At 44.2% G+C, this 72089-nt stretch overlaps 3 protein-coding genes across 3 annotated transcripts in view; all 3 read left to right on the top strand.

Annotated features, from left to right (window-relative positions):
* LOC121531383 (transmembrane emp24 domain-containing protein 6-like) overlaps window positions 1–814 on the top strand; it is a 3314-nt gene extending 2500 nt beyond the window's left edge. Inside the window, exon 4 of the mRNA XM_041836621.2 lies at window positions 115–814. Coding sequence (XP_041692555.1) covers window positions 115–351 — 237 coding nt within the window. The 3' untranslated portion in view covers window positions 352–814. The remainder of the gene's footprint in view (window positions 1–114) is intronic.
* A 358-nt stretch (window positions 815–1172) lies between these two features.
* Window positions 1173–2831, top strand: LOC121531202 (transmembrane emp24 domain-containing protein 6-like). Its single transcript, XM_041836465.1, has 4 exons — window positions 1173–1343; window positions 1923–2049; window positions 2141–2295; window positions 2610–2831. The coding sequence occupies exons 1-4, from the start codon at window positions 1173–1175 to the stop codon at window positions 2829–2831; spliced, it is 675 nt and encodes a 224-aa protein (XP_041692399.1).
* An 8768-nt stretch (window positions 2832–11599) lies between these two features.
* Window positions 11600–58451, top strand: LOC121532063 (DENN domain-containing protein 5B-like). The gene is made up of 21 exons (XM_041837728.2): window positions 11600–11914; window positions 21963–22072; window positions 23253–23961; window positions 24104–24291; window positions 31094–31594; window positions 31799–32030; window positions 36558–36708; window positions 38370–38457; window positions 38776–38895; window positions 39569–39721; window positions 39841–39925; window positions 41611–41686; window positions 41780–41908; window positions 43748–43869; window positions 45216–45361; window positions 45554–45672; window positions 46026–46222; window positions 46507–46589; window positions 55079–55205; window positions 55626–55788; window positions 57575–58451. The coding sequence occupies exons 1-21, from the start codon at window positions 11803–11805 to the stop codon at window positions 57756–57758; spliced, it is 3795 nt and encodes a 1264-aa protein (XP_041693662.1). The 5' UTR covers window positions 11600–11802; the 3' UTR covers window positions 57759–58451.
* The last annotated feature ends 13638 nt before the right edge of the window (window positions 58452–72089 follow it).

Raw genomic sequence — 72089 nt, forward strand, 5'->3', positions numbered from 1 at the left:
TGTCTGAATATATGACGCAATTAATGTATTAGGCCTATCTGTGGCATTAATTATGTCAGTTGGTGTTAAATAATAATAACGTTTTAACAACACTACTCTCCAAACCACTTTTAGGAGACTTCCCATCGCGTGGAGGGCTACGTCTTCCACATGTTTCGACATTATAACTTTGGCCGCATGAGGAGAGGCACCGACTACTACCTCCTCCTCTCCAACTCCAAATACATCACCTGGTGGTCTGCGGTCCAGAGTGTGGTCATTGTCATGGCGGGCTACCTGCAGCTCTTTTTCCTCAAGAGGCTCTTCAACACCAAGCCCACTACAGAGGCACCAGAGAAACCTCGCTGCTGAGTCCCTGGATGGTTTTACTATTCAGTGCCCTCATGCGCCCTGGTTGGGATGAATTCCCTTTTAATTCAGTCAACCAGTAACAACTCTGTCAACAACAATTCAGTCAACAAGTGAATTAAGGATTCAATCCGATCGCCCCGTTTTGGCTATGTACCTTTTAAAGGCAATGTTCCTGTATTTGCGGAGACCGCATTCATGGTAAATGCTGCATATGTTGGCTCAATCTGTAATGACCTTTGAACTTCAAGTGCGCTATTATGCGGATCTACCGCTGATCGGATAAAATCCTGGCATTAAATTCCATTTCATCCTGAATTGACTGAATTAATATCGAATTGACCCCGACCCTGTTGCTAATGTTAGTGTTACTAATGGAAACTGCTCCCTATATATCTATGTTGGAATTGATTAAAGTCTCACACATTTGACAAATGTCATTACACTGCATATATTTGGTGTGGATTTGAGTTTTTTTCTGTGTTCTGACCCAGTGATGGTTAGCAGCACATTACTGTTACAGTTTTTTTTTACACAAGTGGGGTGTGTTCATTATGTTTAACATTATGCAATGTAAAATGAAAATAAGCATTTCTTATTTGGACAGGTCCAGCTAGTTCCTCCCTGTTTTACTCAGTTTTCTTCTGTTGCCTAATGAACACAACCGTGGTTAATCATTCTCCTGGGCGTGATACAGTATTGTATAATTGGCTCAACAAAAAAGTAGCTACCTCTAGTCTACCACTCCCAAACAGTATGAGTTTGTGAGTGTATGAATGCAGACCATGCAAGTTGTGCTGTGGTACTCTGTTCTCATACTCCTTATGGGGCACTGGGGTGATGGACAAAAGACAGAGCCTCGCTTAGGCCTGAAGGACCACAACCTGTTCCGAGGGTCCGATCGATATGACTTTGCTATTGTGGTGCCCGCCTCAGGGCTAGAGTGCTTTTGGCACTTTGCACACCAGAGTGGGAGCTTCTACCTAACATATATGGTAAGTACATTTACAGGTCCATACTATCTTAACCCAACATCTAGCGACCTCATCAAGAGGTTAGGATCTTTTAGGGGGAACAGCTGGTGTTGGGTTGACAATTACAAGGTCCCTAGTTCAAACCCCTTTTCGGGACTACTCCCAGCCTTTGCTAAATGATGTGCACTGTCTTGAGCAGTATTGTGCCAATAAAATGTGCTACAATGATACTGTTTGAAGATACCTTTTAGTTGATGAAGATTAGAGGAACAAGCTACCGTATAATAATACCCCAGTACCTTTGTGGAACCTGGCTTGTCTTGCCTGACCTTGGACTTATCATTTTACTCCTTATCTTCTTATCTTTGCTTAGCTTCAATGTAGAACTAAGATAACTGAATGGAAGACTAAAAATACATTTTGTGATAAAATGGCACCTGTGTGTGTGTGTGTGTGTGTGTGTGTGTGTGTGTGTGTGTGTGTGTGTGTGTGTGTTTAACAGTAGCATTACCAAGATCAAACATTGTGCATAAATAACACATTTTATCAAGGGACATCAGGTAACCATGGCTGTGCAATGTTCCATGTGTGTGTGTGCAGGTCCAGTGGGTGACAGGGCTAGCCAGCGACCACCATCTTTACGTGACCGTCATCTCCCCAGAAGGGGACCTCATGGCCTCAACAGACAACACCATTGGTCAAATCAACTTCCAAACTGAAGTGACAGGTAAAGTCACAGACATCTGTGATCTTTCATTTGTATTATGTTCTTAAGTTAATTGTCATGTTGATGAGAATCAACCATTTGCAATCTATAGGTTTTTATCAGATGTGCTTGGGGAACTATAAGAACCACTTTGGTGGCGTCCGAGTCTTTCTCAACTTCGGCGTGTACTATGAGGGCGCTGAGGAGATGCAGCGAGAGACACAGGAAGGAGAAAAAGTCCTCAACAACACTCTGTCCAACATTGAGGTACATGATGTCCCTGCACTAGAGGGTTCTGGACTTTCACAATTAATATCACAGATATTTCTGATGTGTTTGTCTGCACAGAAATATTTAAACTACTCGTGTGGTGTCTCCACACTCGTTGTGTAAAAATTTTTTTTTGCAGACAATTCATAAAAAATATAATGTATCACAACCATTGTGTCCAATGCATTTTACATCAGTTGTACAACCTGAGTGTACTGAGCCACTGTTATGGCTTATAGTTGATAATGTCAATTTGAACAGATTTTGATCTATTAGAAAACATCTCATCAATTATGACTAATCTTTTCTAGGAGAGTACCAACAAGATACAAGGTCACATATTCCACATGTGGCGGCACTACAACTACGCTCGCATGAGCAGAGGTGCGGACCATTACCTTCTCCTCTTCAACCACAACTACGTCACCTGGTGGTCTGCGGTCCAGAGTGTGGTCATCATCATGGTGGGCTACCTACAGCTCTTCTTCCTCAAGAGGCTTTTCCACACAGACACCCATAGACCCCGCTGTTGATGAATGATAGCTCATAAAATGTCACTCACTGCTTGTGTTGCTGTGTGGATCATGTTTGTTCAATGTTAAAGGTATAGTTCATCCAAATTACAAACTTAAATAGTTGTTTCCTTACCCTGTAAACAGGCCTTGGACAAGGAGATGGCAAGCTATGCATTGGTTTTGTTTACCTGGCTGCTGTCACCAAATGCTAACATTTCTGTCCCAAAAATCCCATGCAAGTCATTATCCCCCAAATTAGCATGTTTAAAATTTCCTGCACAAATCTCCCAAAAAATTCAACGAGCTACAATTTCAGACACTATGGGGTGATGAATAGCCATAATATACGTGTGCAAAAAAGTCCATGTTCACAACCTCTCTTTTCAAGATGGCAGCAGGAGCAATTTAGTATCCAAGACGCATATGTAAAAACAACTACTCAAGGTCAGTTGTCTTTCCAATTGTGTAGTTTTTACATAGGTCTTGGAGCCAGTCTTGTCAAGACAGGGACTTCTAAACTGATTAGAGGTGTTTTAGGAGCTCCAGCATGTACATTTTTACATTTTAGTCATTTAGCAGACACTCTTATCCAGAGCGACTTACAGTTAAGTGAGTGCATACATTTTTCATACTGGCCCCCATGGGAATCGAACCCACAACCCTGGCGTTGCAAGCGCCATGCTCTACCAACTGAGCTACATGGGGCCAGTGTACTATTCCCATTCCACATTCTCAATTTAAATGTAGCCAAGGCAAAGTCAAGTTACACTTGGATGGTACTGCTGAGATTAAAGTCTCTGAATTTCTGATACTTTAATCTCAGCAGTACCATCCAAGTGTAACTTGACTTTGCCTTGGCTACATATTCAGAACAGCAATGTGTGTTTGACTAGACTTGGAGGCCACCTACTGTTGGGTTATTGAACTTCCACAGAAGTGTCACCATTTCTAGCAGGACAACAATTGTGTTTTTTCCCACACAAGCAACAAAGGTAACATGTACACTGTATTTATGATCCCATCCCTGTAACATGGGCATTTAAACCATGTTCCTTACACTTCAGCCAGTCTACATCATTTCTGCAAAGCAAGCAAATGTCAAGAGTATAGAAAACAAAATAGTTCCTGAAGTAAATTAAGGACTTAACCTTTTAAAATAAAACGCTTTACTTTGACCTTTCTTTTAAAAGCAAAGTTGATGTCGATTTAACACTAGAAAGGCCTCGAGGGGGACCTAAAAACATACAGCTACGACCGGAAGTGACTTTTCATAGCAGGTTAGGAGAGCATTTTCACTAACTCTAAAACCTTTTCCTAACCTTAACCAAATTATTTTAACCTGCTACGTGTCGCACGTGGCTAGTCGAACGCCGAACTGTTCATATTGAGACAATGTGAAACATCAATCCATGGGAGAGTCAGTGCCACATTTTCATTTGTGCCGAAATCAAAATGAAATAAAAGTTATCTTGCAAATTAAGCAGCCTATGGTGTGAAATAGGCTTGTTGAAGTGCCATATTTATTACTTACCGTTAATGCCTTCTTTGGTGTGCTTATCAATGCACGAGGACCATAGTTTCCCACTCCTATCGATATCTCGTACACCGAAACATATTTACCTGATCGGTCTTCCAGGTCGGTTAAATCCAAAGCATGAAGTGCCTGCGACACTCCAGGACCAGAGCCCTATCCTATGTACTAGCCTCTTCGCTCCGTGAGACCTGTACACATTGGTCGCTGAAATCGACATCCGTACCCCGAAAACATACAGGATTTACCAGCCCTCTGGTTGACCTATTTCTGATAAACTTTTCCCGTCACCGAGGGCAAATCTATGCCTTACCAGTCGGCACGGGCTATCCACTGTGTGATCTATGGTAAAAATGTACATTTAATCAACATTTTCCAAAACTCATTCCATAGTCCCATACTCCGTAGTAGTTGCCACACGAGATTACTGCGTGATCCCAGATGACAGCGCACCTTTTTTTAAGATATGGTGTGAATTCGGTAAACTCAGGAAACGTTTATTTTCACACATTGTATAGCCCGTACCGACTGGTAAAGCATTCCGGACGGGAAAGGTTTATTTGAAATAGGTAAACCAGAGGGCTGGTAAATCCTGTATGTTTTTGGGGTACGGATGTCGATTTCAGCGACCAATGTGTACAGGTCTCCCGGAGCGAAGAGGCTAGTACATAGGATAGGGCTCTGGTCCTGGAGTGTCGCAGGCACTTCATGCTTTGGATTTAACCGACCTGGAAGACCGATCAGTTTGCTAATGCCAGACATACACGATTTTGACACGTATTTGCCGTCAAAAGAACACATTTTCCTGATCGGGTAGAAATCCTATGGGCTAGGATCAGTAGGGTACTACAGGGTAACTAGCCCCCCTAAGAGCAACGTCTAATTGCTGACTCAAAAAAGCAACTTTTGGGACAAAAATTGTATGTGGATGAAGGTCATGCTTAGGCGAATAAACTATCAAGGGTCATAAATGGCTACAGTTTACACTTTAGTTATTTCATTAAATGTTGTTTTTAGAAAATTGGCGGGGGTTTTTAAGTACTGGGGTAACTGCGGCAGGGACTGGGTGACTAGTCAGGATTGAGGCAAAGATGAACGGAGCAAAGTACAGAGAGATCCTTGATGAAAACCTGCTCCAGAGCGCTCAGGACCTCAGACCAGGGTGAAGGTTCATCTTCCAACAGGACAACAACCCTAAGCACACAGCCAAGACAACGCAGGAGTGGCTTCGGGACAAGTCTCTGAATGTCCTTGAGTGGCCCAGCCAGAGCCCGGACTTGAACCTGATCGAACATCTTTTAGAGACCTGCAAATAGCTGTGCAGCAACGCTCCCCATCCAACCTGACAGAGTTGCCCCCAACACACTCATCCAACATATTACTACTTTACTCAAAATTATCTAAATGTCTCTCTAAACAAGTGGATTATTTATCTTAAGGCCTTCCTACTTGTATATTTAAAAAACAATTATAGATATAACTTCATTGGAATATATCTACAACATTTTGAAAATGTAGAAAGAAAATAGATACATTTACCACAAAATCTGCAAAAGTTGTGATGACAGAGTACATTTTTTGTTGAGCAAGAGCAGTGGCAGCCAGGGAAAGTGTTGGGGAAATGTTTTGGTGACATCTTGTGGTCGAGTAGTTTGATCCTGTCAAGGAGGCACCGATGATGGCTGTTCTGTTCTCCAGAGCCCTGTCGGATGTCGCGATAATTTTCTGACATGTCAGAAATTTTTGTCGTGTATCTTGTAGTATTAGCAGTGCTTCGAGGCAATTGGGCGAGGACTACTGCCAATAGTCAATAACCACTCAGCATGTGAGACCAAAACAATGAAGGCAAAGAGGCAAGCAACAACACACCGGCTTTAGGCTATAACTTTAATTACAAGTTTTATAGGTTATAACTTTAATTAAATGTTTTATTTTACCTCAAATTCCCTCTGTAGAAGAGACAGTCCATATTGTCCACGTCTGCCCAACCATTTGCGGGTCCATATTCTGCGCCCCAGTCTCTTTAAAAAAAAATATTTCTACACATAATAATGTACACTAATAAAGCAGCTTGCTGTTTGCGTCTGCATTTTCTTCCTTCGACAACTGAGAAACGCAGGGCAGGATCAACTACGGAATCATCGTGTAATGTTAGCACCCACGTCCTGGGGTTGAGAATGGACGGAATTAAAGATTTGGGACAAGGAAATCAGTAAATGTGAGCAAGTCCAAGTTGTTACGATTTTGTGTAATGTATGACCAGCATAGGTAGCTCAGTGTGGTGCCTAGTTGGGACAAAATCCTGCAGTACCTGCAGCACTCCAGGAACAGGGTTGCCTACCCCTGCTGTGGGCTATATGTAAAAACGAAAGACCACCACAATTCAAGAGTTAAACCCATCACAAATAAATCCATTAAAATTTCATTCTGGCAAGTCTTAAGAAACATTATGTAAATAAGAAAATGTATTTCAATAGAACAGAATAGCATATTTTAAGTTGTATTATGTTTCTAAGCTTTGCTAGCCTGAACAATGCTGCTGCGAGTGCTCACGTGTTGGATGCATGGAACAGCGGTTATCCTTGAAAAAAAAGAGCTCACCTCTTGAATTTGTTTTAGAAACTGCAGAATCTGCTCTTTCTGATACTATATAGAAATCAAAACGTCTTACCTGCATGTGACTCTGTAGGAGGATTTGAAAAAGTTACTTTTTGGCGCTCTGTTTCCCTGCCTCTGTCAATTCGAAGCTGTGCCCATCTCATCATGTACACTTTCACAATTGATCATCGTGACCCATCAGACTATTGTCAATTTAATCTCGTCTTTAGGCAAACTATTTTAAGTGTAAAATTCATTTCTATATAGTTTAGGTGTCGTTTCGATGGGCCATCAGCTGCGCAGGCTGACTGTCAGTGAATGCGGGGCATGGGAGTATTAAGATATTCACATTCTAACAACTACAGTGTGTAATATAGGACGGGGATTCATTTTGCATACACGTGATGCTCTCTGCTTCTTAGTTGAGAGCCTCCAAGAAACTTTGTCTATGCAAATACTACCATTTCCGAAAATATTAGTAAATTATATACTGACATTGTATCGCATATTCAGTGTCATGAGTTAGGTAGATCATTTCAACTCTCAAGCTACTCCTGGATGGATATGGGGTTGAGGACAGCGTCGGCTTCACACTGCACATCTCAGGAGAACGAAAAGTAAACGAATGGGAATAGAATGATCATATAAAGCACATATTTACATTACCAATGCTTTTGAATGTGCAAAACTAGTTCTTACATCAAATTAAATGATGGATAACACGTGCAGCGCCCCTAGATGGAGTGCAAGTTGTGGGTTAAGCGCTTTGCTCAAGGGCACAATGGTAATGGTTGTTAGAATATGAGCCCAGCAGCCCTCCAGTTGCCAGATCAATTGTGTTGAAGAGCCTTTTAAAGGAAGCTAAAATGTTGAGCCAGTGAATTTGAAAACTCAAGTCATACCTGAATCAATGGAGATATCTCTGGCCTTTCTCATAGTGCTGGTGGAGTCACAGCAGCCACACACCTTGTCATCCCCATCTCTGTCTAGTTTACAATGGGCAAGGCAGTGAGACAAAGCTTGGTTTATCACAGTTGTATTCAGTAGACAGAAAAACATTGAGGTACCATCTTTCCGGTCCAGGAAGAAATGCCTGCTTCCATTGCAAAAACATTTAAAACCGTTTGCGCTAACGAACACAACCCATATCTCACAGCGTAGAAAAAAATGAAAAACACTTACCCATTAAAAAGGAACAGGCCTTGTGCTCAGGTTATGTAGATCTGGTCAATTTTTTCTTGGCCCATTTGCTGTTGCTTCAAGAGCCAGCATTCTGCTGTTGGAATCTGATGGCCTCCAGCTAGATTTTAAGCTTCTGGTCCTGGCAGTGAAGCAGGAACTGGGAGCTAGAGCCCGTCAACGCAGCCTCAACCAGACACCTTTGTACGTTACAGTTCACACAAGGAGAATAATATGCAGTGCACACCTTCCAATTGGTCCCTTAACCCCATAGAGTTTAAGCTTTTAGGGGGTGATATTTACTAACCTAACATATGGAATTATTTTAAGATACTGTAGTTTAACATGACCATCTAGCAAATATGTGTACCGGAAACCAGCCCATAGATTTAGAAGACTTTAACCAAACATTTAGATTTGAATATGCATAGGCTACCTCCAGCTTGCTGCCGCATCCCTGCAGCTCAGACTCAAAGATCAGCCTCTGGGCTTCGGCATCCTCCTCAGCTGCAGCACAGCACCCCAGGTAGTCTGATTAATCAGGGTGTAATACAATATACATTTTTATAGACAGCCTGCAAAATGTTGCTAATCTTCATTACAAGCCAGAATGTTGATACAATTACATTTAAACGTACAATAGCTATTGAAGGTTCTCTCGTCAATAGCTATTGAACCAAGCATGTCATGACAATGAAAATGGTATATTCTGAATCAGGGGAGGATGGAGAACAGTCAACACGTGTGTAAATGTTCTTAGTCGGATTTCATTCTTTTTGCCTGATTCAGAATATACCATTGTCATGGCATGCTTGGTTCAATAGCTATTGACGAGAGAAAACCGAATATCCAATATAAATCTAATTTTACCTTGGTGCCAAACCTACTGGCTCTCTAAAGGTTGGGGAAACAATACTTTCCTGAGGATATTTTGTGTCGAGCAGCTAAAGGACAAACCGCACAGACAACCGGTAGTGTACGTTTAAATGTAATTTTATTCAACATTCTGGCTTGTAAGGAACATTTACACGATTTTGCAGGCATTTGTTTCAGGCTGTAAATATAGTACATTACCAAAAGTATGTGGACACCTGCTCGTCGAACATCTCATTCCAAAATCATGGGCATTAATATGGAGTTGGTCCCCACTTTGCTGCTATAACAGCCTCCACTCTTCTGGGATGGCTTTCCACTAGATGTTGGAACATTGCTGCGGGGACTTGCTTCCATTCAGCCACAAGAGCATTAGTGAGGTCGGACACTGATGTTGGGCGATTAGGCCTGGCTCACAGTCGGCGTTCCAATTCATCCTAAAGGTGTTCGATGGGGTTGAGGTAAGGGCTCTGTGCAGGCCATTCAATTTTTTACACACCAATCTTGACAAACCGTTTCTGTATGGACCTCGCTTGGTGCACAGGGGCATTGTCATACTGAAACAGGAAAGGGCCTTCCCCAAACTGTCACAAAGTTGGAAGCACAGAATTGTCTACAATGTCATTTTATGCTGTAGCGTTAAGATTTCCCCTCACTGGAACTAAGGGGCCTAGCCCAAACCATTATTCCTCCTCCACCAAACTTTACAGTTGCCACTATGCATTGGGGCAGGTAGCGTTCTCCTGGCATCCGCCAAACCCAGATTTGTCCGTCAGACTGCCAGATGGTGAAGTGTGATTCATCACTCTAGAGAACGCATTTGCACTGCTCCTGTCCAATGGCGGCGAGCTTTACACCACTCCAGCCAACTCTTGGCATTGCGCATGGTGATCTTAGGCTTGTGTGCGTCTGCTCGGCCATGGAAACCCATTTCATTAAGCTCCCGACTAACAGTTATTGTGCTGACGTTGCTTCCAGAGGCAGTTTGGAACTCGGTAGTGAGTTTTGCAACCAAGGACAGACCATTTTTTTTGCCGCATTCACAATATCTCCTTGGTGTCTAGCAATCACTTTTTTAAAGCCATGTGCTTGAATGTGACCCCGCCCCTTCCGTAATGTTTGTAATCAACCACCAGATGGTGCTGGCCCCTTTTAGAATATTTATGACATACATACTTCCTTCATTGGTTCCATGAGGTAATGTCACGTTCATATCCTAGTCGGAACTAGGAAACTCTGAAATGTCCGACTTGCTGATTCTTTGAACGTGGCACGTGTATAACTACAACCAGTTAGCAAGTCGGAAATTTCAGAGTTTCCTAGTTCCGACTAGCAAGTGAACGCGACATGAGCACATTGGATAGGTGAAAGCAAGGTTACCATACTCTTTGAAAAAAAGGTTAAATGGCTGCATTTACACAGGCAGCCCTATTCTGATCATTTGACCAATCAGATCAGATCTTTTGTAAATAATTGGGCTAAAGAATAGAGTTGGTCTGAGTTCTAAGGCTGCGTTTAGACAGGCAGCCCAATTTGATATTTATTTCACTAATTGGTATTTTTACCAATCAGTTCAGCTCTGAAAAAGAGCTGATGTGAAAAAATCTGATGTGATTGGTCAAATGACCAATTAGTGGAACACTTGCTTTGTATAGCACCCCTAAAGGATCTATATAGAACCCTTTTGTAGAGTTCATTGGTTACGTTTACAAAGGCAGCCCAATTCTGATCTTTTGCCCTATTATTGGCAAAAGATCTGATCTGATTGGTCATAAGACCAACTGGTGGCAAACTATCAGAATTGGGCTGCCTGTGTAAACGCAGCCTTTGATTAGATGGATTAAATTGTATATGACCTACATCATTGTCTGTTTTGGTCTGTCAAAAGTACAACTCAAGTCAACTATTGTCGGACAAGTTGATGCTACAATGCGACTTGTGCTATTTGTAAGCAGTCGCTCGGTTACAGGCGCCACAACACATCAGGAAATCGCAAGACCAGAGAGGGCTCTATACAGGTCGAAATTGGAGCAAACTTGTGTAATATGAGCACACAGGTTGCAGACTTCAGGATTACCAGATTATGCAGACACTTTGCATAATGTGAGTGCTCCCAAAATGTCAAGATTTTTGTCATAGTCTAATGTATGCATAGCTTTAAGGTTCCATATAGAACACCAATTCAACCAACACCAATCCAACTTCAAGGAAGGAAGGATGTTTGTCTGTAGTATTCGAACAGGGCCCTTTAATGAGCACTAATTGCCACCCAGCACTGACAATCACTGTGCTCCTGTTTTTGCGTAACACAATTACCTATTTTAATTGTATGTTATTTTAATTAGCTTCATTGTCATAATTAGATCACATCAAACATTAGTCATCATTTGGCCATCTTAAATGTGAATCTGAAAATCTGAATATAACCGATGAGAACATTTTATGAGATTCTCTCTCTCTCTCTCTCTCTCTCTCTCTCTCTCTCTCTCTCTCTCTCTCTCTCTCTCTCTCTCTCTCTCTCTCTCTCTCTCTCTCTCTCTCTCTCTCTCTCTCTCTCTCTCTCTCTCTCTCTCTCTCAATGAGATAGGCTGCCTCCTACACAACACATTCATTTTGGGCTGACACTAGGCTGACTGCCGACCGTGGACGGAGAACATACAGAACGGACAATTCCATCCTGAAAATAATACGAGGTGGACATTGCCTACTGTCTAGACTACAGTGTGTACTCATTTGCCCTTCGTATAGGCAACAATATGGAGATCCAGTGTATGAATTAGAGACGAACCGAGTAGCATATCTAAACCGATGATGAACGGGGTTACCTCGGGCACAGGCTCGGCTTCGTGCCGCTTCGCCCACTACTTCGTGGTGTGTGGATTGGACACGGAGACTGGTCTAGAACCCGAAGAATTAGCAGGTAAATATTCTGTGTTCTTGATTGATATTAGCCTAATTAATAGAAGAAAAAACGTAGCCTAAACTTCTGAATTAGCATACGCAATTAAAGGCGAAAACCCCGAGAGGTCTTCAATTGATTGATTGATTGATCAATTTATTTATCAAAGTGATTGGGTGACTGTTCGAGTTTTTATTTATTTATTTGAAGTCCAGTGTCAGGTGATATGTGCCTGTCCATCGCAGGAGACAACATCAGGAAAACCGATGAGACTGGGAGCCGTGTTTATTGTTGTCATAGTCACAGCTGAGCGCATATAAAGCCCCTAGTAGGGTACTCTGGGGTAAACCCCCCCCCTAAGAACAATGTGTAATTGCTGACACAAAAAAGCAATGTTTGGAAAAAAAATTGGGATGTGGATGAAGGCCATGCTTAGGCGAATAAACTATAAAGGAAAATAAATGACTACAGTTTACACTTTTTTAGTTATTTGGCTGGCCCTCACTACATATTCGTCGTCAAACCCACTGGCAAATCCCTGCCTTATCTTAGATCATTGGTCACCATAGCAACAGCCACCCGTAGTATGCGTTCCAGCAGGTATATCTCACTGGTCATCCCCAAAGCCAACACCTCCTTTGGCCGCCATTCCTTCCAGTTCTCTGCTGCCAATGACTGGAACGAACTGCAAAAATCTCTGAAGCTGGAGACACTTATCTCCCTCACTAACTTTAAGCATCAGTTGTCAGAGAAACTTACCGATCACTGCACCTGTACACAGCCCATCTGTAATTAGCCCACCCAACTACCTCATCCCCATATTGTTATTTACATTGTTATTTATTTTGCTCTTTTGCACCCCAGTATCTCTATTTGCACATCATCTTCTGCACATCTATCACTCCAGTGTTAATACTAAATTGTAATTATTTTGCACTATGGCCTATTTATCGCCTTACCTCCATAACTTACTACATTTGCACACACTGTATATAGATTTTCTATTGTGTTATTGACTGTGCGTTTTGTTTTTGTTTATTCCATATGTAACTCTGTGTTGTTGTTTTTATCACACTGCTTTGCTTTATCTTGGCCAGGTCGCAGTTGTAAATGAGAACCTGTTCTCAACTGGCTTACCTGGTTAAATAAAGGTAAAAAATAAATAAATAAATAAGTAAGTTAAAAAAAAAGGTTGTTTTTAGAAAAGGGGCATTATTTTAAAGTACCGTGGTATTTTTTTGGGGAATATAATATTGAGGGAGTGGGAAGATGGTGCAAATTGTTTTATTCTAAATAGAACACACACGGGCACATGCATATGGAATTCCTCACTAGGAAGGAGGAGGCAAGGAAGTGTGTTTGTGTGTGCGCGTGCACATATGCATGTGCCCGTGTGTGTTCTATTTGGACTTTGTGTCTTTTATAGCGATGGTGGTAAACGGCACTACACAAGTTGAAAAGAAGTCAAGAATGATGGACATCATTGTTTTTGCAGCTGAACTCTTTCTGGGTATAAAACACTTCACATCAGAGGAAGTACATGGAATACTGTACCTCTCAGGCCCCAGAGCCTGAGTAGGGTATTTGATGCCTTTCTAAAAGTGCCTACTGTTTCGTGCCTATAGTGAACACGGAAATGGTTGCAAGTCTGTTTCTTCTGTAGCCAACTCCTTTGTGATTGTCATAGCCTACCTAGGTGCCAGAGCCTTTCCTGGTCAGGTCACTTGGATGCAGTGATGGCGTGAGTCACATTGCCATGGCGACCATGACAGTCAGCCACAGTGCATGAAACCTGAGGGGGAGTGGCCACTTCTAGAGCTATAGCTGGGCTCTTTCCCCCTGGCAAAGAGTCCCTGGCCTATGGTGTGTAAATGGTATATCGCAGGCTCTTGCATATTGGATTCTCCATACTACGTCCCCAGTGAGGAGGAGGTAAGGAAGTGTGTGTGTGTGTGTGCGCGTGCACATATGCATGTGCCCGTGTGTGTGTTCTATTTAGAATTAAACAATTTGCACCATCTTCCCACTTCCTCTCTGTCATTGTCAAATCACAGAACACACACACACAGTCACACCCTGTATTCTGTATTCTTTGTGGAGTTGGGGGAGAATGACAGGGGACGGAGTATCAAAGGCAGCATATTCTCTGTAGAATACATCCCCAGGGAACATGGCGGACACATTTAACCCTCTGACTGTCGTCATGCAGCCTAGCTAGCCTAGTGTCAGGCTATGAAAATGAACCCCCCCGCCCCGCCCCCCACTGAGGATCACGTTATCCCGACCATGCAGGGAAAGGAAGGACAGAACTCAGTATTACTGTTATTAGTTATAGTGTGTGTGTTTGTTTGTTTGTTTGGATAAATGCATGTGTTTTAGATTATATATGTGTGTGTGTGTGTGTCTTGGTGGAGCGTCTCCCAGTAAGGACAGTAGTGATGGCAGGCTCCCTGCTGGGTGGGACAGGGTTCTGCTCCCTGCTGGGTGGGACAGGGTTCTGCTCCCTGCTGGGTGGGACAGGGTTCTGCTCCCTGCTGGGTGGGACAGGGTTCTGCTCCCTGCTGGGTGGGACAGGGTTCTGCTCCCTGCTGGGTGGGACAGGGTACTGCTCCCTGCTGGGTGGGACAGGATTCTGCTCCCTGCTGGGTGGGACAGGGTTCTGCTCCCTGCTGGGTGGGACAGGGTACTGCTCCCTGCTGGGTGGGACAGGGTTCTGCTCCCTGCTGGGTGGGACAGGGTTCTGCTCCCTGCTGGGTGGGACAGGGTTCTGCTCCCTGCTGGGTGGGACAGGGTTCTGCTCCCTGCTGGATGTGGCCTTCACTAATCTGCTTATGTAACAGCAGGCCATCCTTGTGTGTGTGTGTGTGGGTGGATGATTGTGTATGTTTTCTGAGAGGTGTGTTTGTGTCGGTGAACAAATGTGTGTTCCTTTGAGGGGTGTGTGTGTCTGTCGATGGTGAATGTGTTTTTTGATAGATGTCGTGTGTGTAATTGGAGAGTGACTGCAGAGAGACAATTTGCTCTTGTTGGCCTCTCAATAGATGCCTCTGTGTTTCTGCAGCCCTAATCAAATGTCACATGACGTTCGCCGGGGTTTCAGCGGCCAGCTAACTGTCACAGGGAATGACTTTAGTGTCGGAGAGGGAACCCAACAGTGGGCTGTTCAGGGACTCCGAACTGTCGTCCCGGTTTGGAACGTGTGATATCGCTGGATTGGAAAAGTTTTTTTGCAGAATAGACATTGAGTAGGTGTCAAAGAAAGTTGAGATTTTTATAGCCTATTACAACCTTGCTTAAAGTGATCATGAACATAGCCTGTGATTAGCTTGTGTTTTTGTTTTGATTGGAGAAGAAAGACAAGGATGGACAGGTCCTGTTGGCTGGATTGTAAAAAGCCCTATTGACGTCCAATTAGGCTATATTCAGTCACATTGAAAAGCTGGTGGTTATGGTTATACAGTCGGTTTTTACCTCACATGAACTCTTGGTTGCTTCTGTAACCAATCAATGATCAAACCTGAGTCGTCCATTCTCGTGAATGCATTATCCCTCTGAGCTAAAGCCTTCACACGTTCTCCAGTCTGGGGGCAATGTTGCATATCATTTCAGCAAGCATAGTTCAGCAAACCACCTCTACATTTATTCAGGAGACAACGACATAGGAGATTCTTATAATTGAGACAGTGTCTGCTCCTTGAATGAAAGCCAGTTGTCATTCTGTCTTTTTATCGCTCTATCCACCTCCATCTCTCTCCTTCTCCTCTGCCCATCCGAGGGTGTGATGAATTGAATGTGGTGGGGCAATTGAGTTGGGCAAAGATGAAAGACATCTCTTTATATAGTCACTCATCCAGTCATCCCTGTCTCGATCCCTGTCTGTTTAAAGGATGGGAAGCTGCATATGACTGTTAATCATACAATCAAATATCTATCAACCGTGAAATGTCAGCTGCTTTATCATAGGCCTCTTTATCTTTAGGTTTCGGATCTCTCCTCTCTGTTTGTCTGCGTATCTGCTGTATGAGAAAATAGGCAGATTTGACACTTTACGGTATGCCTACTAGCATCCAATGAAATTGTATGCATTTGTAACATCACAAACACTATAGACCAATGAAAACCAGATGTCATCCTGTGATTAAATCAACATTCTTCATTAGGGCACACCATATTAAAATGTTTTGCAACAGTAAACCAAGTCAAGCATTTCTTATTGGACAAGGTCTGGTAGTGCCTCCCAATTTGTTTGTTTTCTTTCTGTAAGTGTGCCTACTGAACAAGACTCGGGTTTGAAATAGAAAGGGTTACATGTGGCATAAAATAGTGTCGTCCTATTCCTGTCCTGAGAGCTGTTGTGACTGACTAAACTCCCCTTGAGAAATATATCCATGCTGAAGTGGGATCCTGTGATGTTGAGATTTACAGCAGTGTCTGGGAGACAGAGAGACTTTCCAGTCCCTGAAGTGGAACTGTGAGACTAAGGACCTTGTTCCAATGCAAAGAAACTGCATTCTTAATTATTTATGTTCTTCCTTCCTTCCTTCCTTTCCTTCCTTAGCATACATGTACATGTACCTAGTAGAATCTTGCTTTCACCTATCCGATGGTGTTACTTCAAGGTAGGATAAATGCATTTTTATAGTGTTTTAACATGGCCAGCAGATCTATGGTCTCTCTGGAGTGAGCTGAGCTGATTTCACAGTGCTGTGGGGGAGATGTCTAACTGGACAATGATGATTATGATAGTCACACAGCCTAACTGAGGCACCATTTTAATCTTTCATCCGCAGAACCAAAACAAGCCACCCTCCCCTCCCCCTCCCTGCTTCACCATCATGTTAGAGCCCTCTTTCTTTCCTCTCCTTCCATATCTCCCTATCCCTCTTCTCTTTCTGTCTCTTGAACCCTTTCACCTCCTACCATTTATCTTTTGCTCTCTCTCTCTCTCTCTCTCTCTCTCTCTCGTTCTCTCTTTACCTTTTGTCTTTAATATTTGACTTCCATCTCTGACACTAAACAGCTAAAAAACAACAGTGAACTATTCATTTCAAGTGCTTATGTTTAAAATGCGTCACGGTAAGACCTTCGAAGAACAGGTTCAGTGAGGGCACATGAGCAGTCAAACCCATTCCCAGGCATGGAGTGAATAGAGATTTCACCACAGGTGGCTGGCAGCACCTTAATTGGGTAGGATGGGCTCATAGTAATGGCTGGAGCAGAAACATCAAACACATGGTTTCCATATGATTGATAGCATTCCATTCACTCCATTCCAGCCGTTATTATGAACCATTTCCCCTCACCAGCCTCCTATGGATTTCGCACAGATGTTTGGTGTTGCCTCATGGCTGTGTGTGTGTGTGTGTGTGTACTGTATATGGTGTGATCTCCATGGCTTGCTGAGTGTGTGAATGTGAACCTACCTAACTAACTAGGTCAGCTGATGAAACGTAGCGACTAACTTCTTCTCCAAGGCCCCGGCAAACTTAATGCCGGCGGAAATGGCTACCATGGCAACCAGACGTCCCTCTCGTCTTGACGACTAGGCTCAAGGCTCCTCTGGTTTCTCCCTCCTTTTGCTTTGTTTTGCCCTGAGGAAGATCGATGCTTAGTAGATAACGTGTCACGGTGTGGTCTTAGTGTTTATCACATCGCTGCATGTCATGTCCCTTGATTATTATAAAAATAGAGAACCAGTATGGTACAACACTCAGCAAGATAGTGTCACTGTTTAGTTTTTTTTATACCAGCTCTGATTCACTTCCTTATCACAACGATATCCAACATGGCTGCCCTGTTCTCATAACAACGCATTCGTACAATGGGTCCCACCCACCAGGGTCATTTTCAATAGTGCACACCTTAGCAAAACAAGGGTTTCCCCCTCAGAAGGCTGAAAAGATTTGGCATGTGACTGGCTGCATCACCGCTTGGTATGGCAATTGCACCGCCCTTGACCGCACAGCTCTACAAAGGGTGGTGCGGACAGCCCAGTACATCACTGAGGCCGAGCTACTAAGCTATATGGAATTGTTTTAAGGTTATACCAAGGATCATTTTGCTATTTGATTTGGAATTTTAAGACCCCTTGAATTGTAAAAAAATAATAATGATTTGGCCTTACTGCTATTAGCCCATACAAACACATTGAATAACATATTCACTACATGGAACAACACATGGTCCCCCCCAAAAAAAATATTGAAGGGAAGTTTGTTCTGAAGTGTCTGTCCTATGTCTGAGAGATATAAGAAAGATCAGGATTTTTATTTATTTATATTTTTACATGTATTTAACCCCTTATTTTTTACACTAAACAGTCTCCGTATAGACAGTCTCAGAAGAGTCTTGTGAGCGTCCTAGAGCAAAACAACCAACATGTACGTGTTCATGAGAGTCTCACCTTTCCACAGGTAATATTAGTGTGTAGCCCAAACTGTTCGGACGCTACAGACCGAAGTTGGCAGATCGGCTGTACCAACTTCAGACGAGTCCCAAGACGATTGTGGGGGTCGTAGAACAAAATGGAGTCTCATCTTTCCATAGAGGGGTCATAATAGTTTTGTAGGCCAAACCGTTCGGATGTTACAGACGATTTTGTGACAAGACCAATTTTCAGAATGTCTCATGCTCTGTAACCTTTCACCACAGATGCGGAAGTGTGGATTGAGATATCTCTAGCTTAAACTGACTGATTTTTATGGGGATTTTATAAAAATAATGCTAATTAGATTTCCACGGGGCGCGGACATCGACTCTAGGGGGTTTATAGTACCCGAACCATCTGCATTGACTATCTTTCACTGACCCTACGCACACTCACTAGACTTTATATACACACCATATACACACTCACTCACACACACTACACTGTCACTCACACATATCCCTCACACATTCAAACACTACATATGCACACACAAACATAACACACACACGCATACCGACACAACACAAACACATACAGTATACATACACACACACAAACACTTTTACAGTCATCATATGCTACTGCTACTCTGTTCTGTATTCTTATCCTGATGCCTAGTCACTTTACCCTGCCTTCATGTACATAACTACTTCAAATACCTTGTACCGCTACACATTGATCTGGTACTGGTACTCCCTGTATATAACTCCATTCTTGTGTATTTTATTTTGCTTCTCTTGTGTTAGTCACTATTTATATTTAAAAAAATGTTTACTCTTTATCATCGGGAAAGGTTCATAAGCAAGCATTTCACTGTAAAGTCTATACCAGTTGTATTCGGCGCATGTGATAAAATTTGATTTGATTGTTATTGGACAAGTTCAGATAATCCCTCCCCATTTCAGCCTGTTTGTTTTCGTTTCCTTCCTAGTGAATAGGACCCAGCCTGCATTCATACTACCCACCCACCAGCCTGATTCAAAGCAAAGCAACCCTCTTAGTTCGGATCCATTTCTTGCCTTCGGCATCCTTTCTGTTCTGGGCTTTCTATGCGTCATTGGAGAAGTAGGTGGAATGCTATAATCTTGCTGGATAAGTGGATATGCGTCAAAGCAAGCGTTAATGTTGTTTTTGAGCATCGAGTGTTTATTCTTCCTGCTTTATCACCATGTAGCTCAGTTGGTAGAGCATGGCGCTTGCAACGCCAGGGTTGTGGGTTCGATTCCCACAGGGGGCCAGTATGAAAAATGTATGCACTCACTATAACTGTAAGTCGCTCTGGATAAGAGTGTCTGCTAAATGACTAAAATGTTATTGCCCATTGGTGTTTTGACAGTGCAGTGATCGCATCCAAATGCCAGGCAGGGTAGTAATGGGAAGAGTGGTGCACTCTAGGGAATGATAGTGTTCCTTTAAAAATGAGGGTTGTGCTTCAGAATTGAATTGAGAATGCCTCATAAATTGTAATTATTGAATTGAATTTGAATTTAAGTAGTAAACAGGATACAGAATTGCAATTTGAATTTGAATTAATGGGAATGGAATTGAATTCAGTGAAATTAAATTGAAATGCCTGTACTATATTAGGTGTAGTCCATACAAATATACATCTTGTACATAAAACATCACACGTTACATTATATAAATGCAAATATTCTAAGTTATTATATTTCATTAATCACTTACATTTAGTTCAATATGGGGAAAATACATTTCCCAGAATGCATTAGTTAACCCTCAAGTTGACCCTAAAGCCTTCGAAAAGAGGCAAAAAATATTATGGTTGGTGGAAATATAATTGGCTATTCTAAGCACGAAGATTAAAAGAGCATATGAACATTGTTTCCAGTGAAAAGTTATATATTTGGTATCTGGAAGTGACCTGTCAGACTCAATGAAGCTCATGTTCTATGACTGAGTGGAATTTCTTTGAATTGCACTGAATTAAATTCTACTTCCTGTCACTCAAACGTCCTGTGGGGTGTGGCCAATTCTAATTTCAACTCATGAGTTCAATGGAAGTCAAAACCAAAATTCTGAATTGAGCACAACCCTGGTACACACCAGTGTCTTGCACGTGACACACACACACACAAACAAAGTTATCTGTATGTAACTGGAGCAGGCAGCTGACACAGACGACAGTGAGAGAGGCAGGAGATGCATCAGGCAGACAAGGTTATACATCAAGGTCAGTGGAAGTGTGTGTGTCACTGGTGAGTACACTCAAACGGCGTACATTTTTTAAAGGAATTCTCTCCTTCCCTTCAGTGCATGTACGCATACGTGTGTCAAAAATGTAGTAAAGTTGTGGATGTAGTTGGCTTTTTTCATTTGGTAGTCTGTTACACAAACAAAAACATCCAATCACTTGCTAAAACTATGACATGGATGGTGTTTATTATTTCCAGCCAAACAAAGGATGCTCTTTGCTATCAAGTCCCAGGTTCAACTTGTATCCATGTACCGTAAACAGTTAGGTTCCCCCTGCAGAGCGTTGGGATGCATTCTGTGCATTGCTCCTACTTCTACAACATCTTTAATCTTTCCGAATCCCCCCTCATCTCCTCTACCCCTTCCTCACTTATCTCCCTCTCCATCTCAATCCTCCTCTCCCCTAGTGTTGTCACGATACCAGTAATGCAATACCATGACAATACTGGATTTTCATGAAGCAGACTGAACTTTATGGTCTTTTAAAAACCAGCTCTATGTTAAATAGTGTGTGATATAGTTAAAAACATAAACAAAAGTGACGCTGGGTGACAACAGAAAGTCAGCTTAATGTTTTTTCTCCTTGCCACAATACTTCAGAGTATGTCTGGTATCATGACAACCCTACGTGTCCCCCTGTTCTCCCACCTCCTCTATCTGACTTTCTGACAACGGTGCAGTGTGAGGGGATGAGGGCGCTTTGAAGGCTCCTCAGGGTTGGCCATTACATAAGTCTGGGCTTGGCAGGGCTTCCTCTCTTCACTGCAGAACCACCCTTATTGTCTCACTAATGTCTCACCTTAACGGTCTCACCTCCCTCTTACCTCTCTACTGCCTTACCTCTCTACTGCCTTACCGCTCTACTGCCTTACCTCTCTACTGCCTTACCTCTCTACTGTCTCAGTAATGTCACAAATCTATTGTATCACTTCTCTGTCTCACCTCTACTGTCTTATTGATATCTCACCCCTCTACTATATCTTCTCTCTGCTTTCGCCCAACTCTGTCTCACCTCCCTTCTGTCTCACCTCACTTCTGTCTCACCTCTCTACATTTTCTACTAGCCAGGTCTGAAAATTACTAGCCTCGGGCTAGCGGGCTAACTTAATTTCCATCTCTAGTCTCACCCCTCTCACCTCTGGCTCAATAAAGGTATTCAACACACTTAGAGTTTTTAGCTGATGTCAGATGAAGGGTAAAAGGTTTTGCTGTGTCAGATATTAAATCCTGACCTTGTCTGGTAACCGCGGTGTTGCTCTCCGCCCTGTCCCCTTATTAAGAATTCAGTGCAGGAATGAAGGTCACTTGTCCCTTTGAATTTGTCTGTGCCAGTATTGCAATGCTGACACACTCGCTCTCTCTTTGTCTGTCTGTCTCTACCCTCTCTCTCTCTTGCCACTCTTTTTCAACCCCTCTCTTTCCTAGGGGAGAGCTTTGAGCAGAGCCCCCTCCGGAGGTCCTTCAAGTCCAAGGTTCTGGCCCACTACCCTGAGAGCACAGACAGGAGTCCCTTCAACAGAGATGCAGTCAACATGGTAAGACAGTGGGGCTAGGATACATTTAGAGAACTTAGCAAAAGGTTAAGTCAGTCTTTTATGTCATGTTGGCTGTTTTAGCCCTTTATGGAAAGAAAGTTGTTGTGCCACCATGTGAAAATGGCCTAATTCCATGCATTCATTACAAGAAAATGTTTTATGTTGAAGTACAACTTATTTTGTACACATTTTACACAGAATAGATGACTTTACATTTGTTGTTTGTGCACTATTGTTTTGTTAAAGGGATAGTTTGGGATTTTGGCAAAGAAGCCCTTCATCCGCTTCTCTGGAGTCAGATAACTTGTGGATACCATTTTTATGTCTCTGCGTGCAGTTTGAAGGAAGTTGCTAACTAGCATTAGCGCAATGCTAACTAGCGTTAATTGAACCATTGAAAGTTTTTGAACAAATGTATGATTGTTTGGCACTGCAAGAGCCTTAAATGCTGTGCCATCACGTCTTTGTTTTGTTCTCCTGTACCATAATGCATTTCTCTTTAATGCAAATGAGATAATATTTTCTGTTTTTAAGTTTTTTTTAATGACACACTCTTGTATAAACAAGTCTGGATGATAAAAGCGCTAGGTCAGGAACTCAACAGAATCTACTAATTTAGATTAACCAATTAAAACATCTCAAGTTGTTTTTGTGAAAAGTTAAAACTTGTTGTGAGCTGTCAAACCCTAAAGTACTTTGTAGCAGATCGAGCGCCTTTTCATGGAGCCACACTCGGGTTCTTTCCACAAATAAGGGCCATTTTAACCGCTAGTCTTTTAATGTTGTTTATCAGAATGAAAGCTCTTCGCTAGTCTTTAATGTTGTTTATCAGAATGAAAGCTCTTCAGAATGATTTGACCCCTCTCATCCCTGTCCATAATCCCTTGTGTTTGATTTAAGAACATGCTATTGAAGGCAGTTGACACTGTTTGCCACTCTTTCTGTACCTTCCCCTACCCCATCCTCCTCTCCTCTCTCTCTCTCTACCCCTTTATTCTCCTTTTTCCTCTGCTATGTCTTCTAAAACATCTCCTCTCACTCTTCCTTCGACATCTCTCCCACCTCTATTCTATTCTCCATCCTCGCACTCCTCCCTCTCTCTCTATTTTCTCCATTCCTCTTCCCATGTTTCTTTTCCTCCCTTCATATCTCTCTCTCTGTCTCTCTCTCTCATCCCCAGCTCTGCATGCCGCATGGCCTGTCGTTCCGCAGTCAGGCGGACGCCCACGAGCACCACTTCCATTCCTTCACGGTCGCCGACGATGACGGCACGCGTTCTTACGGCTTCGTGCACACGTACTATGAAGCGGTGACGAGCGCCCAGATCACCACAGCGATGCAGACCCTTCATCAGATGCACCATGTGGAGCACTACTCCACATCCTCTTCGTCTTCTTCCTCTGCCTCCTCCCCCTCCACATCCAGCATGGACTCTCTGGTGAGCAGCCTGGATGAGTTGGATGCCGACTCCCTGGCAGCGCGCCCCCTGTCGGCTTGTTTGGGCTGCGCGGCGGGCTCCTTCCAGCCGGCCTGGGACACCCTGTATTCCTCCAAGGCCCTCTGCCTCCTCACGCCCCTCCCCTTCCTGCACGCCTCACGCCACTTCCTGTCCCAGCTGCACCAGGCGGTGATGTCGCACGCCGCCCCGCCACTGCCGCTGGAGAGCTACATCCACAACATCCTGTACGAGGTGCCCGTGCCACCGCCCGGTCGTTCGCTCCGGTTCCATGGGGTCCAGGGGCCTATTTTGTGCCAGCAGCCCGGCCCCGATGAACTCCCGCTGGGGGACTACCCCCTGGGAGAGGCCTTCTCCCTGCTGGGGGTGGAGAACATGGTGAGGCTGCTCACCTCTGTGCTGCTGGAGACCCAGGTCTTGCTCTATTCACAGGGTAAGGACCAAAAGACCAGGCAGCATTTGCTGAAAGATTACCACCCTAGGTTGTGTTTCGATAGTTTTTCAAATGTAAAAATCTAACCTAAACCAAAAGTGTGCATTTGTTAATTTCCCATCATGCGTCTCTCTGTCTCCAGACTACCAGCGGTTGATGACGGTGGCAGAGGGCATCACCAACCTACTGTTTCCGTTCCAGTGGCAGCACGTCTACCTGCCCATCTTGCCCGCTCCCCTGCACCATCTCCTGGATGCCCCTGTGCCCTTCTTGATGGGCATCCAACGGAGGGATGGCTCCCAAAGCTCCACTCTGGATCTGTCCCATGAGGTATTTTAATGATATGTACTTAGGACCAGTGCCGTGCACAGACCTTTCAGGGGGCAGGTGCTCAAAAACACACTCATCATCACATATTTTAAGCAAGCTAGTTACAATGCCTCCTAAAGACATGATTGACGTCGGGAAAAGAGGGTGGGCTATCAGCTGATCATTGATGTTGATGATTGATGTAAATCTGCTAGTTAGCTAGCTCCATTTTATTTATTATATTTAGTTTTTTGTTATTAATTTACGTCTGTGTTTCTTCATCTCTCTGCTGCACGTATCAGCAAATCAGACCTAATATTGATGATGATGTAGGCGGTGTTAATCAAATGTTATGCTGCTGTGGCAGTACTGTTGATATTTAAACTAGGTAGCTAGCTACACACACACTTAACCGGTGACCGCATCTCTCAAGCCATGCATGTTTGCAATCTCAGGCAGACTGGGGGGGGGGCTATACCACCTGGCTATACCACCTGGCTATACCACCTGGCTATACCTATATAAACACAACATGCAACAATTTCAAAGATTTTACTGAGTTACAGGTCATATAAGGAAATCAGTCAATTGAAATACATTTCACATGACTGGGAATACAGATATGCATCTGTTGGTCACAGATACCTTAAGAAAACAGTAGGGGCGTGGATCAGAAAACCAGTCAGTTTCTGGTGTGACTACCATTTGCCTCATGCAGCGCGACACATCTCTTTCGCATAGAGTTTGTGGCCTGTGGAACATTGTCCCACTCCTCTTCAATGGCTGTGCAAAGTTGCTGGTTTGTGTTCAGGTCCTTGCGACATGGGGCCGTGCATTATCATGCTGAAACATGAGGGGATGGCGGCGGATGAATGGCACGACAATGGGCCTCAGGATATTGACACGGTATCTCTGTGCATTCAAATTGCCATCTATAAAATGCAATTGTCTTCGTTGTCCGTAGCTTATGCCTGCCTATACCATAACCCCACCACCACCATGGGGCACTCTGTTCACAACGCTGACATCAGCAAACCGCTCGCCCACACAACGCCAAAAACACGTGGTCTGCGGTTGTGAGGCCGGTTGGACATACTGCCAAATTCTCTAAAACTATGTTGGAGGCAGCTTACGGTAGAGAAATGAACATTCAATTCTCTGGAAACAGCTCTGGTGGACATGCCAATTGCACACTCCCTCAACTTGAGACATCTGTGGCATTGTGTTATGTGACAAAATTGCACATTTTCGAGTGGCCTTTTATTGTCCCCAGCACAAGGTGCACCTGTGTAATGATCATGCTGTTTAATCATCTTCTTGATATGCCACACCTGTCAGGTGGATGGATTATCTTGGCAAAGGAGAAATCCTCACTAAGAGGGACGTAAACAAATTAGTGCACAGAATTTGAGAGAAATACGCTTTTTGTGCGTGTGGAAAATTTCTAGGATCTTTTATTTCAGTTCATGAAACATGGGACCAACACTTTACATGTTGCGTTTATATTTTTGTTCAGTATAGTTCACATTCTCTAGTCCTCCTCTGTTCCTCTGGTGATGTAGAGGCTAACCCAGGCCCTGCAGCCCTCAGTATCACTCCTACTCCCCAGGCACTATCATTTGTTGACTTCTGTAATCGCAAAAGCCTTGGTTTCTTGCATGTTAATATCAGAAGTCTACTTCCTAAGTTTGAGTTATTCACTGCGTTAGCACACTCCGCCAACCCTGATGTTCTAGCAGTGTCTGAATCCTGGCTTAGGAAGGCCACCAAAAATTCTGAAATTTCCATCCCCAACTATAACATTTTCCGTCTAGATAGAACTGCCAAAGGGGGTGGAGTTGCAATCTACTGTAGAGATAGCTTGCAGAGCTCTATCATACTATTCAGGTCTGTGCCCAAACAGTTTGAGCTTCTACTTCTAAAAATCCACCTTTCCAGAAATAAGTCTCTGTGTTGCCGCTTGCTACAGACCCCCCTCAGCCCCCAGCTGTGCCCTGGACACCATATGTGAATTGATTGCCCCCCATTTATCCTCAGAGTTCGTACTGCTTGGTGACCTAAATTGGGATATGCTTAACACCCCGGCCATCCTACAATCCAAACTAGATGCCCTCAATCTCACACAAATTATCAACGAACCTACCAGGTACAACCCTAAATCCGTAAACATGGGTACCCTCATAGATATCAGGGATGTAGCTCAGTTGATAGAGCATGGCGTTTGCAACGCCAGGGTTGTGGGTTCAATTCCCACGGGGGGCCAGTATAAAAAAAATATGTATTCACTAACTGTAAGTCGCTCTGGATAAGAGCATCTGCTAAATGACTAAAATGTAAATGTAATATCATCCTGACTAACTTACCCTCTAAATACACCTCCGCTGTCTTCAACCAGGATCTCAGCGATCACTGCCTTATTGCCTGCGTCCGTAACGGGTCCGCGGTCAAACGACCACCCCTTATCACTGTGAAACACTCCCTAAAACACTTTAGCGAGCAGGCCTTCCTAATTGACCTGGCCCAGGTATCCTGGATGGATATAGATCTCATTCCGTCAGTAGAGGATGCCTGGTTGTTCTTTAAAAGTAATTTCCTCTCAATCTTAAATAAACATGCCCCATTCAAAAAATACAGAACTAAGAACAGATATAGCCCCTGGTTCTCCTCAGACTTGACTGCCCTTGACCAGCACAAAAACATCCTGTGGCGTACTGCATTAGCATCAAATAGTCCCCGCGATATGCAACTTTTCAGGGAAGTTAGGAACCAATATACACAAGCAGTCAGGAAAGCAAAGGCTAACTTTTTCAAACAGAAATTTGCATCCTGTAGCACTAACTCCAAAAAGTTTTGGGACACTGTAAAGTCCATGGAAAATAAGAGCACTTCCTCCCAGCTGCCCACTGCACTGAGGCTAGGAAACACTATCACCACCAATAAATCTACAATAATCGAGAATTTCAACAAGCATTTTGCTACGGCTGGCCATGCTTTCCACCTGGCTACCACTACCCCGGCCACCAACTCTGCACCCCCCGCTGCAACTTGCCCATGCCCCGGAACCCCTATTTCTAGCCTGTTCAACCTCTCTTTTGTAACGTCTGAGATCCCCAGAGATTGGAAAGCTGCCGCGGTCATCCCCCTCTTCAAAGGGGGTGACACTCTAGATCCAAACTGTTACAGACCTATATCCATCCTGCCCTGCCTTTCGAAAGTATTTGAAAGCCAAGTTAACAAACAGATCACCGACCATTTCGAATCCCACCGTACCTTCTCCACTATGCAATCCGGTTTCCGAGCTGGTCATGGGTGCACTTCAGCCACGCTCAAGGTCCTAAACGATATTATAACCGCGATCGATAATAGACAGTACTGTGCAGCCGTCTTCATCGACCTGGCCAAGGCTTTCGACTCTGTCAACCACCGCATTCTTATTGGCAGACTAAATAGCCTTGGTTTCTCAAATGACTGCCTCGCCTGGTTCACCAACTACTTCTCAGATAGAGTTCAATGTGTCAAATCGGAGGGCCTGTTGTCTGGACCTATGGCAGTCTCTATGGGGGTGCCACAGGGTTCAATTCTCGGGCCGACTCTTTTCTCCGTGTATATCAATGATGTCACTCTTGCTGCTGGTGACTCTCAGATCCACCTCTACGCAGACGACACCATTTTGTATACATCTGGCCCTTCATTGGACACTGTGTTAACAAACCTCCAAACGAGCTTCAATGCCATACAACACTCCTTCAGTAGCCTCCAACTGCTCTTAAACACTAGTAAAACTAAATGCATGCTCTTCAATCGAACGCTGCTGGCACCCGCCCAACCGACTAGAATCACTACTCTCGACGGGTCTGACCTAGAGTATGTGGACAACTACAAATACCTAGGTGTCTGGTTAGACTGTAAACTCTCCTTCCAGACTCACATTAAGAATCTCCAATCCAAAGTTAAATCTAGAATCGGCTTCCTATTTCGCAACAAAGCCTCCTTCACTCTTGCTGCCAAACATACCCTCGTTAAACTGACTATCCTACCGATCCTTGACTTCGGCGATGTCATTTACAAAATAGCCTCCAACACTCTACTCAGCAAATTGGATGTAGTCTATCACAGTGCCATCCGTTTTGTCTCCAAAGCCCCATACACTACCCACCACTGTGACCTGTACGCTCTTGTTGGCTGGTCCTCACTACATGTTCGTCGTCAAACCCACTGGCTCCAGGCCATCTATAAATCACTGCTAGGCAAATCCCTGCCTTATCTTAGCTCATTGGTCACCATAGCAGCACCCACCCGTAGTCTGCGCTCCAGCAGGTATATCTCACTGGTCATCCCCAAAGCCAACACCTCCTTTGGCCGCCATTCCTTCCAGTTCTCTGCTGCCAATGACTGGAACGAATTGCAAAATCTCTGAAGCTGGAGACTCTTATCTCCCTCACTAACTTTAAGCATCAGTTGTCAGAGCACCTTACCGATCACTGCACCTGTACACAGCCCATCTGAAATTAGCCCACCCAACTACCTCATCCCTATATTGTTATTTATTTTGCTCTTTTGCACCCCAGTATCTCTATTTGCACATAAACTCTTGCACATCTAGCATTCCAGTGTTAATACTAATTGTAATTATTTTGCACTATAGCCTATTTATTGCCTTACCTCCATAACTTGCTACATTTGCACACACTGTATATATATATTTTCTGTTGTATTTTGATTTTTGATTTTTTTTGGACAATGTTTTTTTACCCCATATGTAACTCTGTGTTGTTGTTGTTTTTATCGCACTGCTTTGCTTTATCTTGGCCAGGTCGCAGTTGTAAATGAGAACTTGTTCTCAACTGGCTTACCTGGTTAAATAAAGGTGAAATAAATAATAAATAAATAAAAAGCATTCTAGTAGGCATTTTAGAGGCATTCACTGACCTTGCAAAAACATTCCAACAAGCAATCGAACACATTTGACATTTACATTTTAGTCATTTAGCAGACACTCTTATCCAGAGCGACTTACAGTTAGTGAGTGCATACATTTTCATACTGGCCCCCCGTGGGAAACGAACCCACAACCCTGGCGTTGCAAGCGCCATGCTCTACCAACTGAGCTACAGGGGACCCGTAGAACCCAATGTAAGGTTCACTGTAACGGGCATTCTAATAAGACATTCCATTACGCAGTGTAACAGGCAGTGAAAAGAGCATTGTAACATTAGCTGCATTCTTGCAGTGCCTGTACTAATCCACCCTATTCTAGTTGCATATTAACATCCCCCCCGAGCTCTCTGGTGCTGGCAAACATAGAAATTCACACTGCTCCTCCAGCGAGCTCCTCCGCTTCTCCCTTCTCTCCCCAAATCGAATTCTCCATCCCTCAACGAAAGATTATGCCATGCCGCATAAGCATTTCGCTAGGTTTGCGTCCCAAATGGCACCCTATTCCCTATTTAGCGAATTAGGTGCCATTTGGGACATATCTTAGAAGTTTTCTTTGAAGTGGTAGAGCTGGCCCAGGGAGAGGGAGCAGAGAGATCCGTAGGGAGAGCTGAGTCGTGGGCAATGGTGGGAGGAGGAAGGTACTGATATTTCTAGAGAAATCAGACGGCGTGAATAATTAAGGTTTAAGAATTGCCCAGTTTTATTTCTGGATGTATGTGAGAGGATAGGGCTGACACAGGAGGCAGCAATAGAATGCACACTTTGCAGATTGTAGAACGCATCCCGATCGTATCCTGTGTTTTAAAGATCTATCTATCTACAGTCCACTTTTTCCAGCAGGATTAAGTGCGTTTTATCTGTATCCTTATCCAAAGTCATGGCTTTTGAAAAGCGCATAGCTTTTGATGGCATTTAGCTGATGTGTCACAGTACAGTGGAATGTCAACATATTTTGTCATGGTAAATTGGGTCATCATACTCCGAGGGGGAAGGCGAGGGCGTGGTTTATGTTGCAAGCTTTCCCATGAGAAGTGGAGCGATGATGCTTTAATCATATGAACCTTTAAAGGCACATTCTTTGATATTTACAGACATGTTTGATCATGTAAATGAATGATACCCATTGTTCATGCCTGTTCTTGAAGAATATCACTTTGTCTTGCTTTTTTTTAAAGTTGAGGAGTGGGCCATTAAACTAGAACTGTAAACAAACGGTGGTCTGTGTGAATCTGTCTCATCACAGGCAGTTAAGAATAAAAATGGTTAATGGCATAACGTCAGTGCTGAGTTTGGACAGACAAAGTGTCACTTAAGCAGAGCACACTGTCGATGCTGTTAAAGGGGATGTCGATGCTGTTAAAGGGGATGTCGATGCTGTTAAAGGGGATGTCGATGCTGTTAAAGGGGATGTCGATGCTGTTAAATGACTAAATGACTGTTAAAGGGGATTTCATGGTGTCAGTCTCTGACAGTCTGTGTCAGGCCAGTGCCTGCTTGGCTTCTCTCCAGAGGTTGACTAATTTCTCTGACTGTTTTTCGCATTGATGAAAATGTTGTCAGTGAACGAAGTGATGTGCATGAAACTTAGCCTGGTCCCAGATCTGTTTAGCTGTTTAGCCAACTCCAATTGTTTTGGTTGACTATACAGCGCAAAGAGATCTGGACCAGACTATGTGAAACTAGTATGCCAAGAGAGACAGAGCCATAGAGGGGGAGTTTTTAGAGAGGAAAGAGAGAGAGGAGGAGAATGGAGAGATGAGAAAAAGAGAGTGATCTGGGGAAGACAGGGATTTGAAACAAGCATTTTGCTGCACCTTTTATACCTGCTGTAAACTGTGTACATGATGAATAACATTTTATTTTATTTGATCTGTCCCCCTTCCAGGCCAACGTGTGCTTTGTGGACATAGACAACCACCGCGTGGATCCACCCGAGGACCTGCCCCTCTTCCCAGACCAGCCCGAGCTCATCCAGGAGCTGAACGAGGTGCTGCTGCGTTTTGGCCTCCAGCCACATGGTGGCGCCACCACCACCGAACTCGCACCTGCCGCTCCCCCCTGCCTCAGCAGCCTAGTCCTGGAGGACCTAATGGAAGACAGGCGCAACGGGAACCTGGGAGGGGAGGAGTTGGCCGTGCTGGAACGACTGCAGGCACTAGCGAGGAGGTGTGGAGAAAGAGGGATGGAGGGGGGGAAGACCCTTGGACGGGCGTTCCAGGAGGAGGAGGAGGAACTGAATGCGGCCAAAATGAACGTGCAGCTGAGGGAAGTGTTCGCAGGGCGTTTCGCCGCCATTTTCGGGAGGTATGAAGAGTTTGTGATCCACAGTGCTCCTGACCTGGAGTCCTGGCTAGGCAACCGTGAGGGAACGAGCAACTTTGATAAGGTAATGGTGAAGACTGATCGACAGTCACTCACTGAAGGAATACATTATATCCGTAGCCTACTCCTTCACAGTCAGTAATCCTACATACATTGACAAGAAGCTCTCATTCAGGATAGAAGCAATATTCTCCCACTGTTACAGATTTCACTTGTTAGTGGTTTTATGTGTATTGTTGTTAATATTTGTGCCTTTGTGTATCACCAGGGCTCCTTCCTGTCGGCGCAGCCCGCCCCGCACCTGCACTTCTTGTCCTGGTTCCTGGAGACGGCCATGTTCTCATCATTCTTGGACGGCAAGGTGTTGTCTCGCTGGGCCGACCAGGAGCCACTGCAGCGTGTGTTCGACGGCCGCCTAGAAAGGGAGCGCCTCTACGACACGTTCGAGGACGACCCCGGCAACCGTCGCTACAGGAAGTGCAGCGTGCTCCACAAATCAGGTAGGTGGGTGACTGCAAGGTGTGGACATTGGATCCAGGGGTGCTACAGTAGTACTTAAATGTCTTATTATTATTATTATTATTATTATTATTATTATTGCTAACTGCATGTGGTGGGCGAGCCCCCCTCTCCACCTATCTCTGAGTGATGTTCATTAGGGCACGCAGTAGAAAAGGTTTTAAAAGCTTTTGCAACGGTAAACGAAAATGAGTACAGATAGTCCCTCACTGTTGTAGTCTGCTTTTTTCTATTTGGTGCCTGATGAACATGGTCCGTTTGTCCTCTGTCCAATGTATAGAGTATATTGAGAGGCAGGGATTAGCTAAAGATGCTAGCATCACCAAAATCTCCATCCATTATACACTGCTCAAAAAAATAAAGGGAACACTTAAACAACACAATGTAACTCCAAGTCAATCACACTTCTGTGAAATCAAACTGTCCACTTAGGAAGCAACACTGATTGACAATACATTTCACATGCTGTTGTGCAAATGGAATAGACAACAGGTGGAAAGTATAGGCAATTAGCAAGACACCCCCAATAAAGGACTGGTTTTGCAGGTGGTGACCACAGACCACTTCTCAGTTCCTATGCTTCCTGGCTGATGTTTTGGTCACTTTTGAATGCTGGCGGTGCTTTCACTCTAGTGGTAGCATGAGACGGAGTCTACAACCCACACAAGTGGCTCAGGTAGTGCAGCTCATCCAGGATGGCACATCAATGCGAGCTGTGGCAAGAAGGTTTGCTGTGTCTGTCAGTGTAGTGTCCAGAGCATGGAGGCGCTACCAGGAGACAGGCCAGTACATCAGGAGACGTGGAGGAGGCCGTAGGAGGGAAACAACCCAGCAGCAGGACTGCTACCTCCGCCTTTGTGCAAGGAGGAGCAGGAGGAGCACTGCCAGAGCCCTGCAAAATGACCTCCAGCAGGCCATAAATGTGCATGTGTCTGCTCAAACGGTCAGAAACAGACTCCATGAGGGTGGTATGAGGGCCCGACGTCCACAGGTGGGGGTTGTGCTTACAGCCCAACACCGTGCAGGACGTTTGGCATTTGCCAGAGAACACCAAGATTGGCAAATTCGCCACTGGCGCCCTGTGCTCTTCACAGATGAAAGCAGGTTCACACTGAGCACATGTGACAGACGTGACAGAGTCTGGAGACGCCATGGAGAACGTTCTGCTGCCTGCAACATCCTCCAGCATGACCGGTTTGGAGGTGGGTCAGTCATGGTGTGGGGTGGCATTTCTTTGGGGGGCCGCACAGCCCTCCATGTGCTCGCCAGAGGTAGCCTGACTGCCATTAGGTACCGAGATGAGATCCTCAGACCCCTTGTGAGACCATATGCTGGTGCGGTTGGCCCTGGGTTCCTCCTAATGCAAGACAATGCTAGACCTCATGTGGCTGGAGTGTGTCAGCAGTTCCTGCAAGAGGAAGGCATTGATGCTATGGACTGGCCCGCCCGTTCCCCAGACCTGAATCCAATTGAGCACATCTGGGACATCATGTCTCGCTCCATCCACCAACGCCACGTTGCACCACAGACTGTCCAGGAGTTCCCTCAGGAGACCATCCGCCACCTCATCAGGAGCATGCCCAGGCGTTGTAGGGAGGTCATACAGGCACGTGGAGGCCACACACACTACTGAGCCTCATTTTGACTTGTTTTAAGGACATTACATCAAAGTTGGATCAGCCTGTAGTGTGGTTTTCCACTTTAATTTTGAGGGTGACTCCAAATCCAGACCTCCATGGGTTGATAAATTTGATTTCCATTGATCATTTTTGTGTGATTTTGTTGTCAGCACATTCAACTATGTAAAGAAAAAAGTATTTTATAAGATTATTTCATTCATTCAGATCTAGGATGTGTTATTTTAGTGTTCCCTTTATTTTTTTGAGCAGTGTACAACTCACATTGTATGGGTTTGCGGATTCGTCTTGACTTTTTTTTCTTTCTACTTCCTAAATTCCCTCTGTTCCACTGAGCGAAGATGGAAACAAAAGAGGGAACATTTCGACTGAGCGACTGTGACGTAGAATAAAAGATATGAGAGGGATGGGGAATATTTGTTCTGGTGAAATTAGAGGGGAAATGAAGTTCACTGTCAATCTGAGAGAAGACCAAATTGAAAAAAAGAGAAAAGAGGAGTGGAGGGTAAAAGAGGTAGACAATTATATATGAGGGGGAGAAAGGGAGGGAGACTGAGAAGGGGATACTTTAGAGCGGTGGAGGATGGGGTGGGGGGGGAGATACAGTGAAGGAAAAAGTATTTGATCCCCTGCTGATTTTGTACGTTTGCCCACTGACAAAGAAATGATCAGTCTATAATTTTAATGGTAGGTTTATTTGAACAGTGAGAGACAGAATAACAACAAATAAATCCAGAAAAACGCATGTCAAAAATGTTAGAAATTGATTTGCATTTTAATGAGGGAAATAAGTATTGAGGTCTCCAAGGATGTCAGGGACAAGATTGTAGACCTACACAAGGCTGAGAAGGTGACAACAGTTGGTGCGATTATTTGCAAATAGAAGAAACACAAAAGAACTGTCAATCTCCCTCGCCCTGGGGCCCCATGCAAGATCTCACCTCGTGGAGTTGAAATGATCATGAGAACGGTGAGGAATCAGCCCAGAACTACACAGGAGGATCTTGTCAATGATCTCAAGGCAGCTGGGACCATAGTCACCAAGAAAACAATTGGTAACACACTACGCCGTGAAGGACTGAAATCCTGCAGTGCCCACAAGGTCCCCCTGCTCAAGAAAGCACATATACAGGGCCGTCTGAAGTTTGCCAATGAACATCTGAATGATTCAGAGGAGAACTGGGTGAAAGTGTTGTGGTCAGATGAGACCAAAATCGAGCTCTTTGGCATCAACTCAACTCGCCGTGTTTGGAGGAGGAGGAATGCTGCCTATGACCCCAAGAACACCATCCACACCGTCAAACATGGAGGTGGAAACATTATGCTTTGGGGTGTTTTTCTGCTAAGGGGACAGGACAACTTCACCGCATCAAATGGACGATGGACGGGGCCATGTACCGTCAAATCTTGGGTGAGAATCTCCTTCCCTCAGCCAGGGCATTGAAAATGGGTCGTGGATGGGTATTCCAGCATGACAATGACCCAAAACACACGGCCAAGGCAACAAAGGAGTGGCTCAAGAAGAAGCACATTAAGGTCCTGGAGTGGCCTAGCCAGTCTCCAGACCTTAATCCCATAGAAAATCTGTGGAGGGAGCTGAAGGTTCGAGTTGCCAAACGTCAGCCTCGAAACCTTAATGACTTGGAGAAGATCTGCAAAGAGGAGTGGGACAAAATCCCTCCTGAGATGTGTGCAAACCTGGTGGCCAGCTACAAGAAACGTCTGACCTCTGTGATTGCCAACAAGGGTTTTGCCACCAAGTACTAAGTCATGTTTTGCAGAGGGGTCAAATACTTATTTCCCTCATTAAAATGCAAATCAATTTATAACATTTTTGACATGCGTTTTTCTGGATTTTATTGTTGTTATTCTGTCTCTCACTGTTCAAATAAACCTACCATTAAAATTATAGACTGATCATGTCTTTGTCAGTGGGCAAACGTACAAAGTCAGCAGGGGATCAAATACTTTTTTCCCTCACTGTAAGTAGCATATGATGAGAGGAGGAGGAATAAAACAGTACATCTTGTCCCTATATTGAGAGCCTCAAAATTCTCAGCTTTGAAGTACTGCCAAGCGCTCTGCAGAGACTGCACCATTCTCTTCTTCACAGGCTCTCTCTCTCTCTCTCTCTCTCTCTCTCTCTCTCTCTCTCTCTCTCTCTCTCTCTCTGTCTCTCTGTCTCTGTCTGTGTGTCTTTAATAGTGCATCTCTTTCTCTTTCTGCTTTACACTCAATATCTCCTTCTCTCTGTTTCAGTTTCTCCCTTTTATCTCTCTCTCGTGTTTCCCATAAGTGTCTTTCAAAGTAAACCAGATAGGGTTCACTTACATATCGTGACAACAACACATGACCTTGGTTATGTACAAAGAGCTTTACAGATCATAGACTTACATACAGTATGACACTGATAAAAATTTCTGTATTTGAAAACAGGCTTATACAATGGTCATTCAACGTAAGACTTCTATGTAGAGGAATGAAAAGCTAGAAATAAAGGTGTGATAACAAATACACTGTCCTGTGTGGCTCAGTTGGTAGAGCATGGCACTGGCAACATCAGGATTGTGGGTTCGATTCCTGCTGGGACCACCCATACAAAAACTATGCATGCATGACTATGTCACTTTGAAATGAAAGCGTCTGCTAAATGGCATATATTCGTATTATTTTACTGGCCTGGTTACACATCCAACAAAGTTGCTGGAACCGTGCTGGAAATGACAATGTGACAGGAAAATACCAGAGCCAGCACAGTATGGTTTGGGTCAGCACAATAATGTGAAAAGGTTAATTGACACTGCCTCTCCAACAGCATTCTCCAGTAGGCCCAACTCACATCTCCCACCTCTATTTTGCTCTGGTCCCCAGCCCAGGCCATGGAACTCAGGCTGCTGAAGGCTGACCACACGGCCATCCACCCCCACCTGTTGGACATGAGGATCGGCCAGGGCCGACACCAACAGGGCTGCTTCCCCAGGCTGCATGCTGATGTACTGGCACAGGGACACAACACCAACAAGTAAGTAACATACACCCAGATACAAAAGTTTGGACACACCTACTCATTCCAGGGTTTTTCTTTATTTTTACTATTTTCTACATTGTAGAATAATAGTGAAGACATCAAAACTATGAAATAACACATATGGAATCATGTAGTAACCAAAAACGTGTTAAACAAATCAAAATATATTTTATATTTGAGGTTCTTCTAAGGAGCCACCCTTTGCCTTGATGACAGCTTTGCACACTCTTGGCATTCTCTCAACTAGCTTCATGAGGTAGTCACCTGGAATGCATTTCAGTTAACAGGTGTGCCTTGTTAAAAGTTAATTTGTGGAATTTCTTTCCTTCTTAATGCGTTTGAGCCAATCAGTTGTGTTGTGACAAGTTAGGGTTGGTATACCGAAGATAGCCCTATTTGGTAAAAGACCAAGTCCATATTATGGCAAGAACAACTTAAATAAGCAAAGAGAAACGACAGTCCATCATTACTTTAAGACATGAAGGTCAGTCAATACGGAACATTTCAAGAATGCAGTCGCAAAAACCATCAAGCGCTATGATGAAACTGGCTCCCATGAGGACCACCACAGGAAAGGAAGACCCAGAGTTACCTCCGCTGCAAAGGATAAGTTCATTAGAGTTAACTGCACCTCAGAAATTGCAGCCCAAATAAATGCTTCACAGAGTTCAAGTAACAGACACATCTCAACATCAACTGTTCAGAGGAGACTGCGTGAGTCAGGCATTCATGGTCGAATTGCTGCAAAGAAACCACTACTAAAGGACACCAATAAGAAGAAGAGACTTGCTTGGGACAAGAAACACGAGCAATGGATGTTAGACCGGTGGAAATCTGTCATTTGGTCTGAGTCCAAATGTGAGATTTTTGGTTCCAACCACCGTGTCATTGTGAGACGCAGAGTAGGTGAACGGATGATCTCCGCATGTGTGGTTCCCACCGTGAAGCATGGAGGAGGAGGTGTGATGGTGTGGGGGTGCTTTGCTGGTGACACTGTCTATGATTTATTTAGAATTTAAGGCACATTTAACCAGCATGGCTACCACAGCATTCTGCAGCCATCCCATCTGGTTTGCGCTTAGTGGGACTATCATTTGATTTTCAACAGGACAATGACCCAACACACCTCCAGGCTGTGTAAGGGCTATTTGACCAAGAAGGAGAGTGATGGAGTGCTGTATCAGATGACCTGGCCTCCACAATCACCCGACCTCAACCCAATTGAGATGGTTTGGGATGAGTTGGACCGCAGAGTGAAGGAAAAGCAGCCAACAAGTGCTCAGCATATGTGGGAACTCTTTCAAGACTGTTGGAAAAGCATTCCAGGTGAAACTGGTTGAGAGAATGCCAAGAGTGTGCAAAGCTGTCATCAAGGCAAAGGGTGGCTACTTTGAAGAATCGAATATCGAAAATATTTTTTTTACTACATGATTCCATATGTTATTTCATAGTTTTGATGTCTTCACTATTATTCTACAATGTAGAAAATAGTACAAAAAATGAGTAGGTGTGTCTTGACTGGTACTGTATATACACCGACACACACACAAGAATGACCTACACACACACACAAAATAATGATCCACACACACACACACACACACACACACAAACAAACACACACACAATGTACATTGTGTCTGATGCTGTTGTAGGTGGGCAAGTCGTAGCACTCGCAGGAGCAACATTAAGAGACCAGTGACCACTGAGACGACATCAGGACTGGGAATTGACCAGAGAGAGGTAAACACCTGCTTTACCTATGGCCCTGTCCAAAATCAACCACTAGCCCTTTCCCTTAACTGGTGTAAGCAATATGGTGATGCCTTCACCTTTCTTCGCATGACCATCATTCTGCATTCTTCGGGGTTGTGTTCACAAGGGCACACAACGTTTAAAATGTTTAAAATAAAATGAGCCAGGTAGTCCCTCTCTGTTTCAGTCCGATCTACAAACCCAGGATGGGTAGGGGCTAGGCCGGGAAAGGAGTTATTGGTTGTTTTCAGAATCAACTTTTTAGTATTGTCTGATTGTCTCTCGCTCTCTGGGTTTATCCAATAGAAGTACTCTCCTGGGAGGAGGAGCCAACACCAGTCCAAGCTGCTTGATCCCTCCCCCTCAGCTGTCACTCAAACCCAGCAGGGTTTCGTGGAGGGGCTGCTGAGTGAGTGTCGCCTGAAGGTAAGGGGTCTCCTGACTCACCACAGCAGGGGCACATCATCTCTGTTGGGCTCTAGACAATCACACAGCATGTTAGAGGTAGATATACAGAGTGATTGTCTGTGTCCGAAATGGCACCCTATTCCCTATATAGTTCACCACTTTTGGAGAAATGTAGTTCGTGTGCAGTGCATCTGTAGCTGAAAAATGTCTGTTTAGTGACCTTTAATTCTTAAAATGATAACATATATCAACACTACATTCAATGAGGGCCAAGTCTTCCTAACTTGAGTTGCGTGTGCTTAATTCTGACCCTTGCATGAATCATGTATTGATATGCATCCCAGTTCTCCACACTTCCCCTAAAGTGTGCCATTGCACACCCCTCATCATGCCAGGTGGCAGGTAGCTTAGTGGTTAAGAGCGTTGTGCCAGTAACCGAGAGGTCGCTGGTTCTAATCCCCGAGCCGAATAGGTGAAAAATCTGTCAATGTGCCCTTGAGCAAGGCACTTAACCCTAATTGCTCCTGTAAGTCGCTCTGGATAAGAGACAAAATGCTAAATGACTAAAAAAGTAATAAATAAAATCCTTAAATCCATGATGGGGAGTGGGCAAGTCCACACTTCGGTAGAAGGGTGTAGAAGTCATGATTTAGGCCAGATTTAGTGTTTGTTGTGTCTTTGTGTGGTGCAGACCAGGCGTATGTTGATGGAGAGGATGGGGAAGGAGAGTGTGGAGTTGGGGCAGGGCGAGGCCAGCATCACAGGCCTGCAGGAGAACACACTGATCCACAGCCTCTGTAACCTGCTGGAGAGGACCTGGGGCCACGGGCTGCAGCTCAAACAGGTTAGTAACAAACAAACACACACACACACACACATTCATACATACTGTACATACACACACACACACACACTGCTGTTTTCCCGTGGTTGAGTTAATGACTGAGTGTTTGTACCGTCCAGGGAGGGTCGGCTCTGTGGTCCCACCTGCTCCACTGCCAGGCCAATGAGGAGAAGATGGAGCCACCATCACCTGCCGAGTCTCCAGGTCAGAGCAGATAAACTCAGCAATAAAAGAAACGTCCCTTTTTCAGGACCCTGTCTTTCAAAGATAATTCATAAAAATCCAAATAACTTCACAGATCTTCATTGTAAAGGGTTTAAACACTGTTTCCCGTGCTTGTTCAATTAAACATAAACAGTTATTGAACATGCACCTGTGGAACGGTCATTAAGACACTAACAGCTTATAGACGGTAGGCAACTCAGGTCACAGTTATGAAAACTTAGGACACTAAAGAGGCCTTTCTACTGACAAAAAAATAAAGATGCCCAGGGTCCCTGCTCATCTGCGTGAACGTGCCTTAGGCATGCTGCAAGGAGGCATGAGGACTGCAGATGTGGCCAGGGCAATAAATTGCAATGTACGTACTGTGAGACGCCTAAGACAGCGCTACAGGGAGACAGGATGGACAGCTGATCGTCCTCGCAGTGGCAGACCACGTGTAACAACACCTGCACAGGATCGGTACATCCGAACATCACACCTGCGGGACAGGTACAGGTTGGCAACAACAACTGCCCGAGTTACACCAGGAACGCACAATCCCTCCATCAGTGCTCAGACTGTCTGCAATAGGACTGAGTGCTTGTAGGCCTGTTGTAAGGCAGGTCCTCACCAGACATCACCGGCAACAACGTCGCCTATGGGCACAAACCCACCGTCGCTGGACCAGACAGGACTGGCAAAAAGTGCTCTTCACTGACGAGTCGCGGTTTTGTCTCACCAGGGGTGATGGTCGGATTCGCGTTTATCGTTGAAGGAATGAGCGTTACACCGAGGCCTATACTCTGGAGCGGGATCGATTTGGAGGTCGAAGGTCCGTCATGGTCTGGGGTGGTGTGTCACAGCATCATCGGACTGAGCTTGTTGTCATTGCAGGCAATCTCAACGCTGTGCGTTACAGGGAAGACATCCTCCTCACTCATGTGGTACCCTTCCTGCAGGCTCATCCTGATATGACCCTCCAGCATGACAATGCCACCAGCCATACTGCTCGTTCTGTGCGTGATTTCCTGCAAGACAGGAATGTCAGTGTTCTGCCATGGCCAGCGAAGAGCCCAGATCTCAATCCCATTGAGCACGTCTGGGACCTGTTGGATCGGAGGGTGAGGGCTAGGGCCATTCCCCCCAGAAATGTCCGGGAACTTGCAGGTGCCTTGGTGGAAGAGTGGGGTAACATCTCACAGAAAGAACTGGCAAATCTGGTGCAGTCCATGAGGAGGAGATGCACTGCAGTACTTAATGCAGCTGGTGGCCACACCAGATACTGACTGTTACTTTTGATTTTGACCCCCCCCCCTCTTTGTTCAGGGACACATTCAATTTCTGTTAGTCACATGTCTGTGGAACTTGTTCAGTTTATGTCTCAGTTGTTGAATCTTGTTATGTTCATACAAATATTTACACATGTTAAGTTTGCTGAAAATACACGCAGTTGACAGTGAGAGGACGTTTCTTTTTTTGCTGAGTTTACATACTAGCCTTGTCACAGATCTGGGACCAGGCTAGACACATACTAGGAATTTAGTACAGTAATATATCTATCTAATCATGCCACAATCATTCTATGGTCTGGTCTGCTAGCCATTAACAAGATAATAGTTTGTCTGCTACGTGTACTCTGTCAAGTCTGATCACATCTGCCAATCACTCTCTCTTCCTGGTTACAGTGTCCAATGGGCTGGACAGCACGAGGCTAGAGGAGGGGCTTCCACCCCCGAAGGGCTCCTTTGTACAGGATATGAGGTAATAAAGCGCAACATAACCCAACGCACAGTGCAACACAACCCAACACACTGCTATCTTTGAAAACCATTGAATTTCTGATCTTTTTTTTAGGTTTGTCCAGACTATGAGTGAGGGTCTCAGTGAGGTGGGTCGGGCGCGGGCCTGGATCCATCTTTCCCTGGAGAAGAAACTGCTCTCGCAACACCTCAAACTGCTGCTGGCCAACCAGAACCTACTCAGGTACACACACATATCACATATACCCTCTTCACAGTACTAACCACAATCATTCCTGTTCCTAAGAACTCTAAGGCTTCATGCTACAATGAGTACCGTCCAGTAGCACTCACTTCTGTAATCATGAAGTGCTTATTATGGCACACATTAACTCCACCATCCCAGACACCCTAGACCCACTCCAATGTGCATACCGCCCCAACAGATCCATAGATGACGCAATCTCAATTGCTCTCCACACTGCCCTCACCTACCTAGATAAGAGGAATACCTATGTGAGAATGCTGTTCATTGACTACAGCTCAGCGTTCAACACCATTGTCCCCTTCAATCTCGTCACCAAACGTAGGACTCCGGGTCTGAACACCTCCCTCTGCAACTGGATCCTGGATTTCCTGACGTGCCGACCCCAGGTGATGAGGGTAGGCAACATCACATCCGCCACGCTGACCCTTAACACAGGGGTGTGTGCTTAGTCACCTCCTGTACTTCCTGTTCACCCACAACTGCGTGGCCACACACTCCAACACCATCATCAACTTCGCTGACGACACAACGGTGGTAGGCCTGATCACCGCCGACGATGAGTCAGCCTACAGGGAGGAGGTCAGTGACCTGGCAGTGTGGTGCCGGAGCAACAACCTCTCCCGCAACGTCAGCAAGACCAAGGAGCTGATTGTGGACTGAAGGAAACAGTGGGGGTGAGCACACCCCCATCTACATCGACAGGGCGGCAGTGGAGCTTGTAGACAGCTTCAAGTTCCTCTGTGTCCAAATCACTAAAGACTTAAAATGGTCCAAACACACACGCACAGTCGTGAAGAAGGCGCCCTCAGGAGGTTGAAAAGTTTGGCATGGGCCCTCAAATCCTGAAAAGGTTCTACAGCTATACCATTGAGAGCATATTGACTGGCTGCATCACTGCTTGGTATGGCAATAGCACCACCCTCAATCGCATGGCGCTATAGAGGTTTGTGCGGACAGCCCAGTACATCACTGGGGCCGAGCTCCCTGCCATCCAGGACCTCAATATAAGGCGGTGAAAATCGTTAAAGACTCCAGCCACCCAAGCCATAGACTATTTTCTCTGCTACCGCACGACAAGAGGTACCGGTGTACCGGTCTGACACCAACAGGCTCTTGAACAGCTTCTATCCCCAAGCAGTACGACTGATTAAATAGCTACACAGACTATCTGAGTTAACCTTGTATCTTTATTCACCTTTTATTAAAATTGTCTCTATGCACACTCACAAGGCCCTACACACACTGTCACTCCAACACACACAAACACTCACTCCATCATTTTCTCACTCACACAGAATATGCGCATACATTTATACTGACTCTACACACCCACTCACCCACTCACATACAAGCTGCTGCTGCTCTATTTATCTTATATCTTGTTGCCAAGTCCCCTTATCCCTATACATATCTACCTCCATCACTCCAGTATCCCTGCACATTGCAAATATGGTATTGGAACTGAATATTTCCTGTATATAGTATGCTTACTTACTTTATTGTGTATTTCTTATTCTTATTTTTTGTGTGTTTTTTCTAGAAATAAATTGTTATTTCATTGTTGTCTTTTGAGTTTGCAAGAAAGGCATTTCACTGTACTTGAAACTTGAGCTGAGCAGAGCCAAGCCAAGCTGTACTGTGCTGCACATCCACGATAGTTGCTAGGACCGTGCTGGAAAGGACAATGTGAAAATAAAATATTTGAGCCAGCACGGTTCGGGTTGGCACGATGACGTGAAAAGGGTAATGACAGATAAATGCTTCATTTATTTTCTCTGTGAGGTGTGTGTTAACTTTTCGGTCCCCTCCCTACAGGCAGCTGTACAAGCCCCATGCGTTCCTCCTGTGTGAGGAGGAGAGGGAGCAGTTCTTGTTCCACCTGCTGTCCCTCAACACTGTGGACTACCTCTGCTTCACACGCACATTCACCTCCATCAGTAAGTCTGGCAGATTCCACAGGGCTGTGTTCATTTGGCACCAAATGAAATAAAACCACCCGCGGGCCAAATTCTGTGAGTTTGGGGAACCCTCAACTAGAGGTACCTGTAAGGCAAGGTCCGTAAACATCTAACATTCACTGAAATGTGAAATGTGTTCACTGCCTGTAAGTCGCTCTGGATAAGAGCATCTGCTAAAAATTTTTTTTTTTTTTTAAATCTTTATTTTAACAGGGAAAAACAGACTGAGACCTGGATCTCTTTTACGGCTGTGCCCTGTGTAAACATGTTGACATGTACAGTTTTAGACATACAGACAAGAACATTTCAAACATACAAAACAAAAACACAATTCAACAGAAACAATCACAGACAACATCATATTGATCCTCCATAACATTTTTAAAATGGGCAATGGACACCAGAGTGTCTAACTTAAGTTGGATCTGTAGTTTGTTCCATAAATAAGGCGCAAAGGAACTGAAGGCAGTCCTACCCAACTCTGTGGAGACCACAGGAGTCTCTAATGTAATCCACATCTGTGATCTGGTTTTAAAATTAGTATATCTAGTGGAAATTAATGATGATCTATATGGAGGTAGTTTTAAAAGAAGTGCTTTATAAATAAACAAGAGAGCATGTTGCTCTCGCCTCACAAATAGAGAGGCCCAACCCACATGATGATATAGGAAACAGTGATGAGTTTTGTAACTATCACCCGTGATAAACCTGAGTGCACAATAGTAAATAGCATCCAGTGGTTTTAATGTGTTTGCCGATGCATGCATATAGATAATATCACCATAATCTAAAACGGACATAAAAGTAGCCTGCACAATTTGTTTTCTATTTACGGAGGACAGACAAGCCCTGTTTCTGTAAAGGAACCCTATCTTGAATTTGAGCTTTTTTCCCAATTCAGTAACATGTTTTTTAAAAGAAAGCCTATCATCTAACCATACCCCTAAGTATTTATATGCAGAGACCTGTTTGATTTGAGTACCATCCAAGCTAGTGATTACAAAAGTGTTTCTAATTGAGAGTTTAGACCTAGAAAAAAACATGACATTTGTTTTCTTAGCGTTTAAAACAAATTTAAGCTGTAAAAGAGACCCCTGTAGTATCCTAAAATCAGACTCCAACTGCATTAAAGCTTGGTCCGCTGTTGGAGCAATAGAGTACATCACTGTGTCATCTGCATATAAATGGAATTTACAATATCTGACATCATCACCAATGTTGTTTATATAAAGTGAGAACAATAGTGGGCCAATTATTGAACCCTGAGGGACCCCTTTAAGTAACTGACCAAAATGTAAAAATTATTGTCTCTTGTGTCCCTTCAGGCATTCCATACCGTGTTGTCATAACACCCATGAAGAAGCTGAGCATCGCCATGACAATGTCCAACCCCTGGGTGTGTGTGTCTGGAGAGCTTGGTGACTCTGGGGTCAGGCAGATCCCCAAGAACACACAGGAGATCTTCTTCCAGGTGAGAGGCTCTGTTCCTCTAGGCTGGGTGGCGTGGATGGAAGCTACTGCTTCGGGAATTCTCCATCAAACACACATGTGCAAACGCGCACACATATACACACACACACCTACACGTACACGCATTCTCACAAATCTCTCTCACACACACACACACAGTTCTCACTCTGGTCTGTCTCTGTCTCTGTGTCAGTGTCAGAACCTGGGCAGGCTGAGCACCCTGCAGTTGGGGCAGGAGAACTCTGGCTTACTGGCTAAGTGTCTGGTGGACTGTGTGATTGTGCACAATGAGATCACTGGACACACCTACAGGTAACACACACATACTGTATGGACACTGTATGGACACACTGTTTTGGCTGTGTGTCAAACCTGCATTGAACTCCACACCTTTTTGACCAAGTTAGTTAGAAAAGTGTTGCTCTAATTTCTGCACTCACCTAGGTCATGTTCATTAGGGCATGCAACGGAAAACATGTTTTAAACGTTCTGCAACAGGAAAGGAAAATTAGTTCAGGTAGTCCCTCCATTTTTGTTTGGTGCCCAATGAATTTGACTCTCCTTCAAAATTCTGAATTGCCCAATCCCAAATGACTTCTCACTTGCCCTATTTCACGTCTAACCTCTGACCCCATTATCGCTCTACACCCCCGCTCTCCTCCCAGGTTCCCGTGTGGCCGCTGGCTGGGGAAGGGTGTGGGTGACGGCAGCCTGGAGAGGGTACTGATTGGTCAGCTGGTGTCTCCCAGAGGAGAGGAGGATTCTGGGAGGTGGACGGGGACACCCCCGGAGCAGGGCTCGCCCCCTCAGAGTGGACGCATGGGGGGTCTGGGGTCACTGGGGCGCAGCAACAGTAACAACAGTATGTATGGGACACACACACACACATATACATAGACACACAGTTTGCAGCTGTCAAAAACAGATATTACACTTTTTTATATGAACAGTCAACCATCATATTTTATCTTTCTATTGTCATGAGTAAAATGCGCAAAAAAAAAATTGCTATACCTTACTTTTAATGCTCTCTTTTCTACGCTCCTTATCGTCTTTCATGCCATTGTCCATCTTCCCATCTCTTCCTCCTCTCAATCCCTCCATCTCTTCTCCATTATCCTCTCGATCTCTCTCTCCTCCATTCAGGACTGTCTTCTGTCCAGGTGCAGGAGGAAATGAGGGAGGCAGTAAACAACCTCGTCAAGCACTTCCACAAAGCAGAGCAGGAGGTAGGTGTGTGTGTGTGTGTGTGTGAAAGATTCCAAAAACAGAAAATAGAGAGAGCACAGCCGAGAGGTCTTATCTCTGATGAGAAGAGTGTGTGTGTGTGTGTGTGTGCTGGTCTGCGCAGGCATGCTTGCGTCTGTGTGTGCGCTAGGCTTGGGGAATTTAGAAGTACCTATAGTATGATTTTCCCCCTACCCCCCCTCCAAATAAACGTCTCTGGACCAGTCTGAAACCCCCTGGATTAGTGGAGGCAGGTGGGAAGAGCTATAGGAGGATGGTCTCATTGTAATGGCAGGAATGGAATCAATGGAAAGGAGTCAAACGTGGTTCCCCCTTCCCCCTACGTGTTTTTTTTTTCAGCTCATGAAATATGGGACCAACACTTTACATGTTGAGTTTATATTTTTGTTCAGTGTATATTAAATCAGAATAAACCAATAGACTATCAAAGCATATATCCTGAATAGTGGCACACTGAGTTTTGGCGCATGAGAAAAAATAAGTGACTATTCGGCTTCAGCTAACCATCCTAAAATCTCATTAGAAATTATGCTGTACTATGCTATTCAGTTCTGTTATGTAAAATGCAAATAATCATTATGTGATCTTGCGAGACATTGGTGCCATGTTGGTGGTACCAGCTGTGGGGAGAGGAGCTGTCCTGTCATCTGAGGGAACCGAGGTAGCTGCAGTAGTGCCGGGATTGGTAGCTGAGGACTTGTTGAGATCTGTAGCCAAGGTGGTGTAATCAGGAGCTGTCAGTGTTGCAGAGATCTGGGCGGGAGCCATCAAGGTCGTGGTGGGGCTGCCATGCTAGTAGCCAGGTCAGATGAGGAAGGAACTGAATCAGGATCTTCAACTATGTCGACTTGCTGGCTGTTGTTTGTGTTTTTGTCAGGCCTATTGGTGGTGGTAGTTGTGCAGCTGTTGCATTTTTAAAAAAGAATGCGCCAATGCTTGTTTGTGTTGTCGCCATTAGCCAGCTGTCAAAGAAATTAGCCTCTGCTAAACGTGCATGCTGCAAAGGGACGTTCTGATTGGCCTCCACATTGCACACACCTAGTCTACAGTTCTTCATCATTCTCGCCACCACCAGAGAGAAGACTGGGAAGAAACCACCATTTCCCTACCTCTAGGCTGCTATACATATTTATTTGGTTTTTCATGGAATTTTAAGGGTAATTAAATCATTTATTTTGAATTTATCAGAATAGATTTTCCAGAAATAGTTTTACCAGCTCTGTGTATTCTCAAATTAAAAATTTACATTTACATGAAAGTCTATGGTAAGACCTGAAAATGGTTGTCTAGCAATGATCAACAATCAATTTGACCGAGCTTGAAGAATTTTGAAAAGAATAATGGGCAAATGTTGCACAATTCAAGTGTGGAAAGCTCTTCGAGACTTACCCAGAAAGACTCACAGCTGTAATCGCTGCCAAAGGTGCTTCTACAAAGTGTTGACTCAGGGGTTTGAATACTTATGTAAATTAGATATTTCTGTTTCAATTTAATCCATTTTGAATTCAGGCTGTAACACAACAAAATGTGGAATAAGTCAAAGGGTATGGATACTTTCTGAAGGAACTGTATCTGAGATGTGCCAAATAAATTATCTCCAGCTCAGGGGTCTCATAACCGTTTCATTTCACATTTCATATCTGCGTGCGGCATTTCTGAAAAGACTGTGTACGTCAAAAAATATTGAGATTTATAAACTTGGTGGACGTCACATATACGCATGTTTCCAAGGTGTTCCTAATGTTTGGTTTACTCTGTGTATATTGGATTTAGCAATGGAATCATAAGTCGTATAATTATACACTGAGTATACAAAATATTATGGACACCTGCTCTTTCCATGACATAGACTGACCAGGTGAATCCAGGTGAAAGCTATGATCCCTTATTGATGTCAGTTGTTAAATCCACTTCAATCAGTGTAGATGAAGGGGAGGAGACAGGTTAAAGAAGGATTTTTAAGCCTTGAGACAATTGAGACATGGATTGTGTATGTGTGCCATTCAGAGGGTAAATGGGCAAGTCAATAGATTTAAGTGCCTTTGAACAGGGTATGGTAGTAGGTGCCTGGCACACCGGTTTGTGTCAAGAACTGGAACGCTGCTGGGTTTTTCATGCTCAACAGTTTCCAGTGTGTATCAAGAATGGTCCACCACCCAAAGGACATACAGCCAACTTGACACAACTGTATTTCTGTATGGACCTCGCTTTGTGCATGGGGGCATTGTCATGCTGAAACAGGAAAGGGCCTTCACCAAACTGTTGCCACGAAGTTGGAAGCACAGAATTGTCTAGAATGTCATTGTATGCTGTAGTGTTAAGATTTCCCCTCACTGGAACTAAGGGGCCTAGCCCGAACCATTATTCCTCCTCCACCAAACTTTACAGTTGGCACTATGCATTGGGGCAGGTAGCGTTCTCCTGGCATCTGCAAACCCAGATTCGTCCGTCGGACTGCCAGATGGTGAAGTGTGATTCATCACTCCAGAGAACGTGTTTCCACTGCTCCAGAGTCCAATGGCGGCGAGCTTTACACCACTCCAGCCGATGCTTGGCTTTGCGCATGGTGATCTTAGGCTTGTGTGCGGCTGCTCAGCCATGGGAACCCATTTCATGAAGATCCCGATGAACAGTTCTTGTGTTGACGTTCCTTCCAGAGGCAATTTGGAACTCGGTAGTGAGTGTTGCAACCGAGGACAGACAATTTTTACGGGCTACAAAATTGTATATCATAAACTACAGTTTAGGAACAATGGGAAAGTTATTCTGCTTTGAAAGTTGATTAACTTGTAACCCAACTTTTTAGAAAATGGCCCTTGAATGTTTTGGTACACCTACTGCAGAGCTCTTCTTTGTCTACACCTATTCAGCATCGTTCACACCCTCTGAAGCCTTAGCTACACCCATCTCTTTAAGGATTCACATGTGAGGCCATGTGCTAAACAGAGTGAGGAAGGTATTTGAGTAAACAACCAAAGATTTCAAGACTGAAAGTGGTGAAAGTAGTAGCCTACAATAAGGAAAAACTCCAGGTAAAAATATACTATCTAGTCCTTGGCCTATATCCTAATCAGACTTTGCACATTTGCATAGTTGCAATATCAAAAATAGAAAGTGTCCAGATAAAAATATTTTATAAATATTGTATAATTATTAGATGATGCTTACCCAAACACACTTGTCTAAATTGATTGGTCATGTGAAAGTAACGCTATAACCACCCCCCAGCCACATCTACCTAAGAAGATGGGTCACTATTGTCTAGACATGTACACATGTTCATGAAATACAATAGATGGACGTAATCACCCCCAGACACACCTGGCAAACTTGATGAGTCTTTTGGTTTAGACCTGTAGCTAAGCTAGCTAAACAATGAACCATAATCCCAACCCATACTACTAGCAATACAAACGGATTGTCATAGCCAGCCACCATGCATGAAATGCTGTAGTATGAATCTGCAAGTACCTAAACCTAACCAACTACGTTCAATGTTAGCTAGCTAGCTAACATTAGGCTATAACTAGCAATGCAAATAGAAACTTACCCGTATATATGGATGAACACTTTACGGCAGACTGGAACCCCTTTAACTAAGTAAGACGTTCTGTGTCGTGTCCGTTTTGTTTGGCCCGCGTTGCGTCAAATCACTCCGGTTCACACTGACCGTGTGCAGAAAGAAGTCCATCACAGCTTTTTCCCACTGATCTTTGTCAATAGTGCCTTCTAAATTCAGGGCAGCAATGTTGTTGAGAGTAGTAGCAACACTTTTGCAGTTCTCCATGGCTAACGTTAGATCTTATAAAAAAGCCACGGTAGCAAGTATCTACACATACTGAGCAGCTCATGTTATAGAGAGAAGCATTCTACATGACAGACCAATCCGAACGCATCTCTCGGCATGTCCAGCCTATCCATTATCTCTGACAATCATGGCTAGAGGGAAAGTTCCAGTCTTTTTCTATGGCTAAACCAACTAGGCTCATAATTTAACAATTGTATTCGTATTTACAGATGGCATACAAGTCTTATTAAGGCACATGAAAGTTCACATGTTCCAGAAGGTATTTCTGCCAAAAAAAAACGCATTGAGTTCTAGTTCAAATGCCTCTCCTGTGAAGTAGTGACGTGCGACATACGCCTAGCTTCCTGAAACAGGTCACATTTGTGGTTGACTAGAGCGCATTTAAGTCTGGCAAAGACTATATATATTTTTTCTTTGTATTGCATAGATACATAGCCAATGACCAATAATCTGCATTAAGGGGAATGACCACTCCGGAGGCACCAATAAGGTCGTACTCTCAACTGTGCAACAGTGTAGGACCGATTCATGCTGGAAGTATCTAAGTGGAAAAGGAAGGGATTTACAGTTATTTTTTGAATGTCTTGTTTATTGTTTTGTGGGAGGGTTATTGGAGGACAACTGGAGGTCTACTTAGAGTTAGTATGGATAAGTATTTCAAAATGGTGGTAAGGACAGTGATAAGTATCTCAAAATGTAACCCATGATGATGATCAGTGAATTAAGTATAGCTAGCTATAATTCCAATGGTTTGGCTGATAATAAGAAAGGAAGAGCAGTTTTTACATGGCTAAAGGATAAAGATTACCATATTTATTGTCTTCAGGAAACTCATTTAATATCTTCTGAAGTGGCCTGGGAAAAAGAATGGGATGGTCAAATGTATTTCAGTCATGGGTTAAGAAATTCAAAAGGTGTTTTGATCCTATTCAAAAACGATTTGGATCTTGAGGTACAATCCATTAAAATAGATCCTTGAGGAAGATGGATTGCCTTGAATATACTACTTGATGATAAACAGTTATGGCTCATAAATCTATATGGACCGAATAAGGACTATCCAAACTTCTTTGAAAACAATGAATAACACCCAGTCGCAACTGAATTGTGGTTGCATTTGGCTGCTTGCTAGGAGGTTGGTAGTTGTCCTGAGTTTCATCGGGTCTCATGTCCTCTGGGAGGATGGGAACCCAATTGCGCACAGCCATGTTGTGCAACACACAGCAAGCCATTACAATTCTGCACGCTTTCTCAGGCTTGTACAGGAGTCTCCCACCGTGTGTATCAAAGCACAGCCATCTCCCTTTTATTGCACCTATTGTACGCTCCACAAGGGAGCAGATGCGACACTGGAGCTCATTGAAGCGCCTCTCTTGTGCGTCCTGGGGGTTGGTGAGCAGCCAGGGTTTAAGGGGATATACCCTATCATCTGGGAGGAGGAGGAAAAAACATTTACATGATGCAGGGGAAATAATTGTGACTATTTCATAATTAGGCCTGCTAACTATATAGCTTATATATAGTCTGTTGCTCACACTGCTGTTCATCCGGATGAACGAGTCGTGACTTGAACCGGGCCAAAGGTCAACAACATTGGTGAGTGCCATTTGTAGATCACAAATCACTTGCACATTGATGGAGTGGAAGTTTCCAGTTCACGTACACAAACTCGTTCTCACTGTTGCCCTTATTGCAACACGAGTGCAGTCGATCGCCCCGATTACAATTTGGAAAACCGGCCATCGCTGCAAATTGCAGTTTGTTTGCCTGTTCACCGGCTGTGTAGGGGAACCGTACGTACCTCGGACACAGACGGATGATGCCAGGGGAGGGCTGTGATATTCCCGATCTGCCACACAGTTCCCTCTGAAAGGTCCCTGTGGCTAGGAACCCAACAGTGGTCAAAACCTGTACATGGACAGGTATTGCCTGATTGCGGCGTGTAGGCCGTGCAAGCATTTACACCAGTTCAGCACATAGGTCCAACAAAATGGCTCTGGGGAACCTGTATTGGCTCATAAGCCAGTCATCATCATGGGCAAAAAAATCTGCTAGTCTCAAAAGATGCTCGCGGAGAAAAACCATGCCAACGCAGCCATGGCCTTTGGATGCAACTAGTCTAGAACACACATGGGTCTATTTATATATACATAGACAATTTGGAGTAATTGCTTGCACCAGTGCTGTGAAATGCATCAATGTTAAATGCTAATGAGTAATAATTGATTAGCCTATAAGGAGTAGCCATAGGCCAAAGTGACAAATTATATCTAACCTAGAATGTAAAAAATGTGCTAAAATAATAAGTGACAATAATAAGAATAATACAAATAATTATGCATTTTATTTGTATAGCAGTATTTTAACAACAATGTGCAGGCTATATATAGGCTTAAGTCTAACAGGCTACTGTGTAGTGTATATTTTTAGCCTCTAGGATGTGTGTACGCATGGTCTAAAGTTTGCGGCGAGGAAAGCACATTCTCACATTTCAGTTCTTATAAATTCAAACTTCTGCGTGAAAACTGCTGCACATGTTTTGGGGTATAATTTGTACGTACGCAACGTTTTGTAAATGAGGCCCCAGGGCTCCAGCTATGAATTTGGTTTGCTAACTTGCTAGATAAGTGGCTAGTTTGCGAGATCAAGCTTCTTGGTTACAGCAGAGACAATCAATCCCCTCCTGGATCATTATCCCTGCTGCCTAAATTGTTTTGTGGGTTCTTTACATTTGGAAAGAAATAGCGTCCCTTGTGTCCACTGCCGGTAATACCGTATACCCCGGTATGGTACAGGAACTGTATGAAAATCTGGAGACCGCCCAACCCTAGTGTGTTCGTGTTTCTTGTGCACGATTCATGACCTTCACTCTGCAAGGCAGAATCTCTCACAGTTATAAGGCAGACTGGCTTTTTTCTCTCTAGTCTATGGCCTGCTCTGACCTCCCCTTTAAAAGCCTGCACTGGGGCCGTATCCACAGTGTCTCAGAGTAGAAAATTGGTCATAAGTCTAAGAATATACATTTTACTCCTACTCTTATGGCAAAAAATAAAAGCTATTCATGAAGCCTCTTTAGTCATAAGAGTCCTACCTAGTCGACAGATTTTTAGGAGAGCTCGAGCTGTCCTAACCAGTTAAGTTACCAGCAGGTGTCTTGATGAAAGGCAGCGAGTCAGTGGTTCCCATGCCATAGACAGGCATTTGCTTTTAAGATACTGTATGATTCAGTGCAATAGGCCTATCACAGTATTTAAAAAAAAATGTATGCATGCCAACATCTTAGGCAAGAATAAAGAGTAGGCAAAGTGATCGTGTCAGGTTAAAATGATAGGCTATCAAATGTTTTACCATTGCAACATTTGGTTCACCTTGGTTTTGTGTAGCGTGCTATAGAGTTCACAGCTGGCGATGCCTCATTGCGATTGGTTATTCCCCATGATTTGCAACAATGTCAATGAGCGTCACCACAATCTTTCCTTTGCGGTACCTTAAACTGTCGTGATTACGAGCTGAGTTAAACTTTTATGAGTTGATTTTACTCCTGGATCAGAGTTTCTCTGAGCAGTGTTTTAACATCATCCTAAAACCTACTCTGAGCTAGGAGTTTTTTTGTTTGTCCTAAAACATTTTTTTTTTTTTACAGGATTCCTAGGACCTTTTCTGAATGCTTAGTGGATACGGGCCCTGACCTCCCCTTTAAACACCCAGCCCTGTAGAGACTGTTGGTGAATCACGGCAGTATTTACATTTTAGTCATTTAGCAGACGCTCTTATCCAGAGCGACTTACAGTTAGTGAATGCATACATGTTTGTTTTTTTCATACTGGCCCCCCGTGGGAAACAAACCCACATCCCTACCGGCCAAACCCTCCCCTACCTTGGACGACGCTGGACCAATTGTGCGCCGCCCATGGGTCTCCCGGTCACAGCCAGCTGCGACAGAGCCTGGACTCGAACCAGGATCTCTAGCGGCACAGCTAGCACTGCGATGCAGTGCCTTAGACCACTGTGCCACTCAGTATTGCTACCATGGGGCCTGTAGCTCACCGTAATTACATTTTAAATGGATGCCACTTAACCCCTGCCATCAGGACAATGCATCTACCAATCAGCTTAAATAAATTGCCCTTTCCTTGGCACAGCAGAGGCTGAGGAGCCTTGCAGATTTACACCGGCCCTCAGTGAATTGTAAATGAAAGAAAATTGAAAAGAAAGTGCCTTAAAATCCATTAAATTATAATGTATAAAAACACACTGCTTTGGGTGATTGTGTCACAGCAAGTGCTTTGGATTTGGTTGTTTTAATTCTTAATATGCTGTTGGAACCTGGAGGAAAAGCTGAAGCGTGGTACTTTGAAAGCCCTCTGGAAATGAAGTGTACTAAATAATATCGCCCTCGGTTGGGGTTTGTCACCTTGGCAACCATAATTAAACTCCTCCACACTCCAGCCCGACAATTGTTACGATACCATAGGCAAGACAATAGTGCCTCATTTGTAAGGACACTTTATGGGACCTGTGAAAATTGGCTACTCTCATACCATTGAACACATATGCCAAATTTCATCATTGGGGTGGACTCCTGGCTTACTAAACGTGCTTTCCAATTTCTGTGATAATATGCCCAAACATTTCTGAATGTAAGACCTCTCCTCTCCTCAGAGGGGGAACCTGACTGCTCTGCTGTGTGGAGAGGGGGGGCTGGTGCGCTCCCTGGAACAGTTCCTCCTCCACGGCTTCAAGTCCTCGCGCCTATTCCAGAGGAGTGTGTTCATATGGGACTTTGTGGGTAAGTGGGTGTGTGTGTGTGCACGTGGACAGAAATTGTGGAGTGTAGTAATGTAATTCCATATAATTTGACTCAATCTTGTGGCTGATAGTACAAGTTAACTTTTACATTATTCATTGTTAGTGCAGCACAGCATGATTCATCTAGGACACTCAGTAAACAGCCTCATCTTTGCCTTCAAACAGTTATTACGACATCCTAGAAAATATATTTATAGAACAGTACTTACACTTACTGAAATCATATAACAACTTCTCAATTTGGCTGACTCCTTAGCTCAGATCCTTATTCCATAGTTATCCAGAGGTCATCCCTGTCATATAAATAAAATTACTAGAATTCTAGTGTAGGATTAGTCATTCTATTTCTATGAACCCTGTCCTTCTAATGTGATACCTGTTCCCCACCTCTCCCCCACAGAGAAGGTGGTGGTTTCCATGGAGACGGCGGATCAGATGGGTGACTTGCGGGGGTCAACGGAACTGTGTGACTCTCTGTGTCACTATGCCAACGCTATCAATGCCTCGCCGCGGAACATCGGCAAGGAGGGCAAGTTCCAGCTGCTGATCTGCCTGGGAGTCAGGTGAGAGGTCAAAGTTGAAAGTTCAAACGGCAATGGAGAGGGAGATGGTAGGGGCCAGGAGGATGTAACGTCACATCACAAAACATTCAGATATACTGTAAATATATTTAGTAGAACAGATATGACTGTCATGCAAAATAGGGAATAATTTCAGCTCTGATCATCCTATTTCTATCTGCGTGTTCAGAACCCTGCATCCTTCTGAATAGACCCCAGTTGTGCAGGTGTGACTTGATAGATGCATTCGAACAGGGCCTTCTAATGGAAATCTGAACGTCACCACTGCCCTCTGGTGGTTGTGTTAATTGTGTCAGTCAGAGTTACACAATTTCCCTCCCCCGGAAGCCCCTGAGCGCTTCTCAGACAGTAGCTTGCAGCAGGACTAGGCCTGTATCCACAAAGCATCTCAGAGTAGATAATTGGTCGTGTGAGAATGCTGAGAATATACATTTTACTCTTATGAGTAAACATAAAAGCTATGCATAAAGCCTCTTTAATTATGAGTCATACCTAGTCAACAGATATTTAGGACACCTCATGAGCTGTCCTAACCAGTTAAGAGTTACCAGCAGGTGTCTTGATAATAGAAAAATGCAGCGAGTCAGTGGTTCCTGCGCCACATGCAATTGCTTTGGAGTTGTTCAAATGTTTAGATAATTCTATATGATAAATAACCTAGATCTGCATACAACAGCATCTCTTGTGTCTTTGACAATGATTTCACAAGGCCTATTTCACATCATATGCCTAAAAACGTATAACAAATAGGCTAATAAAAGTTTTTCTTTTGATTATTTAATTACCTACATTGTTATTTCAAGTTATCCCTTTGGAGCGCAATATCATGTTGTATGAGTTGGCTCAGAGTTTGTCTGGGCAGTGTGTTAACATCATCCTAAAACCTACTCTGAGCTGGGAGTTTTTTGTTGTTGTCTTAAAACAGGTTTTATCAGGATTCCTATGACCTTTTCTGAGCGGCTTTGTGGATACGAGCCCTGGTCTCCAAGGCCCAGGGGCGGCACTATACATTTTTCACTGGGGTAGGGAAGGGGTAGCTTGGTCCATGCATACGAGTGTTTGTAATATATGGTACATGCGTGTATGTGCAAGGCCTATTCTAGAGGGGGCCTCAGTCACAGACCTGACCCATTTACATCACACACTGTTATTTCAGCGAGGAATTTTGTCTGTAAGTGGTCTGAAGGGCTTTGGTAGGCCTTGGAGCTTGCTTTTGAAAAAGGGGTGCTTTGTTTTGACATAGTACTCTTCTTTATATTGTATCTACATTTTCCTCCGACGGACTACCTAGGTAGTAACTGACCACTACTGCAAGAGGCATCAAATAAAACCTATATCGAATGAGCTCACTTAAATTGATTTTGTTGAATTTTAAATAAAATGCCTAACTTGAATCTGAGGACCTAGTCAACAGCTCCAGGTACAAGTTGCCCCTATAGGCACAGATTTAGGATCAGCTTCCTCTCGCCAATTCCAATCCTTAACCATTATTGCGTAAATGCAGAACTTTGCTTAGATCAGTTGGCCTTAGGGCAACTTCGTCCTAATCAGAGGAATCATGGGATGGATATAGAGAGGTGAAACATTCAGAACATTGCAGATAGAAATGTAATGAATAGAGCGGACATGATCCCTCTATTCTACATGTTAGGCAATCAGATTTGTTCTACACAATGCATTTATGTCTGAACGTTATGTAGCATTGCGCCCTCCTGAACAGACCTGTGGAGAAAGTTATGATTTGACCTTTGACTCTCTGTGTTGGCAGGGACCAGCTGCTGCCCCAGTGGCTCCCCCTGTTGGCCGGATGCCACCTGTCGGCTCGTCTCTATGAGGAGTCGGCTTTGGTCCGGGACTGCGCCGCCGTCAACTCCCTCTACCGCATCCTCCACACCCTCCACGAGTTCCCCATTACCCTGGAGACGGCCCTCATTAAGGGGGTTGACCTCTAACTCCACCGCCACTGAGGACACTGGGATATGGAGTTTTACCCCTATTCACAGAATGCACAACGTACACAGGGTAGCAGGACATCAATAAAGTTGAGTGACTGCTAGGGCTGGCATAATTACCGTATAACCGACGGTTATGGATGAAGACCGTCATGAAAATAAAATCACCTTCATAACCGTTGAAATTATTATAATATTTTTTGGGGGGGTGGAATTAACAGCTGACGGGACGGCTTAGCATTTGTGCGGTTAAGTCCGTTTCTGCTGTAACATGGACTCTACAACGGTGAAACTTTGTTGCTCCTTGCTGAAATAAGCAGGATGTTGTAGCGAACAAGTATTCGGTTGCCTAGGCAATGCCCCCCTCCCTGCAGCAGCGCATGCAGTCAGGAGCAAAGGTGAAAGAAAATGTGTGTCTTTTAAAGTGGCAATCTGCGGTTGGAACGATAACAAAGCACACCTGCTTTGGTAAAAAGCTAAGGGATGGGGCTGGAGAAATGTAACCACTCTCAAATTCATAAACAGAGCTATGGATACGAAGACTGACCATCCATGATGTCAAAATGATAGTTTTAACCAAGTTTTAGGGTAAAGTGTTTGTTTAGATTTACTTTGTTTACATACATTGGAGTAAAACAAGCTTATATTATAGGTTCTGATGGGGTATGACATTTGAATTAAACTCATGAGGCATTTGTAAGTTATATTCTTCAAGAATCAATGGGTACAAATCAATCATTCACAAGTCCAAAAATGGATGTAGCAACTGCAGATTGCCCCCCCCCCCAAAAAAAAAAAAAAAAAAAAAAAATGGTTTTGCTATTCCCACGGTTATAACGGTGACCGCGGTCATTTGGCTGACTAATTACCGTCATCCAAAATGACATGACCGTCACAGCCCTAGTGACTACCTCTCCCTGTGTTCTCTTCTTCCTCTCCACACCAATCTGAGAAGACTTGGCAGTTGTAAGTAAGCAGTGTGGCACAAGCTCGTCATTGGATCATCACTTCTTCAATCCTGTCCGATCTAGTGTAGAGGAAGGAAAGGAGACTATGACAGGAAGTTACTTTAAGCCAAAGTCACACGAAGCAATCTGGACACAATTTTTGTTGCTTGCAACAAAGTTGAATCTGGGTTGCTCAGTGTGTCAACCCACAAAGATGGCCAGCAACTTAGTTGCATTGCATTGCAAAAGCTAGAAATCGGTCCTATTTCACCAACTGACTGTATGCAATGTCCAATCAGTGAGCAGAAAAAAGTTTAGCTACAAGACTTGTCATATCGTTCCGTTCGGAACTCCGATGTCAATTGCAACCAGGGTTGGGTAGGTTACTAAATGTAATCCGTTAGTTACTAGTTACCTGTCCAAAATGTATCAGTAACATAATCTTTGGATTACCCAAACTCTGTAATGTAATGTGATTACTTTCTCGCTTAGGTGGAACAAACTTAAACTTGCGCCTTTATTTAATGCTGAATTGAATGTCATTAAGAAAACAGAAAGGTGTCCGAAAAGAACAAAACATCTGCAAACATCCTTTAAAAAAAAGTAATCCAAGAAGAAATCATCTAATTTTTCAAAAGTATCTGCAATCCGATTACAGCATTTTAGCTGGTAACATAACTGATTTAAAGTTGCATATATTTAATTTCTTCTCAGATTACATGTAATCAATTACTCCCCATGCAACCCTGCTTGCAACTTACATCTACAACATGAATTGCATCCAAATTGCTTTGTGTGACACAGGCTTTAGACTATTGAGACACAGCCAGCAGGGCTGGTCAGAACTAGACAGCTGAACTCTCATGAAAAGAGGAAGTTCTTTGGGGGGTGTCTGGGAGGGAAAGGAACCCAGACACAAGCCGCTGACCAGCCAACCGGCAGCTTCTGCAGGCCTATATTGGCACAGCAGGCATATTGCCTTGTCCACTAAAGAAGTTAAAATGTCATACATACTGTACATACACATGGAAGAAAAAACATGTTTTTCTTCTTATGCTTGTTTACACTGTGATCTGTCTCTTGGAGGAGTGAGGTGGAGTGATTCCCTTTTACCCAACCAGCTTTGATGTCTCAGCTCACACTGTGAAAAACAAGGGAGGAGAAAAGAGTTGTGATGGTCATGAACTTTGACCCCGCCAACCAGTCCTACTTACTCCGAATCCTATTGCTGTTATGCTTTCCCTGGGAATATAAACCTGACAAATGTGTGCATGGCCATGTCAGGGGTGTATTCACTAGGAACCAAACGAGGAGGGACAAACTTGTCCAAAAAGAAACGCTCGTTTTTGCTACCGTTTTCTATGGTATGCACTAATGAATACACCCCTGATTTTTCTCTCTCTGTGGTGTATTCTCTAGACAGTTTTTCTGCTTCCCAATCATCTGTATTATTATGGTATGGGCATTGTGAATGGATTTATTTAGGTTAGTTACCCTGCTCAAAAGCTGGTGTATATTTTTGTCCTCCAAATGTTGGTAACACTTTTTAATAACTTTCCTGAATAAACCATCAAATGCTTTATAAACTATACATGTTATAAAATATTCATAAACTGTAATGCTTATAAATGCTTACAAATAATACTTACGTTTATAAATGGTTTAATACCTGTTCATGAAAGTTGATCTAAAGTGTTACCAAAAACTCATATTTCTCTCTTGAAATTGTCTCTGTGCAACAGTTGCCTAGTCCTGTACATTGGAGGTTTTGTTTTACCTACTGAAGCCCTAGCAGCACTACTCTTCTCAATGTTCCCTGACTTATTTATATCTGTGTTGTTCGATTCACTGTTTGCCTCCTGGGTCATTCTGGTTTTGCTGACGTAAATATCGAAAATATTGGTTAGTGAAATATTAAATGGTCTTGTGTTAATTTTTATTTTGTTTACACAGCTTTTTTTACTGTGAATGTTTGTTTGTTTGAACGTCGCCTAGTAAGAAGTTGTCCTTCAGTCATGCAATGTTACAATATACAATGTTACTTACAATAGACTTTTATGAAAACAATCTGTCAACAGGTAGAAAAGTGTTCAGCTGTTGACAGAAAATTGCATTTTGTTATCGTAATATCATGTTGCTTATTTAATTGTAATTGCTAGGTCAAAACATTGAATACAGAGGTTCTTATTCAAAAATAAGCTTTATTATATTTATATTACATTTGCTTTTTTGTTGATAAGTTCCCTAGAGACTGTATTGTGCACTGTCCTGCAAGCACTATCCTTATTGTCAAACCCACAATGACCAAGTCTCTACTATTATTACCTGGAAATAGATATTAGGGTAAGCAATAATGTATTATTGTTACTTTCAATATTTATGAAATGTGTCATTAAAGATTAAAGTATCTGTTAAGATATAAAATGGTTTGCTTTGTTTGTCAGGTGACATGATTCTCACAACTCATGTACTGTAAGCATTTAGCCCATTAAAGGAATTATCTGACTCCATAAAGATAAATAGCAATATGCAAGAACACTATAGTTGAGTTAAAGTAATAGGCAATTAAGAAATGTCTGAGAATGGAATTCTAAATACAAGTGTATTTAATTACTTTGTAAAATGAATGGCTTCACATAAGGCATAAAGCTTAAGTTACAAAGCATTAACAAGCATTACAAGGCATTCTAAGCGACGTGAGAGACGGATCAACAACTACAGGAAGCATTTGGTTGGAGTAAAAAAAAAAACATGGCTTCTGCCATGGCCCTTAGCTCATGGGAGAGGAAGAGGGAAAGAGAGTGTAGGTATCTCACCACAGCAAGTCAGGAACATAAGGAAAATAACAATGAATCAAACTCTTTCTATAAGCATCTGAGTTGTTTACCAATAGTATTACTGTAAAGTTAATCTCCAATCAGATATCAGACATACATGACGTAATCACAACAGAACCTCTGCTTCTCAGTGGTGTGACAATGGGGGTTGGGGAGATCAACACAGAAAAGGCTGAATTCCTGAGAAGAAAAAACCTTTTGCATAGAGTGTAGATAAGAGTCACTTCGGGGGCCCTACAACAGTACAGATGCAAACAGGTAAAGATGTTGTGCAGGTGAGTTGGAAATCCAAAAGGGCTTATATGAAAACCACACCACAAAATTACAATATAAGTACCGGTACAAGAAAGGTATGTTCAATCAGTTAAACAAAGCATACTAATTATAATTGTACATTATACAGTGCTATGAAAAAGTATTTGCCCCCTTTCTAATTTTCGCTACTTTTGCATATTTGTGATACTGAATGTTATCAAGTCTTCAACCAAAACCTAATATTATATTACGTCGCTGTGGAGGAATTTTGGCCCACTCTTCCATGCAGAACTGCTTTAACTCAGTGACGTGTGGGTTTTCAAGCATGAACTGCTCATTTCAAGTCCTTCCACAACATCTCAATTGGGATTAGGTCTGGAATTCTCTGATACAGAGCAGAATTCATGGTTCCTTCTATTAAGGCAAGTCGTCCAGGTCCTGAGGCAGCAAAGCATCCCCAAACCATCACACCACCACCACCATGCTTGACCTTTGGTATGTTGTTCTTACTGTGGAATGCAGTGTTTGGTTTTCGGCAGGCATAATGGGACCCATCTCGTCCAAAAAGTTGACTCAAGTTTGCCAAAAAGCACCTGAATGATCATCAAGACTCTTGGAAGAACATTCTATGGACAGATGATTCAAAAGTATAACTTTTTGGACGACATGGTTCCAGTAATGCCTGGCGAAAACCAAACTCTGCATTCCACAGTAAGAACATCATACCAAAGGTCAAGCATGGTGGTGGTGGTGTGATGATTTGGGGATGCTTTGCAGCCACAGCGACGTGAGAGACTGATCAACAACTAAAGGACCTGGACAACTTGCCTTAATAGAAGGAACCATGAATTCTGCTCTGTATCAGAGAATTCTACACTGAGAATGTCAGACCATCCGTCTGTGAGCTGAAGCTGAAACGCAGCTGGGTCATGCAGCAAGACAATGATCCAAAACACACATTCAAGTCTACATGACAATTGCTAAAAAGCAACAAATTGGAAGTTTTGGAATGGCCTAGTGAAAGTCCAGACCTAATCCCAATTGAGATGTTGTGGCAGGACTTGAAACGAGCAGTTCATGCTTGAAAACCCACACGTCACTGAGTTAAAGCAGTTCTGCATGGAAGAGTGGGCCAAAATTCCTCCACAGCGACGTGAGAGACGGATCAACAACTACAGGAAGTATTTGGTTGGAGTCATTGCAGCTAAAGGTGGCACAACCAGTTATTGAGTGTAAGGGGGCAATTACTTTTTCACACAGGGGAATTGGGTGTTGCATAACTTTGTTTTTGAAATAAATATGTAATTGTTGTGTTATTTGTCCACTTATGTTCCCTTTATCTGATACAGTGAGGGGAAAAGTATTTGATCACCTGCTGATTTTGTACGTTTGCCCACTGACAAAGAAATGATCAGTCTCTAATTTTAATGGTAGGTTTATTTGAACAGTGAGAGACAGAATAACAACAAAAAATGTTATGAATTGATTTGCATTTTAATGAGGGAAATAAGTATTTGACCCCCTCTCAATCAGAAAGATTTCTGGCTCCCAGGTGTCTTTTATACAGGTAACGAGCTGAGATTAGGAGCACACTCTTAAAGGGATCTCAAGGCAGCTGGGACCATAGTCACCAAGAAAACAATTGGTAACACACTACGCCGTGAAGGACTGAAATCCTGCAGCACCCGCAAAGGTCCCCCTGCTCAAGAAAGCACATATACATGCCCGTCTGAAGTTTGCCAATGAACATCTGAATGATTCAGAGGAGAACTGGGTGAAAGTGTTGTGGTCAGATGAGACCAAAATCGAGCTCTTTGGCATCAACTCAACTCGCCGTGTTTGGAGGAGGAGGAATGCTGCCTATGACCCCAAGAACACCATCCCCACCGTCAAACATGGAGGTGGAAACATTATGCTTTGGGGGTGTTTTTCTGCTAAGGGGACAGGACAACTTCACCGCATCAAAGGGACGATGGACGGGGCCATGTACCGTCAAATCTTGGGTGAGAACCTCCTTCCCTCAGGCAGGGCATTGAAAATGGGTCGTGGATGGTTATTCCAGCATGACAATGACCCAAAACACACGGCCAAGGCAACATAGGAGTGGCTCAAGAAGAAGCACATTAAGGTCCTAGAGTGGCCTAGCCAGTCTCCAGACCTTAATCCCATAGAAAATATGTGGAGGGAGCTGAAGGTTCGAGTTGCCAAACGTCAGCCTCGAAACCTTAATGACTAAAATCACTCCTGAGATGTGTGCAAACCTGGTGGCCAACTACAAGAAACGTCTGACCTCTGTGATTGCCAACAAGGGTTTTGCCACCAAGTACTAAGTCATGTTTTGCAGAGGGGTCAAATACTTATTTCCCTCATTAAAATGCAAATCAATTTTTTTAAAAATTGACATGCGTTTTTCTGGATTTTTGTTGTTGTTATTCTGTCTCTCACTGTTCAAATAAACCTACCATAAAAATTATAGACTGATAATTTCTTTGTCAGTGGGCAAACAAATACTTTTTTTTCCCTCACTGTATTAGGTTTTGGTTGAAGATCTGATAACATTCAGTATCACAAATATGCAAAAGTAGAGAAAATTAGAAAGGGGGCAAATACTTTTTCATAGCACTGTATATTCAGTAAACAAGAAAAAACATGTTTGTGCGCTTGTGAGTTAGGCTACATGGATGGGTTGAATCAAATAAAATGATATTTGTAACATGCTTCGTAAACAATAGGTGTAGACTAACAGTGAAATGCTTATTTTTATTTTATTTCACCTTTATTTAACCAGGTAAACCAGTTGAGAACAAGTTCTCATTTACAACTGTGACCTGGCCAAGATAAAGCAAAGCAGTGCGATAAAAACAACAACACAGAGTTACATATGGGGTAAAACAAAACAAAGTAAAAAATACAACAGAAATACATATATATATACAGTGTGTGCAAATGTAGCAAGTTATGGAGGTAAGGCAATAAATAGGCTATAGTGCAAAATAATTACAATTAGTATTAACACTGGAATGATAGATGTGCAAGAGATGATGTGCAAATAGAGATACTGGGGTACAAATGAGCAAAATAAATAACAATATAGGGATGAGGTAGTTGGGCGGGCTAATTTCAGATGGGCTGTGTACAGGTGCAGTGATCGGTAAGGTGCTCTGACAACTGATGCTTAAAGTTAGTGAGGGAGATAAGTGTCTCCAGCTTCAGAGATTTTTGCAATTTGTTCCAGTCATTGGCAGCAGAGAACTGGAAGGAATTGCGGCCAAAGGAGGTGTTGGCTTTGGGGATGACCAGTGAGATATACCTGCTGGAGCGCAGACTACGGGTGGGTGTTGCTATGGTGACCAATGAGCTAAGATAAGGCGGGGATTTGCCTAGCAGTGATTTATAGATGGCCTGGAGCCAGTGGGTTTGGCGACGAATATGTAGTGAGGACCAGCCAACAAGAGCGTACAGGTCACATTGGTGGGTAGTATATGGGGCTTTGGAGACAAAACGGATGGCACTGTGATAGACTACATCCAATTTGCTGAGTAGAGTGTTGGAGGCTATTTTGTAAATGACATCGCCGAAGTCAAGAATCGGTAGGATAGTCAGTTTTACGAGGGCATGTTTGGCAGCATGAGTGAAGGAGGCTTTGTTGCGAAATAGGAAACCGATTCTAGATTTAACTTTGGATTGGAGATTCTTAATGTGAGTCTGGAAGGAGAGTTTACAGTCTAACCAGACACCTAGATATTTGTAGTTGTCCACATACTCTAGGTCAGACCCGTCGAGAGTAGTGATTCTAGTCGGGTGGGCGGGTGCAAGCAGCGTTCGGTTGAAGAGCATGCATTTAGTTTTACTAGTGTTTAAGAGCAGTTGGAGGCTACTGAAGGAGTGTTGTATGGCATTGAAGCTCGTTTGGAGGTTTGTTAACACAGTGTCCAATGAAGGGCCAGATGTGTACAAAATGGTGTCGTCTGCGTAGAGGTGGATCTGAGAGTCACCAGCAGCAAGAGCGACGTCATTGATATACACGGAGAAAAGAGTCGGCCCGAGAATTGAACCCTGTGGCACCCCCATAGAGACTGCCATAGGTCCAGACAACAGGCCCTCCGATTTGACACATTGAACTCTATCTGAGAAGTAGTTGGTGAACCAGGCGAGGCAGTCATTTGAGAAACCAAGGCTATTTAGTCTGCCAATAAGAATGCGGTGGTTGACAGAGTCGAAAGCCTTGGCCAGGTCAATGAAAACGGCTGCACAGTACTGTCTATTATCGATCGCGGTTATAATATCGTTTAGGACCTTGAGCGTGGCTGAAGTGCACCCATGACCAGCTCGGAAACCGGATTGCATAGCGGAGAAGGTACGGTGGGATTCGAAATGGTCGGTGATCTGTTTGTTGACTTGGCTTTCAAAAACTTTTGAAAGGCAGGGCAGGATGGATATGTGTCTGTAACAGTTTGGATCTAGAGTGTCACCCCCCTTTGAAGAGGGGGATGACCGCGGCAGCTTTCCAATCTCTGGGGATCTCAGACGTTACGAAAGAGAGGTTGAACAGGCTAGTAATAGGGGTTGCGACATTTTCGCGGCTAGTTTTAGAAAGAAAGGGTCCAGATTGTCTAGCCCAGATGATTTGTAGGGGTCCAGATTTTGCAGCTCTTTCAGAACATCAGCTGTCTGGATTTGTGTGAAGGAGAAGCGGGGGGCATGGGCAAGTTGCAGCGGAGGGTGCAGAGCTGGTGGCCAGGGTAGTGGTAGCCAGGTGGAAAGCATGGCCAGCCGTAGCAAAATGCTTGTTGAAATTCTCGATTATTGTAGATTTATCGGTGGTGATAGTGTTTCCTAGCCTCAGTGCAGTGGGCAGCTGGGAGGAAGTGCTCTTATTTTCCATGGACTTTACAGTGTCCCAAAACTTTTTGGAGTTAGTGCTACAGGATGCAAATTTCTGTTTGAAAAAGTTAGCCTTTGCTTTCCTAACTGCTTGTGTATATTGGTTCCTAACTTCCCTGAAAAGTTGCATATCGCGGGGGCTATTTGATGCTAATGCAGTACGCCACAGGATGTTTTTGTGCTGGTCAAGGGCAGTCAAGTCTGAGGAGAACGAGGGGCTATATCTGTTCTTAGTTCTGTATTTTTGAATGGGGCATGTTTATTTAAGATTGAGAGGAAATTACTTTTAAAGAACAACCAGGCATCCTCTACTGACGGAATGAGATCTATATCCATCCAGGATACCTGGGCCAGGTCAATTAGGAAGGCCTGCTCGCTGAAGTGTTTTTGGGAGCGTTTGACAGTGATGAGGGGGTGGTCGTTTGACCGCGGACCCGTTACGGACGCAGGCAATAAGGCAGTGATCGCTGAGATCCTGGTTGAAGACAGCGGAGGTGTATTTAGAGGGTAAGTTAGTCAGGATGATATCTATGAGGGTACCCATGTTTACGGATTTAGGGTTGTACCTGGTAGGTTCGTTGATAATTTGTGTGAGATTGAGGGCATCTAGTTTAGATTGTAGGATGGCCGGGGTGTTAAGCATATCCCAATTTAGGTCACCAAGCAGTACGAACTCTGAGGATAGATGGGGGCAATCAATTCACATATGGTGTCCAGGGCACAGCTGGGGGGCTGAGGGGGTCTGTAGCAAGCGGCAACAGTGAGAGATTTATTTCTGGAAAGGTGGATTTTTAGAAGTAGAAGCTCAAACTGTTTGGGCACAGACCTGGATAGTATGATAGAGCTCTGCAGGCTATCTCTACAGTAGATTGCAACTTTCTAGTTCTATCTAGACGGAAAATGTTATAGTTGGGGATGGAAATTTCAGAATTTTTGGTGGCCTTCCTAAGCCAGGATTCAGACACTGCTAGAACATCAGGGTTGGCGGAGTGTGCTAACGCAGTGAATAACTCAAACTTAGGAAGGAGGCTTCTGATATTTACGTGCAGAAAACCAATACTTTTACGGTTACAGAAGTCAACAAATGATAGCTCCTGGGGAGTAGGAGTGATACTGGGGGCTGCAGGGCCTGGGTTAGCCTCTACATCACCAGAGGAACAGAGGAGGACTAGAATAAGGATACGACTAAAGGCTTTAAGAACTGGTCTTCTAGTGCGTTGGGTACATAGAATAAAGGGGGCAGTTCTCCGGGCGTTGTAGGAAAGATTCAGGGCATTATGTACAGAAAAGGATATGGAAGGATATGAGTACAGTTCAGGTAACCCTAAGCGTTGGGTAACAATGAAAGAGATAGCGTCACTGGAGGCACCGATTGAGCCGATTGAGCCGGTCTCGGCGTGTATGGGGGGTGGAACAAAGGAACTATTTGAGGCAGTTTGAGAGGGACTAGGGTTTCTACAGTGAAATTGTATAATAAGAACTAACCCAATCAGCAATAGGCAAGGCATAATTGACATGGGAGAGAGGCAAAAAGCAGTCACAGGTGTTATTAGAGAGAGCTAAAACAACAACTGGAAATAGCGATAACGTTTGGGCTAAGGCTAAACAGAATAAACAGAATAAACAGGACAGGGTACCGTGTAAAGGAACAGTCCAGCAGGCATCAGCTGTGCAGCTGAGTGATCATAAGGTCCAGTGAACAGCAATATGTGAGTCCGAGAGCAGTTCAAATTGGTGCTTCAGCACAGCTAGCAGGGAACACAGTTGTAGTTTGCGTGTGCTAGCGGGCCGGGGCTGGCAGATGGATCTTCGTGGTCGTCGCAACGGGAAGCCTGTTGAAACCACATCAGAATATTTCGTCGGCAGACCAGTCGTGTTGGATCGGCGGGGCTCAGTGTCAACACTAGGAGGTCCCGTCCGGTTGACAGAGAGGTAGATAGCCGGGAGATGGGCCTGAGGCTAGCTCAAGGCTAACTGGTGCTTGCTATAGGGCAATGGTAATCAGCCAACAACAGGTTGCAGCTAGCTAGCTGGTTGCGATGATCCGGCGCTAGGGTCCAGTGATTCCGGCAGAAAGTCCAATAAGTTCTGGGTCGATAGCACGCTGGGTCAATAGCACGCTGTGCAGACTGGCCGACGAATTGTCCAGGCTAGAGCTAGAGCTGGCTGGTGGATAGTGTAGGCCACGGACAGTGGTGAAGACGCTAACGGTGACTAATAACAGGTAGCCATTCAGTTGCAGCTACACTATTTTCAGCTTACGGTTCTTGATGAAAGTTATAAAGAAATAGTAGAATCCTTTCCACGTTGGGTGAGGCGGGTTGCAGGAAAGTATATTTAGTTAAAGAATGAAAAGTAAAAATTGAGAAATATATACAAAATAGACAAAAAAACTAGAAACGGGATATTTACACAGGGACAATGAATAAAAGCGACCGCACTGCTACGCCATCTTACTTCAACAATGCAAAAAACCAACAACATAATAACAAGGAACAAATACAAAACGAGTAATGATAACTTGGCTATACAGTGGCATGCGAAAGTATTCACCCCTTTTGGCATTTTTCCTATTTTGTTGCCTTACAACCTGGAATTAAAATGGATTTTGGGGGGGTTTGTATCATTTGATTTACACAACATGCCTACCACTTTGAAGATGCAAAATATTTTTTGTTGCAAAACAAACAAGAAATAAGACAAAAAAACTGAAAACTTGAGCGTGCATAACTATTCACCCCCCAAAGTCAATACTTTGTAGAGCCACCCTTTGCAGCAATTACAGCTGCAAGTCTCTTGGGATATCTCTATAAGCTTGGCACATCTAGCCACTTTGATTTTTGACCAGTCTTCAAGGCAAAACTGCTCCTGCTCCTTCAAGTTGGATGGGTTCCGCTGGTGTACAGCAATCTTTAAGTCATACCACAGATTCTCAATTGGATTGAGGTCTGGGCTTTGACTAGGCCATTCCAAGACATGTAAATGTTTCCCGTAAAACCACTTGAGTGTTGCTTTAGCAGTATGCTTAGGGTCATTGTCCAGCTGGAAGGTGAACCTCCGTCCCAGTCTCAAATCTCTGGAAGACTGAAACAGGTTTCCCTCAAGAATGTCCCTGTATTTAGCGCCATCCATCATTCCTTCAATTCTGACCAGTTTCCCAGTCCCTGCCAATGAAAAACATCCCCACAGCATGATGCTGCCACCACCATGCTTCACTGTGGGGATGGTGTTCTCGGAGTGATGAGAGGTTTTGGGTTTGCGCCAGACATAGCGTTTTCCTTGATGACCAAAAAGCACAATTTTAGTCTCATCTGAGCAGAGTACCTTCTTCCATATATTTGGGGAGTCTCCCAGATGCCTTTCGGTGAACACCAAACGTGTTTGCTTATTTTTTTCATTAAGCAATGGCTTTTTTCTGTCCACTTGTCACACCCTGGCTCTGGGACTCTATTTGTTGAGCCAGGGTGTGTTCATTCTATGTGTTTATTTTCTATGTTGGGGGTTCTAGTTCTTCATTTTCTATGTTTGCCTGAGTGACTCCCAATCAGAGGCAACGAGTTCAGCTGTTGGCTGGTTGTCTCTGATTGGGAGCCATATTTAAACTGTCTGTTTTTCACTTTGTGTTTGTGGGTTTTTGTTCCGTGTTCGGTCATTGTCACCGTGGACTTCACGAGTCGTTTCTTGTTTTGTATCATGTTTAAACTTTAACTAATTAAAGTATGTTTGTTCATCACGCTGCGCATTGGTCTCTCCCTGACGATCGTGACAGAAAAACCCACCAAAACTGGACCAAGCAGCGTGAAGAGGAGAGAGGAAGGACTTGGGATCGATGGAGTAGGGGTCTCGACTGGGCTAAGCCGAGTGAAGAGCAGAGAGGGTGGACTTGGGAACAGTGGAGGAAGAGTCTCGACTGGGTCAAGCCTAATGAAGAGCAGAATGGCTGGAGTTGGAGGCAGAAGAGCGAGAGTTGGGCGGAAACTATAGAGGCCTGGCCCACGGGGAGGAGAGACCCCCAGAAAATTTTTAGGGGGGGGCTCACGACGTCGGGGCAGCAGGAGGCCGCGATAGAGCGGTCCAGCGGGTTGGCAGAGGAGGCCGCCATGTTAAGGGGGCCATTGGTCACTAAGGGGAAGGAAAGTGTGGAGGCACGGCGAGAGGTACTGGGGTGTGTTGCCAGTCCGGTCCGGCCCGTTCCTGATCCCCGCGTAGGGCCAGGGGTGTGTGTCCCCAGTGCGGTCCGGTCTGTTCCTGTTCCTCGCATCGAGCCTGTGGTACGCTTCGCCAGCCCGGTCCGGTCCGTTCCTGCTCCCCGCACCAAGTCAGTAGTGCGCTTCGTCAGCCCGGTCCGGCCCGTTCTTGCTCCCCGCACCAAGTCAGTAGTGCGCTTCGTCAGCCCGGTCCGGCCCGTTCCTGCTCCCCGCACCAAGTCAGTAGTGTGCTTCGTCAGCCCGGTCCGGCCCGTTCCTGCTCCCCGCACCAAGTCAGTAGTGCGCTTCGTCAGCCCGGTCCGGCCCGTTCCTGCTCCCCGCACCAAGTCAGTGGTGCGCTTCGTCAGTCCGGCACGGCCCGTGCCTGCTCCCCGCACCAAGCCTACGGTGTGCGTCGCCAGCCCGGCCCGGCCTGTTCCTGCCACTCGCACCAAGTCTACGGTGCGCGTCGCCAGCCCGGCCCGGCCTGTTCCTGCCACTCGCACCAAGTCTACGGTGCGAGTCGTCAGCCTGGTCCAGCCCGTTCCTGCCACTCGCACCAAGCCAGGGGTGCGAGTCGTCAGCCTGGTCCAGCCCGTTCCGGCCACTCGCACCAAGCCAGGGGTGCGAGTCGTCAGTCCAGTGAGGCCCGTTGCTGCTCCACGCACCAAGCCAGGGGTGCGTATCGTCAGCCAGGTCCGGTCCTTTCCTGCCTCATGCACCAAGCCAGGGGTGCGCGTCGTCTGTCCGGCACAACCCGTGCCTGGGTCACCGGTGCCTAACCAGGTACCGGTCAACGGCTCCACTACGGAGTTGAAGCTAACCGCTCCTGCTACGTCCAGTCCAGCTCTAGCCAGCGGGGCCAGACCGGACCAGGGGCGCTATGGGGGGGTTTGTTGGAGGGTGGTGGGCAAGCCCGGAGCCAGAACCGCCGCCGAGGAGGAATGCCCACCCAGCCCTCCCCTGTTTTGCTCGTATTGAGGCGCGGTCGCAGTCCGCGCCTTTAGGGGGGGGTACTGTCACACCCTGGCTCTGGGACTCTAGGGTGTGTTCATTCTATGTGTTTATTTTCTATGTTGGGGGTTCTAGTTCTTCATTTTCTATGTTTGCCTGAGTTACTCCCAATCAGAGGCAACGAGTTCAGCTGTTGGCTGGTTGTCTCTGATTGGGAGCCATATTTAAACTGTCTGTTTTTCACTTTGTGTTTGTGGGTTTTTGTTC

Source organism: Coregonus clupeaformis, chromosome 19, assembly GCF_020615455.1.
Source record: "Coregonus clupeaformis isolate EN_2021a chromosome 19, ASM2061545v1, whole genome shotgun sequence".
In the NCBI taxonomy this organism is placed as follows: Eukaryota; Metazoa; Chordata; class Actinopteri; order Salmoniformes; family Salmonidae; genus Coregonus; species Coregonus clupeaformis.

What these genes read in the sequence shown, in the direction of transcription:
- LOC121532063 (XM_041837728.2), top strand. Translation starts at nt 11,803, where the DNA reads ATGATGAACGGGGTTACCTCGGGCACAGGCTCGGCTTCGTGCCGCTTC. An exon ending in CAGGGACACAACACCAACAA is followed by an intron (nt 36,709 to 38,369) that starts GTAAGTAACATA and finishes ATGCTGTTGTAG; the next exon opens with GTGGGCAAGTCGTAGCACTC. An exon ending in CTGATCTGCCTGGGAGTCAG is followed by an intron (nt 55,789 to 57,574) that starts GTGAGAGGTCAA and finishes CTGTGTTGGCAG; the next exon opens with GGACCAGCTGCTGCCCCAGT.
- LOC121531202 (XM_041836465.1), top strand. Translation starts at nt 1,173, where the DNA reads ATGGGGCACTGGGGTGATGGACAAAAGACAGAGCCTCGCTTAGGCCTG. An exon ending in GCTTCTACCTAACATATATG is followed by an intron (nt 1,344 to 1,922) that starts GTAAGTACATTT and finishes GTGTGTGTGCAG; the next exon opens with GTCCAGTGGGTGACAGGGCT. An exon ending in CTTCCAAACTGAAGTGACAG is followed by an intron (nt 2,050 to 2,140) that starts GTAAAGTCACAG and finishes TGCAATCTATAG; the next exon opens with GTTTTTATCAGATGTGCTTG.